Source organism: Medicago sativa, chromosome 7, assembly GCF_051527215.1.
Source record: "Medicago sativa cultivar Bolivia chromosome 7, Bolivia_mono, whole genome shotgun sequence".
Lineage (NCBI taxonomy): Eukaryota > Viridiplantae > Streptophyta > Magnoliopsida > Fabales > Fabaceae > Medicago > Medicago sativa.
The window spans coordinates 69857665-69929753 of record NC_140755.1 but is presented as its reverse complement, the minus strand read 5'-3'; the positions used below and the strand labels follow the sequence as shown (position 1 = coordinate 69929753).

Genomic DNA, 72089 nt, shown 5'->3' with positions numbered 1-72089 from the left:
AAGTAACTAAGTAAATTTTTACACTTGACAAAGTATTTTACTACAATCAATTATTCTTCATTTCACAAATTCAAGAACTAATTTAACTAGAATCGAACAAATTAAATGCTAATAATAATCACTAAAACAATTAAATACAAATACTAGCAATAACCAAGATCAAACGAAAATTCAACAATTCAACCAAAATATCAACACAGAGAGAAGAGAGTCTCACAGAAAGAGGATTGAGCTGGAAGATAAACTTCGTGATTAGAAGAACCATACGCAACACTGATGTTGATCATCGGTCCATCGGTATGATCATCGTCACCTGATTCGCGTGTCTGTACGAACATACCGCCGGGACGCATCTCCCATTCGATATCCGCCTCATTCGGCGGCGAGACACCGGAAGAATAAGCGGCGGTGTTCATCGGAAGTTGCAGTGAAATCAAAACGCGAGTAATTGGTGCGTTTTGATAAACGGGGAAAGACAAGAGAAGAGGAGAATCACTCAAATTTTTCCTCCTCTCGTCATCTCATACTTTCTGTCTTTCACTTCGCTTTCACATTCTCCCTTCTTACTTTATATTTTTAATTTAAAATTTTCAATAATAAAAAAAAAACGGGGTAATATATGTAATGATTAGTCATTTTAGTCCTTCATTGTATCAAAATTTCAAAATAGTCTCTGATTGTGCATTCTGTTAGTCAAAATAGTCATTGACACTAAAATAACCTCTCAATGTTCACAATAACTCTTTTCATTTAGCGACTAAAATGATAATAAACATGTACTTATAAAGACTAATATGATAATAAGTAAGTATATTGGAGGACTAATCAGATAATATTAATGAAATATTTTAACATTAAGGACTATTTTGACTAACAAAATGCACAATCAGGGCCTACTTTGAAGTTTTGATCCATTGAAGGACTATTTTGACTACTCATTACAATTTCAGGGACCAAAGTGACTATTATCCAAAAAAAAAAACCATTAGTGTTTATTTATTTAGAGCCCGTTTGTTATATTTTTTTAAGAAAAAAAAATCACTTATTTTAAAAAAATAATCTCTTTTAAGAGTTTTGCATCCGTTTGTTACAGCTTTTTAAAAAAATCAGAATCTAAAAAAAATCTAAAAACAAATTAGAGGAGCTTCTCAAAATCACTTTTAAGAATCAAAATCACTTTTAATCCGTAACAAACGGGCCCTTAGTGTTTAGGGCCCGTTTGATACACATGTTAAAATAAAAAGAGTATTCCTTTTCCACCCTACTACCTTCTCGCGCGTCCTGTAAAAATTTCAAAAATACCCCTGGTCCGGATTATGTTTTCCGAACCAGATTGTTAGTTACTTCCAGAACATAAAATCCGGACCAGATGTTGTGCGCTTTTTTGTGTCTTTCTTTGATGTCAAGGGTCTCTGTTGACCGTTATATGAACCCCACACAAGCTGAAATGCTATTGCAGGGTTCATATGAACGATCAACAATGACCATGACACCACCGACACCCCTAAAAAACTAAAAACATTTGAAGAAATTTGAAGAAAAGAGATGAAGAGATTTCTGGAAAATTAAATTCGAACAAAATCGATATGAATATTTTGTCTTTCTTTGATGTCAATGGTCTCTGTTGACCGTTATATGAACCCCACACAAGCTGCAATGCAATTGCAGGGTTCATAGGAATGGTCAACAATGACCATGACACCACATACACTCCTACAAAACTTAAAAAATTTGAAGAGAATGGAAGAAAAGAGGTGGAGTGAAGAATGAAGGTATTTGTTGAAGATGGAAGCCTATTTATAGCCTAAAAAAAGTCCTAGGTCATTAATACAGTCAATGAAAACGTGTTAGTGGTTGTAACCGTCCAAACCCACATTGATGGCTCTCTTTCAAAAGTGTTGAATCATTCCGGATTATACATTCCGGAATGTCCTTAGCCCTACAAAGAAGTGCCAACTTTTCCCTCGTTCACCATAATCGCATTAATCCAGAAAGTATATTCCGGAAACCAAAGGTGCATTCCGGATTTTATATTCCGGAACTCCTCAGTGTCATGGCCGGTGGTCTGCACCACACGTTTTTGACAGTGGTCAAGTCAAAAAACGTGTTTTACCACGTTTTTAACTGCATTTATAGCTTCACAACCATTTTTCACCCACCCCTCCCTATAAATACCCTTCCAAACCCCACCATTTCTCACATCATCCCTCTCCTCCTCTCCTTCCTTCTACAACCATGGTTTTCCATCGTTGGCATTTCATAGATAAGGGCCTCGTTGAAAACTGTCAGGGTTTGTATGAACGGTCAATGAGGATGGAACCGCGCTGCAACGAAGGGCGGTTCATCTGAGGGTCATGTGGCTCAGTGTGGTTATTAGCTTCGCATGTATGGGCGTAAGTCTGAGCACCCCCCACATCCCTCAGGGGCATTAGTTTCTTCTTCCCGCCCTCCTCTTCCCCCCTCCTCCGGTTTTCCTCCAATAGCCAAGCTACTGCTATGTCCTATCACATAGCAGTGGTTAGGCTCTTAGGAGATTAGAAATAGATTTAGGATCTTATGTAATAAGCTTAAAAAGCTTGAAAATTATTGCAATGTATTGTTCATATATTAATAAAATGAGTTGTTTTTATGTTTGTGTCTTTTTATTTCTGTTTTTTATTTTATTCGCATTTTATTTTATGAATTATAGAGCTTAAAATTGCAAAAGTTCTGCTAAAATACTATTCCGGATTTTAAAATCCGGAATCATCTGAAAAATACAAACAATTCATTCCGGAATATGAAATCCGGATCAGGGGTAAAATTTGAAAAAAATAGAGCGCGCGAGGAAAGACATAGGGTGGGAAAAGTAATATGATTCTGACATAAAATAATTTAGAGATTATATTTTAGAGATTTATGAAAAATCAGAATTTATTTTGCGTTGTTTACCAAAAAAAAAAATCACCTTTTTTAAACAAATAATCTAGTTTGTTTGGATACAACTATATAAAAGGGATTTTTTGTTACAAAATTAGTTCAATCTTTTAAATCATATTTTCTCTCTCCTCTAAAAAAATCTATTTTTTGAGAAACTGTTCTTGACAGCTTCTCATTTGAAACTGTTTTTAGATGATTTTTAGATTCTGATTTTTTTAAAAATCTGAAACAAACGGATATAAAACACTTAAAAGTGATTTAAAAGATTTTAAAATGATTTTTTTAAAATGATTTTTTTTCTTAAAAAATCTATAACAAACAAGCTCAATATTTTCTTTCTTCTTTAAAAAAAAAATCTATTTTTTTAGAAGCTGCTCTCATTTGAAAGCTGTTTTTAGATTATTTTTTTTTATAGATTTTGATTTTTTTTAAAAAAGTTGTAAAAAACTTATGCAAAACTCTTAAAAGTGGTTTTTTTTTTCAAAATAAGTGATTTTTTTAAAAAAAAAAACTATAACAAACGGCTCTTAATCTCTTTCTCATCTCATTAATGATGAATAATTTTGTAAAATCACACATAATTTCTCTTTAAATACAAAACTAATTACATTTTTTAATATGTTTGAAAATAAACAAATAACTTATAATAAAATAATGAAGAATATTGTAAATGATTAAATAAGTTTTTAGTATCTATAAAATTTCCAAATATTATTTTTGGTTCCTTTGAAAAAAAATTACTTTGTAGTCTATCAAAATATCTCCATCACCATCTACGAATTTAGTCCTTATATTGTAAAATCAATAGCTTGTTAACTACAGAAATCTTTGTGATACTATCATATGAGTTTGGATCTTCTCTATTTGATGACAACTCAGTTTTTCCTTTCTCCTTCCACATCCAAACGCAACCGATGCGATGTAGTTGTTCACACAGGTGGTGTGAACGGAGGAATCTTTGTCGCATTACCACCTTGTTTCCCCTTTTAGGGTTGTTAAAGCAACCGTAGGTGAAAGCAACAGTCACGGTATGCTTCGTGCTTCTTAAAACTCCACAGCTAGTCCTCCTCTCGTTAGATCTGGATGTTGGTATGTGGAGTTCTGATGCTCAGTTTGAAAAGATGTCGTCGTCTTCCTCTTGGAGGTTTGTTTGATTGGGTATCTCAAAACCGGATCTATCAAAGATTCGGTGGTTTCGTTTTAAAATGTGTTCCATGTGTTCACGTCTATGTTGGTTAGTTTGAGAGAGATGTTTGACCCGCCTCCTCTTGCGGTGGTTACTGGTAGGTTCTGTGCTGCTGGATCTGTTGGTTATGGGTTCTGAAAGGTGGCTTCAGTGTGAGTTTTAACTAGAATCCTAGTTTCGGATTTGATTGGTTGGCTCACGGCTGGGGGTTGACATTCTGCTACTAGCTCGTCGTTGTACATCGACCCCCACACATCCTTTTACTTTGGCTGATTGCTGGTTTTGTTGTTTTGATACTGGAGATTTGTAAGCTCTGCTTCTGGGTCGAGGGTTGTCTTAACATAACTTTTGTGTTGCTCATAATTAGACTCAGATTGTTAGACCAGAAATGGTTGTGGAGACTTGTTAATGTTGGGTCGACTCACTGGGTGGTGGGTGGATCTGTTTTTGTGTTGGTGATCGGGTTCACTAATTGTTATCAAAATTTGTGGTCGTTGCAACTCAACTCACTCATCGTCTTTTTTTGCATTTGGTTTCTGTTCTGTCATCGGGTCTGCTAGATTATGTTTGCGGTGTGTGGTTGTTTGTTGTAGACTTAGATATAAGATTTTTATTGTTTTATCTTTACCATTTGGGTTTTTTTGGCCATTGGGTCAGTTTTATGTACCACCTTCTTTTATTTATTCTACTTAGGGTGTTGCAATTCATTTGCGTCTCTTTTGCTTAAAAAAAAATCTTCTCCATTTATAAAAATAAATGGAGATTGTCTTTTAGAAATAGATACACATAAAATATAAATCGTGGGTCCTTAAACAAGTGAGCTCCACCATCATTAATTATTTTTAAATATATTGTGTCTATATCTCTTCAAATAAAAAAAATGAAAGAGATCCAAAATAGAGAGGATCTTAACTCCTATTATATGGATCTTTTTTTCCTCATGTGGTACCGCCACATGGTCTTTTTCCTAACATGGAGCTGCATAAGAAATAATTGTTTTATATGTTTATACTTAAATAAATTTTTGGTCTTGAAAAAATATATGATTTTTTAATACAGTTTCTCCAACAACAAAAAAATTCGGCCATGCAATAAGTTATTTTTGGTCTCCATAAAAAAACACATGTTCTAGTCCTCTAGAATATCTCTTCCTACACATTTAGTCCCTCTTGTGAAGTCAGTGACTTGTTGACCAACAAAACTCCACGTGACATTGCCTCATACGAAATAAATATTTTATAATTTACTTATGTTTAAATATGTTTTGTCCATACAAAACTGACTACTTTCAAATTAATCCTTACAAAAAATTATTCAATTACAAAGGGAGGGAGAAAGAAGAATTGGAGGGGGAAAGGGTGATAGCCATAGAGGGGAAAGAGAGAGTGAGAAACAACATTATAATAAAGTAAGCGCAACGAAAAATGAGAATGTTGCATTGAACGAGTGGTAAGACTAAAATGAATAAGATTAGGAATGACAGTGTGTGTGTGTGTGTGAGAGAGAGAGAGAGAGAGAGAGAGAGAGAGAGAGAGAGAGAGAGAGTTGATGTAGCAGATATAGTTGAAAAGATTGTAAAAAATATACTTAGATTGTTTGAGCATGTAGAAAGAAGACCTACAAATGTTGTAGTTAGAATAGTATATTAGATGAAAGAGATTTAGATCAAAAAAGGTAAACCTTAAATATTGTGAATTTGTAGAAATTTAAAATATATTTAACCATTTAAAAAAAATCTCATGTAACAACATTGGCATATAGTTGGAGATGATATTTTCCATATGGTCCACTCAGCTTTTCACACTGGTCACTTTGATCCGGAGATTTCAAAAACTCTTGTTGCACTCATTCCTATGGGTGTTCAAATCCAAACCGATCCAAAATAAAACCGCAAACCGATCCAAAAAAACCGAAAACCGCAAAAAACCGAATATTTTTGGATGTGTTTGGATGTTGTTTTTGAAAAACCGCTATGATCGGTTCGGATTTCGGATCACCTTTTCAAAACCGAACCAAACCGAACCGAACCGCAAAAGTAGATTTTAATTCTTATTTATTATTTTATTGGTATTATATATTGCATTAATTTAATATATATTATTACTACTTCATCTCTTTCAAATATAATCAATCATTTTCATTGTGTAATGTTAATTTTTTTAATACATTTCTTGTCAAAAAAAAAACTTTTTTAATACATTTGTGTTATATTTTGTATCAAACCTATTATTTTTCTATGCATGTGCAATATTAATATTAATAAAAAAAATTAAATGTTGCACTTTGGATGTCCAAAAACCGATCCAAAATAAACCGCATATATTTGGATCGGATTGGATCAGATTTTTTTAGAATAATCATCCAAACCGAACCGAACCGCACATGATTTTTATTTTGGATCGGTTCACTTTTCCCCTCAAAACCGATCCAAACCGGACCGCGAACACCCCTACTCATTCCTAAAATTGATTCCCCCAACACCTACAAAGATTTCAGACCTATCAGTCTCTGCAACATAATCTACAAGATTATTACAAAAGTTCTTATGCATCGCCTCAAGCCTATTCTCAATAATATTATTGGCCCCTATCAAAGTAGTTTTCTACCTGGTAGGGGAACATCTGATAATTCAATTGTTTTGCAGGAAATTGTCCATTTCATGAGAAAATCCAAAAAGAAGAAGGGTTATGTAGCTTTCAAACTTGACCTGGAGAAAGTGTTTGATAATGTCAATTGGGACTTCCTTAATTCTTGTCTCCATGATTTTGGTTTTCCAGACATCACCATCAAGCTCATCATGCATTGTGTTTCGTCATCAACTTTCTCTATTCTTTGCAACGGTAATAAAATGCCCCCTTTTAAGCCCTCCCATGGTCTCAGACAAGGTGATCTGCTATCTCCTTACCTCTTCATATTATGCATGGAAAAACTCTCGATTGCTATTAATAATGCAGTGCTCCATGGAAATTAGGATCCAATTCATATCACTAATGGAGGCACGAAGATATCCCACCTTCTTTTTGCAGATGATGTTCTTCTTTTCACTAAGGCTAGAAACTGTCAATTTCGCTTCTTCACTGATTTATTTGATAGATTTAGTAGGGCTTCGGGGTTGAAGATTAATATTTCCAAGTCTAGAGATTTCTACTCTGCAGGGATACCTCATGAAAAAATCAATCATCTCACATCTATCTCTGGTATTCGCAGCACAACTTCCCTTGGAAAATACCTGGGTTTTCCCATGCTTAAAGGTCGCCCCAAGAGAAGTGATTTCAACTTCATCATTGAGAAAATGCAAACTAGGCTGGCTTCTTGGAAGAATAGACTCCTCAATAGAACAGATAGACTAGCTCTAGCTACATCTGTTTTATCCTCCATTCCTTCATACTATATGCAAATCAATTGGATTCCTCAAAATATTTGCGATAGTATTGACCAAACAACTTGGAATTTTATTTGGCGGGGATCTAATAACAAGGGTATTCACTTGGTCAATTGGAAGAAAATTACTACTCCTAAGCGTCTAGGTGGCTTGGGTATCAGAACGGCTAGGAATGCCAACACTTGTCTCCTTGGAAAATTAGTTTGGGACATGGTCCAATCCACTAATAAATTATGGGTAAATCTCCTCTCTTCTAAATACTCAGCGGGGTTACGTATCCTCCTTGCCAACGCCACCACCAGCAGCTCCCCTTTCTGGGCGGCCATAATTCGTGCCAAAGAGGTTCTAAAAAATGGGTACTCTTGGTGTGCCAGTTCGGGATCCTCCTCCTTTTGGTTCAGCCATTGGTGTTCTCATGGGTATCTTGGTTCTTTAGTCCCTATTAATGACATTCACGACGCTCACCTCACAGTTAAAGATGTGTTAACTTTCACCGGTCAACACACTGATGCTCTCTACACTTCTCTTCCGCAGCTAGTCACGGACACCATTAATCACTTTCACACTAATTTCAATACCACGGTTGAAGATGCTTTTATTTGGAATCATAACAAAAATGGCGTTTACTCCACTAAAAGTGGTTACTCTTGGCTTCTCTCCCTCATGGAACCAGCCAAAGTTATTACTCCGCATTTTTCCTGGTCTTGGATTTGGAGTTTGCAGGTATCGGAGAAATTCAAATTCTTTACTTGGCTAGCTTGTCATCACGCGGTTCCGACTTTATCTTTGCTCCACCATAGACACATCACAACTTCAGCAACTTGTGGAAGATGCGGTGAGGGAGAAGAAACCTTCATGCATTGTGTTCGTGACTGCAGATTCTCATGTGTCATTTGGCAGAAATTTGGTTTCACTAACCAAGATTTTTTCTCTATAAATTGTGCTCATGAGTGGATCAAAACCGGCTCCAAAGGTCCCCGTCGAACCATTTTCCTCACAACATTATGGTGGTTATGGAGACACCGCAATCAGGCGTGTTTCAACACAGAAACTTGGTCCATCACTCAGGTATGCATCCATATTCAAAATTCTACAGATATAATAGATAAGAGCTTTCAGCAGGACGGCGATGTTGCAGCTTCTGATCGCTTGGTTCGTTGGAACAATAACAATCACAACTGTCATATACTCAACGTTGACGGGAGCTGTTTGGGTTCTCCAGTCCGTGCAGGTTATGGTGGTTTACTCCGGACCAGCGCAGGGTCCTTTCTCTCAGGTTTCTCCGGTTACCTCCCTAGATCGACTTGTATTCTTCAGGCTGAACTCACGGCTATCTTTAAAGGTCTGAGGCTAGCACTAGATATGGGGCTGGAAGATTTGGTTTGCTACACGGACTCCATATTATCCGTTAACCTCATTACAGGTAACTCTTCCAACTACCACTGTAACACCCTATTTCTAATAAGCGGTAAAACGCGCGAATATACTAACATATTCTAGAAATAGATGCTACGTCTTCGAATAAACCACAAATCATACATGCATAAAGATCATGTTACACAACATAGCAGCGGAACAACATATAATTCATAAACATATCTGGATCTTCAAACTAAATACAACTGTATCCTCCAAATCTCAAATAACAGAATATCTCAACAACTCCAAAATACAAAGTCAAATAAACAACATGCAATGACTATCCTAGATCAGAGCCCTAATCTAGACACTTGCATGAAAAAGAGGATATCCACTCCTCGGCATCAATACGCAACAACTAAGCATCCTGCACTCCATCTACCCGTCCATACGGAAAGGTAGGTGGTAAACCACTGAGGGTTAGCATTACATCATCATAATCCATATAAGATTAACAAGAACTTTGAAGATGAAAGATATAATCAAGGATAAAGAATGACAATTCATACATAGTTCCTCAATATTCACAACATATAAGTAATCCAAGATCATTCAATATCATTATATCAAGTTCATATCCACAAGTGTATCATACACATATCACAACCTCACCTTGTCAATCAACAATTAACAATTCAATCCGCAAGTACAATTAGCAATAATCAACCATCAAAACACATCTTAATGCAATTCAATCCACCAACAGTTTATGCAATGTCTCTAGACTCATCTAGATGCATGTGGTACCAAACACCTCAAGGTCGTCACCTTCGATGCAACAAAAACATCGTAATCACCTCAATTGGATATAAAATCCACCACCATCAGTCATGTATGCATGAACATATGACCCAACTACAAATGCATATGTTCACACAAACAATAATCACCTCACCATCACCAAAACTTGTATATATGCAATTAACAACAATTCACCACCACATAACATATATACAATTGCCGACAACATCCACAACACAAGCAACATATAGTTGTCACACAAATATACACCATCAATCATCTCCATATATGTGATATCAAATATCCATAAGGATTCACAAGTCAATTGATTCTCAAAAGTCATCTTTAGTTAAGTTCGTCTCTCAAAATCACAACATTAAGTTAATTGAACACTTTGAGTCAAAACCAAGTAAACAAGCTCAATTGCCTATGCCATGTATTCTCACAAGTCACTTATAGGTGCAGTAGAGGATACATAAGCATTTCATCGGCCAAATACGAAGAATTCATAAAAATCACAAGGTTCGTCTCACCGAAACACTTTTCAAGAATTTTTCCATTTTCTAAGCAAAACAAGTTAAATCCCTCACATCATAGTTTAAATACTACTAAACACCTTAATTGAACTCATAAAACATAAGTTTGAAGTTTGGAAACAATCCAAAGGGTTTGGGTCGATTTAGAAATAGTTATGCGGATTTTTCGTAAAATTTCACCAAGAACACCTTGGAGTATTTCCCTCATAACTCAAAAACCAAGAATCATTTTCAAGTCAAACCAAAGCCATTGGAAAGCTAACAAAATTATCTACAACTTTCATGTTTACACCGAAAGCCAATTCAAAACAGAAACGAGGGAAAAAGACGCAAGAACGCGAAACAGGGGATGCTGCCACTGTGCTGCTCGCCGTGGCGAGTAAATCTACTCGCGAGGCGAGTAAGCATCACCGAAAGCACCTCCTGCTCGCCTCCAACTCGCCTCCCACTCGCTGTGGCGAGTTGGGACAGTCCTGTTACGAGAAAAACTCACTTTTTCACCCCAAAACCCCAATTTTGACTTCCCAAAGCTCAAATTTGATCCCAAAGTTTGTTTAAACATTTCTAAACATGAAAAGACACTCAAAATCATGTAAAACATGCATCAAAACATTCTTACAACAAAAATCATCATTTGACCCATTTTTCATCAAATATTCAAAAACAACACAAGGTCATATCAAACTCTCCAATTATGATTACCCAATGTTTTAATCATCAACAACAACATCTATCAACAACAACAGCAGCTAAACATCATGAATTCACCAACAATTCATCACAACAACATCTCATATCACCATTTTTGGGCAAAAATGCAAAGTATACATATAACCACAACTTAAGCATGTAATTTCATCATCAACAACTCAATTAACATTTAATTTACATACCCAAACATTGCATCAAAACATGAACACGAATTTACAATCAATTAGGTTTAATTCATCAATTTCATAAAATGGGTAAAAAGGAAAAGAGATGAATTATGGTTGAAACCTAACCCTCTTACCTCTAACACCAAGAATCTCTAACCAAAGCTTCAATTTAGCTCCTAGATGATGAATCCCCTCTTCAAGCTCTAACCCTTGTTCTTCCCTCTAGCCTCTATCTCTTCTCTTCTCAAATGAAATGAAGTAAAAATGTTTGTAAACCTAATTCTCACCAACACTAGAGTTTATATACTAGCTCTATTCAAGTGGGCTTATTTCTTAAACCTTAATGGGCCTAACCCATTTCTATTCTAACACTCAAAATGTCACTACTCACTTACCGGTAAAATATAACACTAACGGTCACTTAACGGTAAATAAAATAATTACTACACCCTCTAGCACTTAGTAAAATAAAACCCTCACTAAGCACTAAAAATAATTTTCTGCAAAATTACAAAATTGCCACTGCCCTCAAAATGACCAAAATGCCCCTAAGCCCAAAATGACTAAAATACCCTTCTAGCACCGAACTCTACGAATCCCAACCAAAAATACACACAGAGACAATTAATCACATAAGAGCACATAGAACACACATAAATAAATAATAAAATAAATCTAGCGAAAAACGGGCTGTTACAACCACACTTATGCAGTGATTATTCAAGATATCAAAGATGTCATGGCCTCTCGAAATTTCATTATCCAACATACTCTCAGGGAGGGTAATCAATGTGTTAACTTCATGGCCAAGCTAGGAGCGTCATCAGATTCTGACTTCGTTCTCCATCCGACCGCGCCACAGGAACTTATCAATTTGATTAGAGCTGATGCCATGGGTGAAGGTGAGAAAAACACAAGAAGGGGGGGTTGAATTGTGTTTTGAAAAATTCTTCGATTCTCCTAAAAACTGAACACACTGATCAGAAGCTAAGTGAGACAGCTTCTGAAGTGATAATCAGAATCAAGGTGCAGCGGAATAAAACAGAGAGAGAGAAGAAGAACAACACAAAGTAATTATACTGGTTCCTTCCACAATCCGGAAGTAGTCCAGTCCCCCTTGCACTTCCAAGGAGATTTCACTATGAGTAATATCTGATTACAAATGCTCAAGCACACAAGCAAGAGACTTCCTTTGCTCAAGCACACAAGCTAGAGACTTCCTTTGCTCAAGAACACAATCAAGAGACTTCCTGCTCAAGCACAACTGCAAGAGACTTCCTAACTAAACAAAATTACACAGAAAATTGTTTAAGGTTGAACACTTGATATACAATCAGAGGTGCTCACAATACAAATCAGATACAGACTCAATGGACTTAAGAATTTCTAAGATATGACTTTGAGACACAGAAATTCTAAGTGAATGCAGAACAATTTCAGCAGAGATTTGGCACTTGTAAAAATGTTATGAGTCTTTCGTTCAGCGTTCATGCATTACCAAATCTTTAGGTCTTCACTCCTTTATATAGAGGTGTGAAAGAGACGTTGTGAAATTGCCAGCACACCAAAGAGTCGTTGTTGAAGCTTGATCTTTCACCAATGATCTTTTGCCTGATTTGGTTGTTGTCCTACGAAGAACCAATTTGAAATCCATTCCTTATCCAAAGGAACATATATGCAGGCGAGACCGTATTCTGGAGCTGTTTTCTTGTCTTGTAGCGTGGACACAAAACAGAGTGGTGGAGAACGTGGTTGTACAATTCGTACAAAGTACAATGTCAACGCTTTCGTCCAAATTGCAAGCACAGGCCTTCAAACACCTTTGAAATGACCGTTGCAATGTTCCACTAATTTTCTGCTATGTTTTCGAATCCAATAGACAGCTTTTGCAATGTAGATCCTTCAATCTTTGAATGTTTTGCAAATCCAGTTGATCTTCAGCTTCTGGTGAAAAGACTTCTGATGAGGCAGCTTCTGATGAAGCAACTTCTGCAGCTTCTGATGGTGCAGCTTCTGATGATGTGGCTTCTGGACCTCTTGTCTTCAGAAGCACTATTCTTCAGGAGCAGCTTTACTTCAGGAGCGGTATTTCTTCAGGAGCAGCTTGACTTCAGGAGCGCTTTGCCTTCAGAATCATCTAAGCTTCATTTCCTTTGCTCTTTATTTGCTCATTCAGAACCAATGATGATGTAACTTTATAATTATGGTCCTGTACACTTGAACAAATATTAGCTAGTCCAATTTACAATTTTTAATACCTTGTTATCATCAAAACTCTTTAAGGTTCATTGTTAAGCACATTTTGTTCCAACAATCTCCCCCTTTTTGATGATGACAAACAAAAGTATTTAAAATTGATCAATTGTTGTTAATCTAATTAACAAGTTGACTTTGGGGATCTGAGGTTTGTAAGCTCAAAGTCTGAGGTTTGTAAGCTCAAACTCCCCCTGAGTCTGATAGTCTTTAAGGTGAGGTTTGTAAGCTCCCCCTAAGTTCTATCCAGGTTAATTAAATTCATTTTTCGCACAATAAAAATATCAGAGCTTTAAAAAAATTGAATCATTGAAAGAATTAACTTATAGATAAGAAGAATGGTTCAATTAATTTTACTTGAATTTTGATACTCCTTCGTTCGTTCATAGCTTATACCAATAGGGTAAAAAAAATGATAGAAGTTTTTCAAAAATTTCAAATGCCATTAATGGGGCTCAGAGCCTTTAAATACTTGTCACATATACTCCCCCTTTTGTCATTATCAAAAAAATAATAAAAAAAAAACATAAAAGACAAAAAGATTTGAGAAAAACTCAAACAAGAGAGAGTATACAAGAAATTAATTAATTCAATCAGATCAAAATATATGAGCATGAATATCCAATTATCAGAAGCAGCTAAGCAGTCAGAAGCAGTAAGCATTCAGAAGCATAAAAATAAAACAAGATGGTTTCAGAAGCAAGGACTAAGAATTTTAAAACAAACAACAAACAAAAATAACACAAAGGTGTGCAACTAAGGGTTGGTTTGTTGTGTTTCTTCATCTCCTCCATTTCTTCAATTTTCTTTTGCAACAGTTCTTCAAGCTGTTGTTGCCTCTGGAGAAGAGCCTGTTCCCTTTCTCTAGCCTCTTGCTGCTGCTGTGCCATCTGTTTCTTTAGAAGCTTACACAACCTTGCTTCTCTGGTCAAGTAGTCCGTTTCTAAGAAGAAAGGCTGGTTTGCCAGTGTTAGCCAATATATTTTACTAGCTGTAATAAATGTGGTCAAAGTATAGTTGACCTAGATTCAAAGAAGATTCGAACAGAGTGTTGTGTTGAAAGCAAATATGGGTTCGAAGATGGCAGAAGACTTCGATAAAGCAGTTTTCGAAGGTGGTTATCAGCAGTTATTCTTTAAGTCAGTTTTTATTTTAAGTTTGTTTTCAAATAAGGAAAACTGTCGACTTGTGGCAGTTGTAGTTTTAGTTTCAAAGAAATGTAGTTATTTCTAGACTTAGTATAAATAGTAGTTTTTCATAGGAAAAACAGGTCACAATTCCGTCATACAAACTTACACTCAAAGTATCCGTATGGAAGCGAGAAACGAGTCACAAGTTGCAATGTATGAATCTGTGTACCAACTTTTGTTTAATCAATGCAATTTACCCTTTGTTCTTTAAGTGTTCTTGCACTTTACTTTATCAAGTTCGATTGAGTTCAAGTGGATTGAATTCGATTGTTTTTTGTCATATTTCTTACATTTTTGACACCAAAAACACAGAATTTCTAACAACAAGAACAAACACAATATGTCCTAAGATTTACTGGTTGATCTTGCAAGTTACCATTTGTAAACCAGCGGTTGTTTACGAAAATCCAACGTAAACAAATTGGCACGCCCAGTGGGACCGTTTGTGTTTTTGTTTATAGTTTTGTTAGAGTTTGTTTTAATTCTGGTTTGTTTTGTTGTGTATGCAATTAAGAAACAAGAAATTGCTTCTTAATATGACACGCGCTAACAACCAAAAGAAAACAAATCCAACATCTTCAAATGAAGATGTGGATCAAGTGACGGTTGAAGATGATGTTTCATCCCCAGGGAATGTTAGAACATCACAGGCTGTTCCAACTAGTAATACAGTCACTCAAATATCGTCTCAGGCCATGCCTTCGATGGCCACAGTAATTTCTCAAGCCATGCCTTCGATGGTTACCCAAACTTCCCATGATTATCCAAATAATACTTCTATTCAAGGGGTTTGGGATCATAGATCAATGCCGTATGGTATGCCATCATCATTGATGCAAGGCTTACAAACTAGTGGTAATATGTTTTCAGAGAATTTAAATGTTTCATTACCACAACTTTTTGGTCCTGGGGTATCTACAACATATAGAAGTCCCCAACAAAATTTAACCAACGCTTCTATGGCTGCCATTAGGCAAACTATGGAAGAAACTAATCATGATATGGTTAATATGATGACCCAACAAATTGGTACTGTCATAAATCCTTTGATTCGAGATACCAACGCTAGTTATCAACGGTTGTCTGATCAAATGGAAAGAATTGCCAATTTCTTTGGCGCTCCACCAATCCAAAATAACCCATTGCCTCAAAATCGAAATGTGAGGGCAATTGAAATAATTGCTGATGAACCAGTGGTTCGAAATCATGAAAATTTTGTCCAACCACAAGTAGTACAACCACAAGTTCAGGCAGAACCTGAAAGACAACCCATTTTGGTTAACAGAAACCAAGATGCCGATCAAGTGGTTTTACAAGCCCGTCGGAACAATTTCGATGGTCAGAATAATATAGCGGGTATTGTCGAGGCTTTGTTAGCCCAAAATGGTTTTAATATGGGTTTACGTAGACCAAATTTTGCGTCTCCTTTGTCTGAGTATGTTTTAGACGCTGAATTGCCTAGAAATTGGAAAATTCCAAAGTTTACCAAATTTGCTGGAGAAACTAATGAATCTACTGTCGAACACATTGCTAGGTTTCTCATGGAAGCAGGAAATATTGCAGAAAATGAAAATTTGAGAATGAAATATTTCCCAAGTTCTTTGACAAAAAATGCTTTTACTTGGTTTACAACTTTACCTCCTCATTCAATTTATAGTTGGAACCAATTAGAAAAAGCCTTTCATGAACAATTTTACATGGGTCAATCTAAGATTAGTTTGAAAGAATTGGCCAGTGTTCGACGTAAAAGTCATGAGTCAATCGATGATTATCTCAATAGGTTTCGTCTCCTTAAGGCTAGATGTTTTACTTCTGTTCCAGAATATGAATTAGTCGAAATGGCTGCTGGTGGCCTCGATTATTCTGTTCGGAAGAAATTAGATACCCAGTACTTAAGAGACATGGCCCAATTGGCAGACAGAGTTCGACAAGTTGAAAGACTTAAAGCTGAAAAAACTAGAACTCATAACAAATTTCCCAAAAAAGAAAAAATTGCCTATATAGAAACAGGAGATAGTGAACCCGAATTCGATTGGGGTTTAGATATCATTGAAGACAATGATATAAACCTGGCAGAATTAAAAGATGGACCTCCATATGCTTGTAAAATGTTGAGGCCATCCAATGGAAAGAATCCTGAAGATCCCAAGAATGATAAATATCCTTCTAAAACTTATACTTTTGATATTACTAAAAGTGAAGAAATTTTTGATCTTTTAGTTAATGATGGCATAATATTAGTGCCACCTAATATGAAGTTACCTCCTTTGGAACAAAGGAAGAAAAGAGGATTTTGTAAATTCCATGGTTTTTTAGGTCATAACATATCTCGATGTACTCGTTTCAGGGATTCTGTACAAAAAGCTCTTGATGAAGGGAGGCTGAAATTTGGAGAGAAATCAAAACAACAAGTGGATGGAGATCCTATGAAAAAGGCAGAGTCCATGTTTGCTGATGTGTCTACCAATGTGGTAGAATCCATGTTTGCTGGTATTTCTATCAATATGGTGGAAATTTCAGATAATATTGATGTAGAAATGGTTACTGAGGACCATCGAATTGAAGAGCCAGTGGTTACTGAAGATCAATTGGCCAAGGAAATGGAGAAAGCATATCCAAAGGCTGAAGAAGATTTGGTTGATTTTTTAAATCGATGTAAAATATCTAACACCCATGCTATGCTTTGTCCTCGATGCAGTGCAGTGTTCGATAAAGAAGCTGCGAAATCAGTTGAAGGATATCAACCTCAAACAAAACGTAAAGGAGGGTGGTTCGAGAACCGTTCTAAGTTTGGCTTTAACAAAAGAGGTGTTCCTTACAAGATGAAAACTTCAGAGAAGTATCAAGTGAAGAACCATAAGAAGACGTTCGTTCCTTCATCGAAGTCTCCTATTGATACTTGGGTTTTCTCTGGAGGCAAGAAAACTGGTCATTATGCGCCTCCAGCACCACCAACAAAATGGGTAAAAAGAGTTGTCAAAGTTCCAGACCAACCAGAGAGTTCTAATCCTAACAAGTATGCTTACAAAAATAACTATAAAGGTAAGAATCCTATGACTAGAACTCAATGGCGCCGTTTTCAACGCCAGAAAAAGGAAGGAGTTTTGAAAGACGTCACTAATGGTGACAAAAGTAAGGGAAAACAACCAATAGTTTTCGAAATGGTTAAAAAACCAGCTACTGAAAGAATTTTCCCTCCATTATCTTCTGCTTTGAACATCCCTAAAGGGGATGATGATATTCTAACTTCTACTTTTTCAGATTCTGAACCAAGTCTTGACATTATATGTGTGGTTTCTGTACTACCAATTGAATATGCACATGATGTATCTTCGAAGGCCAATCATGATGATGAATGTGATTTCACTGAGGAAATGGCTCGTCATAGGCCTCTATGTTATTATGTTATGAATAATGGCTGTATCGAAGATCAACATGCAGTGTTCGAGAAACCTGATGATAGCATGAAGCTTCATTTAAAGCCTTTGTTTATTCAAGCTAAATTAAATGGTGTTGGAATTAACAAAGTATTAGTAGATGGTGGTGCTACTGTTAATCTCCTACCACAATCTTTTCTAAGGAAACTTGGTATTTCTGAATGTGATTTGAAACCACATAATGTAGTGCTCACTAATTATGAGGGATCTACTGGACAATCTCTTGGTGCCATCGAACTAGAATTGGTAGTAGGAAGCATAACCAGAGCAACTGTGTTTTTGGTAGTTCCTTCTAAAGCCAATTTCAATGCATTATTAGGAAGGGAGTGGATCCATGCTGTAGGTGCAGTTCCTTCTACAATGCATCAAAGGATTGTGATTTGGAGGAAAGATGGTTTGGTAGAGAATATTGAGGCTGATCAGAGTTATTATTTCAAAGCTGAAGTTGATAATCAAGATATTAACAAAAAGAACTTTGACAAACAACTTCAATTTATTGCACCATTCATGGAAAATGATGCATCAAGTTCTATGACTAAAGAAGAAAAATTCTTTGTAAAACTTGCTCCAGAATGGGGTTTTCGTTGGAAAACTGCATTCGACGATGACTTCGTAGTGGTGAACAACGAAGATTGCCATGAGAAAATACCTGTAAAGGAGAAAGATTTGCTGAAGACAAGAAGTACTTCGTACAAGAGGGTTACTGATGACCAAGGATGTTCAGCAAAGGGAATCTCACCAACCAGGTGGGATATCAATAATTGATCAATGGTTGAGCCCAGCATATGGGAAAAGATTACGGCTTATGTAGCCGAGAAAAACTTCGATTTGGCTGAAACAGCCAAAGAAGAAGAGGTCTTCGATGCTTCAGTAGGAAATAATTCTGATGACCTCATTGATGATAAAAAATTAGACTGTATTTATGATGATGAACCTTTGAGTTTTGAAGAAGATCCAATGGGATCTACAATAAAAATGAAGGCCCAAGATCCTCTTGAAGAAGTGGATATAGGAGATGGTTCTGTAAAAAGACCAACATACATAAGTTCAAAGATTCCTAAGAGCTTCAAAGATCGAATTGTGGCGCTTTTGAAAAATTACAAGGATTGTTTTGCTTGGGATTATCATGAAATGCCTGGTTTGAGTAGAAAGGTAGTAGAGTTGCAATTGCCAATCAGGACAGACAAGAAACCAGTGAAGCAAATTCCAAGAAGGTTTGCACCAGAGATTCTACCAAAAATAAAAGAAGAGATCGAAAGACTCCTCAAATGTGGCTTCATCAGACCTGCAAGGTATGTTGATTGGTTAGCTAATGTAGTTCCTGTTAAAAAGAAAAATGGTAGTATAAGAGTTTGTATTGATTTTAGAGATTTAAATCTCGCTACTCCCAAAGATGAATATCCTATGCCAGTAGCAGAAATGTTGGTAGATTCTGCAGCAGGTTTCGAATATTTGAGTATGCTTGATGGTTATTCAGGTTATAATCAAATATTTATTGCTGAAGAAGATGTTTCTAAAACAGCGTTTCGATGCCCAGGAGCATTAGGATGTTATGAGTGGATAGTAATGCCATTTGGTCTTAAAAATGCTGGTGCTATATATCAAAGAGCAATGAATTCAATGTTTCATGATTTTATTGAAGATTTTATGCAAATTTACATTGATGATATTGTTGTGAAATCATTTTCTGAAAACAAACACTTAGAACATTTACGTTTATCATTCGAAAGGATGAGACAATATGGATTGAAAATGAATCCATTAAAATGTGCGTTTGGTGTTTGTGCAGGTGATTTTTTAGGATTTGTTGTCCATAAAAAGGGCATCGAAATCAATCAAAATAAGACTAAAGCTATAATGGAGGCTAAAGCACCCTCTACCAAAAAAGAGTTGCAGTCTTTATTAGGCAAAATAAATTTCCTCAGAAGATTTATCTCTAATCTCAGTGGCAGAGCGCAAGCATTCTCGTCATTACTTCGATTAAAGAAAGAGGAAATTTTTAGATGGGAGCCTGAACACCAAAAGGCATTTGAAGACATAAAGTCATATTTATCTAATCCTCCTATTCTTTCACCTTTGTTGAAAAACAAGAAGATGAAGTTATATATAGCATCATCTGAAAGAACTATAGGGAGTATGTTAGCACAAGAGGATGAAAATGGTATAGAAAGAGCCATTTATTATCTTAGTAGAGTTTTAAGTGATGTTGAAACAAGATATCATCCTAGTGAGAAACTATGTCTTTGTTTATATTTCTCATGTATGAAACTTAAACATTATATAAAGCCTTTTGATGTTTATGTTTATTCCCATTTCGATATTATTAAGCACATGTTATCTAAACCTATTCTACATAGTAGAGTTGGTAAATGGGCTTTGGCACTCACAGAATATTCTTTAACTTATCAATCTTTGAAAACTGTGAAAGGCCAAATAGTGGCTGATTTTATTGCTGATCATTCCATTGAAGAACCTGTGACTGGGGGCATCGAAACATTTCCATGGACATTGTATTTCGATGGGTCTAGTCATAAAAATGGTTCTGGAATAGGTATAGTTATAGTTTCACCAACAAATGAAGTAACCAAATATAAATTTCGAATTAGCCAATATTGTTCAAATAATGAGGCAGAATATGAAGCCTTAATAAATGGTTTAGAGATTTTGCTCGAACTGGGGGCAAAATGTTTAATTATTAGAGGTGATTCTGAATTAGTAATAAAGCAAATAACAAAAGAATATAAATGCCTCAAAGAAACTTTGATAATGTATTACACTATAGTTAATGCATTACTTAAACATTTTGTTCAAATTGAAGTTCAACATGTTCCTAGAACAGAAAATCAAGAAGCTAATGATTTAGCTCAATTGGCTTCTGGGTACAAACTTTCGAAGGGACAAGAGCAAGAGGTAATTGAAATTAAAACAAAGCGTAATTCGATAGACATTGTGCCTAACAAATTGTTAAGACCAAAACTTGGGGGCATGGAAGCATCTCAAGGATACCTTCAGAGTGCAAAATTTTCTGAAATTTTGGTCATTAACAATTTGGATGATGATGATTGGCGAAAACCCATAGTCAATTTTTTGGAAAATCCAGATGGCACAACTTGTAGGAAAGTCAAATATAGAGCCTTGAGTTATATGATAATAGGCAATGAATTATTTAAAAAGACTCCAGAAGGAGTTTTACTCAAATGCCTTAGTGAAGCAGAAGCATATTTGGCTGTATCGAATACTCATAGTGGTGCTTGTGGTACACATCAAGCAGGCCATAAAATAAAATGGCTTTTGTTTCGACACGGTGTTTATTGGCCAACCATGTTAAAAGATTGCATAAACTTTGCTAAAGGTTGTAAAGAGTGTCAAGAACATGCTGGAATTCAAAAAGTACCAGCTAGTGAATTACATTCAATAGTAAAACCTTGGCCATTTAGAGGATGGGCTTTAGATGTAATTGGGGAAATCAAACCTAAGTCATCCAAAGGCTACAAATATATTTTGGTTGGAATAGATTATTTCACTAAATGGATAGAAGCTGTTCCACTAAAAGATGTGACTCAAGATGAAGTTATAAACTTCATTCAAAAATTTATTATTTATAGATTTGGCATACCAGAAACTATTACTACAGATCAAGGATCTGTATTTACTGGTCGAAAGATGGCAAAATTTGCTGAAGAAATGGGATATAAATTGTTGACTTCAACACCATATTATGCTCAAGCAAATGGTCAGGTAGAAGCAGCAAATAAGAATTTGATTACTATAATCAAAAGAAAAGCTAGCCAAAAGAAAAAACCCAAAGAATGGCATGAGTTTCTTTATGAAGCTTTATGGGCAGTTCGAACTTCTCCTAAAGAATCCATAAATACTACTCCTTTTCGATTAACATATGGCCATGATGCTGTATTGCCAACAGAAATCTTACTTCAATCTACTCGAATTCAAAGACAAATCGAAATCCCAACAAATCAATATTTGGATATGATGTTGGATGAATTAGTAGATATTGATGAAGAAAGATTAATGGCTTTAGAAGTGCTTACAAAGCAAAAAGAAAGAATAGCAAAAGCCTATAACAAAAGAGTTAAATCGAAATTATTCCTGCAAGGAGACTTAGTTTGGAAAGTTATTTTGCCTATGGATAAAAAGGATCGATGTTTAGGAAAATGGTCTCCTAGTTGGGAAGGACCATGGAAAATTCTAAGAGTTTTCTCGAATAATGCGTATGAGATCGAGGAACTGCAAGAAGATCAGAGAATTCTACGCATAAACGGTAAATATTTGAAAAAATATAAACCGATGTTACAAGAAATTAAAATTACACAAGAGTAATTTGATTCGAAATAAAAACTTGGCATTAATTTTTTTTTTTTTTTAAAAAAAAAAATGCCAACTGATGGGCAGGTTACATCGAAATGCTTAAAATGGAAAAACCATTACAAAAGAAAACACAAAGTACTTAAAGACAAAAAAGCATTTAGAAATGGTTTTCACCATTCAGTTACAATCCCAAAACGATCGAGAAACCAGCGAATTTCTGTATCGAGACGACACCTGAAGCAAGCATTGACCAGGTAGTAGTCATGATCTGGCCCAGGTAGAAGTGAATACCAGCCTCCAATTCTCCCATCTCCTGCACAGTTGTGGTAGTTGTTGCAAAAACGACGCCTAGTAAGCCAAATAGGCATGGGCCTATTCCACCAAGGACAGCGAAATCGATAAGTTGAAGTTTCCCCCAAAATGTCGCTTCGAAATTCTGCCAATCGATGTGTCCATGCAAGATCTTTGAAGTCTTCGAGGATGTTTTCTGGCATAGGCATAGAGAGCGCATTGATGAGAAGAAGGTAGTACCTTGCGCTCAGAGAGCCAGTGGCATTGATAGCAGTAGTAAGGAGGCGTTTCATTTCTTCAATGTTTGGATTAGCATCCAACATGTGTTGAGTGCTTCGAAGAATACAGAACATGGCGTTGCCATGATTCCAGAGTCTAAGTTTAAAAGCAAACTTAGAATGAGCCACCATAGCATTGTTGTACCATTCATTGGGGTCGTAGAGGAAGTAGAGGACATCATCTCCAAAAGCCTTAGAAACTTCAGAATCCTCACTGACGCGCCAATGCCTGCTATTGGTATGGCGAAAGGCGAAAAGATCTTTCCTGCTTTGAGCAGCAATCTTTGTAGCAATCTTGACTAAAAGATCATCACTCAGATTATCAATGGTGGTCATGATGATTTAAGAAAGAAAAGCTTTGAGTAAGAAGGATTTTTTCGGACGAAGACGAAACAAAGAAAAGAATGATTTTTATAAAAGGGAAAATCATATTTATAATGGAGGGAAGTTGAAAGAAGTGGCTCAATCAAACGGTTCTTCTTGCTTTGAAGATGATGACACGTGGGAGCAGTTATTCTGATGGCCAATGGTTACTTAACTTTGTAATCTGAGGGAAGTTTTAAAGATTTTATTTTAAAAAGGATTAATTCATGATTAAAAGGTCATTTATTTGTTTTATTTCTTTTCAACTTCCTAGGCAAGTTTAACTTGTTGGGTTAAACAAAAAGTTACTTTTTTGTTTCCTCATCATTAAAATGTCTTGGAAATTGTTCCAATCTTATTTGGATTTAAATAAAATTTAAATTCGATACAAGAAAATAAGAAAGGAATTTCGATGATTGAAAAGAAATTGTCGTTCGAAATAGAAAATGGTCCACAGATTGTTATAAAGACATTACAGACCAAGATATTCGATAAGGCTGAAACAAAATAAAAGTCTTAGAGAATAAAATAGAAACAGAACTAAATCTCAAATGATGAGATGAGTTTCTCAATTTGGCTTTTGTATTCAGCCAGTTGGGTATCGAGAGTATGGTTGTCATTTGCAAGTTGAGCAATGGTAGACTCTAGTTCCTTGGAGAGCTTGAATTTGTTAACAGCTTCATTGGCTTCTCGATTTCTGGCTTCATCCTTAGCCAAAATTTCAGCTTTCTGAGCTTCCAGTTCTTTAATTTTGGCATCGATGTCAACCACTTGCTGTTTCGCATTGTTTCTTTCTTGCTGAAGAGTTTTAAATTTCTCTTGGAAGGATGACAGTTCGATCACAATTTGATCATGATGCGCTTTCTTCTCTGCCATTTGAGCTTGACCAGTTTTCCTCTTCTGGAAATTTTGATTAGCACTCTCCAACATTGGTTCAAGATAATTAAACAGGTTTCGAAATTTCCAACCAGTTGGGAGAGCATCAAGTTTTTCAAATAAACTCTTGATTTCAGCGAGAGCTCCAGCATCCTTTTCAATCAACTCTAGCAAGTTGGCTTCGATGATCTTCTTTTGAAATTCTGCTAGCAGGTTGTTTTTTGAAGTCTCAGAGGGATTTCCCTTGGATGAATCAGAAGTTTGGCCAGTGCTAGTTGAGAAAAGAGTATTACTCTTAGCTATCAAAGCAAAGGCATTGAAAGGATCATCTTTGGCCAATCGATCGATTTCTTCCAGATCGATCATAGGGGCATCTTGTTGAGCAATCATCTCTGCATCACCAGGAGCATCTTGTCGAGTAGTTATGTTTGTATCTTCAGTAACAAAGTTCGATACATTATCTCCAAGGGTGGGTGCAGAATGAGATTGGTCATTGTTGAGTGATTCATCATTTACCAAGTCATCAGTGGGTGTTTCTGCCTGTTGATGTTGAGGAGGATCCACTTTAAGACCTTCTGGACTGCTAGCATCATCATGCTCATCCTCTTTATCTTCAGCAATTGGTGAAGTGGTCTTCGAAGAAGGAAGAACTTGCCCATGTTGTGATGGATTAGTTTGTTCTTGTTCGATACCCTAAAAAGAATAAGATAGATGCTTAAAAAACAGGACATTTAGAGATATTTTGTATAAAATATGGTTTTGATAAAATACCTTCGAACCATTATCACCAACATGTGAATGAGCACTAGAATGAGAAGTCTTTCGACGACGTTTGAGTGGTTTAGATGGCGAGATGGGGGGAGAACTTTCAGAAGCTTCCACTTCGACTTCTTTTTCTTGGACAAGTGATATTTGTTCTTGTTTTCTTTTCCTTCTTCCTTCAGTATGGACTTTGGGAAGTGTTACTTTGGAAGCTTCGATCTGTTCTTTAGTTATCTCCACCTCACTATCATCATCAGAGAGATCAACAGTTGCTTGTTCTTTCTTGCTCTTCGATCTAGAATGTCCTTTTGATGAAGTTGTTTTCACTTTGGGTTCCTTTGATTTAGGAGGTTCCTTCGATGCAGCCTCAGATTTCTTCGATTCAACTTCTTTAGTTTGGGAAGCTTTCTTTTTCTTCTTGTCAGACTTGCTTTTCGAAGTGTTCTGGGTGCTGGCATCATCAAGCTTTGCTTCTCCTGGAGTTAAAGGCAAAGCTGAAATATGTGATCATACAGATAAGTACTATTTCTTTTAACAATAGTATTAATGTGTTTTAGCGAAAGAAAAAATCATACCCATGATACTGGGAGTTTCGATTCGAACTTGGGACAATTCATAGCCAAGTTCACCATTATATTGGTATAAATTGCATTTAGCATAGGTTACTAAATTATTTTGTGGGAATTTGAAATTATAAAGTAACCATTTTGGGTATGGTGGCCTGAAGGCCAAAGCAAGATTACAAGATGGAAGTCTTGCTAGTCTCATTTTCTTTTCTAAAACATAAAGATATTTATTGGGTGTTCCAGGGGGAAAAATTGTTTCTGAAATTTTCTCTCGAACTTTATCTCTCAGAGTTTGAGCAGCATAGTATACTGTCCTCTTTGGATGTAAAGGGTCATATGTTGTTTGATAATATCTTTGAAATTGCTGAATTTCTTTAATGTGCGTACCTCTAGTCTTCTTGTCTTTGTTCTGCAAAGTGTGAAAAGTACTGATCAGTTGAGGCAGCAATTCATCAGGATTCCCTCGATTGGATTGACGTATGTAATAATTTCGCCACCATCGAAAGAATACTTCAGAGCATGCAAATGATGTTGAGAAATATGTAGGCTCGAACACAGTTGTTCTCTTGGCTTGAATTATGGATTTCCATACAGGTTCGATCAGAGGAATTTTCCATTCACTTATACTTTTGAACAAAGAGCTGGGTTTTGATTGAACCATACCAAACTGTCTAGCTACATGGTTAGGTTGATAACCATATACTCCATAAGGGCTACCAGGTGTAAGTCTGCTAGATAGATAGGTAGGGGTCAAATAAGCTTCCCATATAGCATTGATTTCTGTTTTATTGGTTTTTTTCGAAGTGGTGGGAAAGTCTTCTTTGAACCAGTTAGGTCCATATTTCCTAGTGGTAAATGGTGCCATCATAGGGGTGAAAATGGGACAATCAAGCAGGGTTTCATAAGCATTTGCAAAAAGTTGTTGTGAAGACTTGTTCCCATCGGGGTGAAACATAGCTAAGCCTATACCTTCAGTGGTCTTGTCTGAGTATGCTGATGTGTAAAAGGAAGGTAGGATCGAAGCAAGTTTTGATCCAAAAATGGCTAAAAGCCATAGTTGGAACAACCATATGGGTCCTGATACAACTAAATTTCCACCAGTTTGGGGATAATCTCTAAGATTATTAGTTGTTTGGTTAAGGGTTTCATATAAAGAACCTAGAATCAGTTTACTTAAACAGATATCTGTTCCTTCATGTAACTGACTAGCTAGACACATGAATTTCTTAGGGACTTGGACTGACCTTGAGCAAAAAACATGCATAGATAACCAGTAGGTCAAAAAAGCTACATGTTCATCTGCAGATACTTCAGCACATTCGGTATCATGGTTGTTAGCTATAAACATACCATAAGCAGGGCTATCGAAATTGACTGAGTATTGAGAGGTGGTAACATCTGGATTAAAGGTGTATCCAGTTGGTTTTAAGCTAGTAAGGCCAGCCACATCTAAAAGGGTAGGAGTGAGCATTCCACATTTCAAGTGAAGGCTGTTGTTCGATGGGTTCCAAAAATGTAAAGCAGCAAATATCAATTCATTATGGTATTTTGGACCATATCGAGATATTTGGATGAGATCAAAAAGCCCTTTCTCCTTCCAAAATTGGCCCTTTTGTTTTTGAACTTTGTCTAACCAAGCAATATATTCGGGATAAGTTTTTGGTTCAGTCCTAATTTTGGATTTTACAAAACTTAGGTCAAAAGGACCTTTTGTGAAAATTAAAGGAGGTTGAGTTTCAATGCATGGGAAAAGAGAATTAATTTCTGGAGTTTCAGGTTCTAGAGAAATGGGGCCTAAAAATGCATGTGGAGTATCAGTACAAGGGATGATTACCTGGGTTTTCCAGATAGCTTTTTCAGCTTCATTGATTTCTGGTTCGTTCATAAAAGCAGGAGCAGCACTGGCGATTTCTTTGGTAAAATCAATGGGTTCTTCGCGATTCACATGAGAAGTTCCTGCTGCGTTCGTCATTGTTTAAGTGTTTTGGTGAGAATTTGATGAATAGTTCGTGTTTAAAGATAGGAGTTGCAGAAAATTCAAAGTTTTTCTTCGGGAGAACTTTTGGCGGAGAAGAGGAACAGTGAAAGTGAAAATGAAATGGTGAAAAGTGAAAAGAGTAAAGGTGAGTTTGCTTCTATATGGACCTTTGATCATGACACATGTCAAGATCTTATTTTGACAGTTTTACCATTAAAGTGTTGTCTTTTCCAATGTTAGAGAACGTGGCCCACTAACTAAGATTGTGGGGTCAGTATTTAAAGGGAATTTGAATTAGTTTTGAATTAAATACTGACATCATTCATTTCGATGGAGAATGTTAGTTTTTTCTTTCAAAAACGTCTTTTTCTTCTTCAGAGAAATCGAAAATGGCGTTTCTGGGGGGCAATTTGTTAGCCAATATATTTTACTAGCTGTAATAAATGTGGTCAAAGTATAGTTGACCTAGATTCAAAGAAGATTCGAACAGAGTGTTGTGTTGAAAGCAAATATGGGTTCGAAGATGGCAGAAGACTTCGATAAAGCAGTTTTCGAAGGTGGTTATCAGCAGTTATTCTTTAAGTCAGTTTTTATTTTAAGTTTGTTTTCAAATAAGGAAAACTGTCGACTTGTGGCAGTTGTAGTTTTAGTTTCAAAGAAATGTAGTTATTTCTAGACTTAGTATAAATAGTAGTTTTTCATAGGAAAAACAGGTCACAATTCCGTCATACAAACTTACACTCAAAGTATCCGTATGGAAGCGAGAAACGAGTCACAAGTTGCAATGTATGAATCTGTGTACCAACTTTTGTTTAATCAATGCAATTTACCCTTTGTTCTTTAAGTGTTCTTGCACTTTACTTTATCAAGTTCGATTGAGTTCAAGTGGATTGAATTCGATTGTTTTTTGTCATATTTCTTACATTTTTGACACCAAAAACACAGAATTTCTAACAACAAGAACAAACACAATATGTCCTAAGATTTACTGGTTGATCTTGCAAGTTACCATTTGTAAACCAGCGGTTGTTTACGAAAATCCAACGTAAACAGCCAGGAGCAGTGTAGAACTTCTTACTCTGAGACTCTGATTCAAATGCTCCATTAGCCTTCTGACTGAAGCTTGCTTGACTCTGATGCATTTAGCCTTGATATCTTCAATAAGCTCAGCTGCCCGGTTCTGAAGAGATGCCCAGGAGTCTTCATATGCACTTGTGAGATCAATTGTCCTTCTTTGATCCACCAGATTATGCAATTGACTAAGGATTGTCAGAAGCTCAGAATTAATATATCCAGATTCCAGGATGTTTGTGGGTGGTTGTTCAAGGGTTTCAAGATCAGAATCACTGATTTCCAGGTCTTGAACAGGGTTAGGAACTGGAATGGTAAGGTGTGTTTGTGTGTTTGAAGATGAAGGCTGATCAGAAGCAATGTGTGTGGTAGAGGTTGAGGCTTAAACATTGACTTGAGAGATGTCAACATCCATAGGAGTTGGTTCTGGGGAGTGTTCAATTTCAGTTGGTGGTTGTTGTGGTGAAGTTGATGTTTGAGTGTTAAGTTGGGGGTCAATGGTAGCTATTGGTGATTGTGGGGGTGATGTGGGTTTATGTGGTTTAGGTGTGTGTTGATGGGGGTTTTCTGAAACAACATTTTCAGAAGCAGCTGCTTCTGGAGTTGTTTCAGAGGCCTTTTCTGAGGTAAATTTGTCTATAGGTAACTCACTTGAGTAGTGGAGAGCAAGATTGTCTAAGACAGAAGTGTCTTCTATTGGTTCAGGTACTGATGGTGAAGAAGGTGAAATGGGGATAGAGGTGACTGGAATCTGGATTACCTCAGCTGCAGGGCCAGCTTCAGAAGTGATCTTCTGTGGACCAGCAGCTTGAGGAACTACTTCTGAAGTTCCCTCTTCTGGAGCATCTTCCATAGTAATCATCATTTCATCTCCCTCGCTGTCTTCAGTAGTCTTACCAGCAATGGCTCTTACTTCAGCCAATTTCTCTTCGAAGAACCTATCACAGTCATCCAAACCCAAAGCCTTGAGCTTTTCATCTCTTTGATGAGTGTATTGTGCTTTTAGATTCTTTTTGTCTGAAATAAGATCAGAAGCACGTTCATCTGCCATCCTTTTCCTTATTGGAGTCATCTCAACCATAGGACTCACAAGTTGAAGGGGAGCCTTCTTCTTCTTTAGCTTGGGATCAGCCTCTTCTTTCTCTATTTCTTCAAGAGCTTCCTGCAGCTGCTCTTCAGTGATTACTAAATCTGCCTTACCTTTTCTTCTTTTCTGAGGAATAGAAGCAGCACCAACTTTCTGCATCTTTCCTTTATCCTTGATAGAGACAGGTTTAGCTACAGACTTAGCAACTTTTTGCTTTTCAGATTTAGCAATAGCAGCTTCTGACTCAGCACTAGTTCTGGCCTTCTTTCCTTTAGTAGGAGCAGCATCAGATTCTGAACTAGTTCTGGCCCTCTTCCCTTTAGGTGCATCAGAAACAGCAGCTTCTGACACAGCAACTGCCTTGGCCTTCTTGCCTTTCCCTTTAGCAAGAACGGCTTCCTCCTGAGAACTAGCATCATCCTCCAAGACGTACTCAGCTACTAATCTAGCTAAGTGTTCAGGATTACTTTCCTTAACTAAGGAAGGAAAGTCCCTGATAATCTCAGATTCTTCTGTGGTCATCTCCAACCACTTCTCATCTTTAGGAGCTGTCTTGAAAAAGTGCATTGAATGCAAAGTCTTGCTACTGATAGTCTTCTCTGCAGTAGAAACTTCGAAGCATTTATCAGAAGCATCCCTTGTTCTTCTCAATAAATCCAGCACTCTCCCTTGATAAAAGATCTCAGAGAGCAATCTTCCATAGGACACTTGTTTCCTTCCTTTGACTGTGCCTTCATTAATAGCCCAGCAGAGATGATCCAATACATATCTTGGGAAGTTTATCTTTTCCAGATTGGTCATGAAATAGATTGCTAGCTTCTGTTGGTTGTTGGGTTGATCAGACCCACCTGCTCTTTGAAAGAAGCAATCGTTACTGAATGTCACCAACATTCTGTTGTGAATCTCCATTTCAGAAGGCTTAGCATCTTTGTTACCACCCAGAAGAGTGTTGTAGTAGTTTTGCAGCAGGACATCATCCTTTTTAACTATTTCTTGAAATCTTCCTTCTGCATCCATTCTACAAGCTTTAGCAATAATCTCCTCTGTGATGATTACGGGAATACCCATCACTTCAGACCTTATCTCAAGGCTACTGAAGGAAGTGGGATTCAACTCAATCTCCTTATTTCCTTTCTTCGACCCAGCTGGTTTATCTGCTGTCTTCACAGGCTTTCCATTGACGATTTCAGCCCTTAACCAGAAATCTTTGACCAAGTTCATATAAGTTGGCCCATTTAGCATGTTGAAGTATCCAGACAGTTTCTGAGTTTCTACATAGCCTTCCATGTCCACTTCGTACTTCTTGAGTGAAGTGAAGTCCACTGGTGATTCTACTTGGACGATTAAGGATTTCCATGGAATATCCATAGTCTTCTCTTTGTAGATGGACCCAGATTCTGATACGCTTTGCTTGTTTGATGTAGATTCTGAAACTTTTGAGCTTGATGATGCCATTTGATGATTGACGAAGATTTGAAGAAGATGAAGATTTTAGGGTTCTAAGGTTGAGAGAATGCGCTTACTTCGCAAGAGGTTTGAGAGCAAATGTGTTTGTTGTGAGTGAGTAGTGTGTGAATTGTCAAAGTGTTAAAAGTAAAACGATTGCAATTCAAAAGAGACAAACAAACATAACATTAATGACAAAATTGGGGGCGCGTGAAAAGTACTTTCAAAGCTATTAAATCATCATTGCCCTTTTTAGTTATACACCAACACATACAGGCCACGTAAGAAGTTCACAGAGTAACTACCAAATTAGTGGGCCAGAAGTTACTTTTAAAAAGTAACTCCCAACGTTTCCACTAATTCAACTATTTAGAAGCAATAAATCCAGCTTCTGGACTTCAGATGCTGACGTCATCAGAAGCGAGTTTTCCTCAGAATCTCAATAAAGAGCTTCTGATGGACTACTGCTTCTGAACTAACTTCAGAACCTAAAATCCTATTCAGGAGCAAGCAAACATCTAATCAGACACGTAATGCATGTTCAAATTTTTCTTTATAAAATCAAATCTTTCAACAGTTAAAGGCTTAGTAAATATATCAGCCCATTGATTTTCAGTATCAATGAATTGTATATCTAAAATTCCTTTTTGAACATAATCTCTGATAAAATGGTGTTTGATTTCAATGTGCTTAGCTCTTGAATGCAAAATTGGATTTTTAGACAAACAAATAGCAGCAGTATTATCACAATAAATGGGAATACTGTTAGCAGTTATCTGATAATCTTCCAACTGATGTTTCATCCAAAGTAGTTGTGTACAACAACTTGCAGCTGAAATGTATTCTGCTTCTGCTGTAGACATAGCAATAGTTGTTTGTCTTTTGCTAGCCCAGGATATAAGATTATCACCCAGAAATTGACAATTGCCACTGGTTGACTTTCTTTCAATCCTATCACCAGCATAATCAGCATCACAGAATCCAATTAGCTTATAATCTAAGGATTTCCTATAAAGGAGTCCAAGATTAGTTGTTCCTTTCAAATACCTGAAGATTCTCTTGACAGCAGTCATATGAGATTCTCTAGGATCTGATTGGAATCTTGCACACAAGCATACACTGAATAAAATATCTGGCCTAGATGCAGTGAGGTATAACAAAGAACCATTCATACCTCTATACAACTTCTGATCCACTTTAGCTCCTTCATCTTCTTTGCTTAAGGTGCACGTAGGGTGCAGGTGCATTGGAGTGTTCATCACTTTACAATCTTCAAGTTTGAACTTCTTCAGAAGCTCCTTTGTGTACTTTGATTGATGAACATAGACTCCATCTTTGCATTGATTGATTTGAATGCCAAGGAAGAACTTCAGCTCTCCCATCATGCTCATTTCAAATTCATCCTGCATTAACTCAGAAAATTCCTTGCAAAGAGATGCATTAGTAGAACCAAATATTATATCATCAACATATATTTGCACAACAAGAATATCTTTCTCAAGGGTCCTTCTGAAGAGTGTAGTATCAACCTGTCCTCTTTTAAAATCATTTTTGATTAAGAAATTACTTAGTCTATCATACCAAGCTCTGGGAGCTTGTTTCAAGCCATATAGTGATTTCTTCAGTTTAAAAACATGGTCAGGATATTTAATATCCTCAAATCCAGGAGGTTGCTTGACATACACTTCTTCTTCTATGACACCATTTAGAAATGCACTCTTGACATCCATTTGATATAATATTATGCCATGATTAACTGCATAGGAAAGAAGTAACCTGATTGCTTCCAATCTTGCAACTGGAGCAAACGTTTCAGTGTAATCAATGCCTTCTTGTTGACTATACCCTTGTGCAACAAGCCTGGCTTTGTTTCTTGTTACTTCACCTTGCTCATTCAGCTTGTTTCTGAATACCCATTTTGTTCCAATAATGTTCTTGTGTTGAGGTTTGGGTACCAGATCCCACACATCATTTCGTTGAAATTGATTCAACTCTTCTTGCATAGCTAGGATCCATCCATCATCTGAAAGTGCTTCATCAACTGTTGTAGGTTCAATCATTGAGATTAGTCCAATCATTGACTCTTCTTGTCTAAAATGTGATCTTGTTCTTCTTGGACTATCTTTGTTTCCAATGATTAGCTCCTCAGGATGTGAAGACTTGTGTTTGAATGTGTTTCTGGGAGGATCTGCTTGATGTGAGCCATCTTGTGCTTCATCAGAAGCAGTTTCATCTTGCGCTTCTGATGTGGGTTCAGCTTCTGGACTATCTTCAGACTCAGCTATCTGATCAGGTTCTGGAGTAGCTTCAGGAACCTGTATCTCTGCAAAACTTTCACCTTGCTTTGAAGTTTTATCTTCAAGCTCCTTGTCATCAAATTTAACGTGCATAGATTCTTCAACACAGAGTGTTTCTGAATTATACACTCTGTATGCCTTTGACCTTTCAGAGTAACCTAAAAAGATTCCTCTTTGGGCCTTGGCATCAAATTTCTTTAGGTAGAGCTTGTTGTTCAGAATGTAACATGTACATCCAAATTGATGAAAGTAAGAGATATTGGGTTTTCTTCCTTTAAAGAGTTCATATGCTGTTTTCTCCAAAATAGGTCTGATATAGATCCTGTTTTGAACATAGCATGCTGTATTCACTGCTTCTGCCCAAAAATGTTTTGGTAAATTGTTTTCATGAATCATGGTTCTGGCCATTTCTTGTAAAGTTCTATTCTTTCTCTCTACAACCCCATTTTGTTGTGGTGTTCTAGGAGAGGAGAAGTCATGGAAAATTCCATGTTTTTCACAAAAAGCTTCAAATGGCTCATTTTCAAATTCTCCACCATGATCACTTCTGACTTTCAAAATTTTTGATTCTTTTTCAGATTGAATTTGAGTGCAGAAGCTACTGAATACATCACACGCAACATCTTTACTCTTTATGAATTTCACCCAAGTCCATCTGCTGTAATCATCAACAATGACTAATCCATATCTACTTCCATATAAGGATGCAGTACTTACTGGTCCAAATAAATCAATATGGAGTAATTCTAAAGGTCTTGAGGTTGAAACAATGTCTTTGGTTTTAAAAGATGATTTCACAATTTTCCCTCTCTGACATGCACCACAGAGTGCATCTGAATGATAGTCAATGTCTGGTAGCCCTTTCACAAGTTGTAACTTACTAAGCTTAGAGATTAACCTCCAGTTAGCATGTCCCAACCTTCTGTGCCACATCCATTTCTTATCATTCACTGATAATAGGCACATCACCTTCTGATCAGCCAGTTCAGAAAAATTGATTTTATAGACATTGTCAACTCTCTTTCCTTTGAACACAATGGATTTGTCTTCCTTGTTGATTACTGTACAGTTGGGTTTTTCAAAAAGCACATCATAACCATTATCACAAAATTGACTAATGCTCAAAAGGTTATGTTCAAGACCATCTACCAACCATACATTATTAATTGAGGTAGAGGAATTACCAATAGTTCTTGTACCTATGATCTTGCCTGACTGGTTGCCTCCAAATTTCACATTTCCTCCCTCTTTCATTGTTAGGCTGAGGAACATGGACTTGTCTCCTGTCATGTGTCTTGAGCAACCACTGTCTAGGTACCATGATCTTTGCTTTGGCACTGCTCTTAGACATACCTGTATCATTGACATTTTTAGATTTAGGTACCCATTGTTCTATGGGTCCTGGAAGGTTAGTACTTAAGGCTTTACTCTTCACTTCTTGTACCTTGTGCTGTGAGTTGGGTTGCTTCTGATTAACCATCACCTTAGGTTTTGGTACTTCAGAAGCAGTAACTATCTTCTTCTGAAACTTAGACTTCAGAACCCCAGATTTTGGTTTCACCAGACTCTGAGGAATAGGTTCTGATCTTTTCAGGATCCTGACCTTTGAAGTCTTGGAATCAGATTTGATCATAGCCTTTGACTTAGAGTTCTTTGGCTTTGAAGTAATCTTAGCCTTAGGACTAGAAGCTTCAGGTTCTGATTGAACAACAGTTTCCAACTCAGCCCCTTCTGGTACAAAGAATGTTTTCAGACCTTCCTTGATGCATTCACAACAAGATTTTAGATTGGTTTTCTCAAGTTTCACCTCTGGAAAACCAATTCCTCTGCCATTGTTCTTGTAAATGCTATAAATCATAGAAGCCACTCTGCTTCTGTCAATGCCAGATATAATGAAATCTTCAAGAGCAATTTCATGGTTACTTAAAGGTTTTTCATTACACTTTTCTTGTAGCTTCTGACATAAGAACCTGAGCTGATCTTCATATGTTTTACACATGAAGTCAAAGCCCCTAAGTCCTTGTTCAGAAGCTTTCAGATCCAATAGAGTTGATTTTTGCTGTTGTACCAAATCAGCATATTTTTCTTTTAAATCCTTCAACTCATTGGTTCTTACTTCAAAATGTGTAAGAAGTTCTTTAAGTGACTCAACAAGTTCATCTCTGGGAATTTTGGAATATACCTCGTTTTCATCTTCTGAGTCTGAATCTGATCCAGCTTCTGAAGTTGCTGTTGCTACCAACCCAACAGCTACCTTTGCATCTTCATCAGCTTCCTCTTTATCAGATCCAGATTCACTACCCAAATCATCCCAGGTAGCCATTAAACTCTGCTTAATCTGCTTCTTGAGTTTGCTTGGTTTGAATGTAGACCTCTTTGACTTGTCCTTTGACTTTTCTCTTTGAAGATCAGGGCATTCAGCAATGAAGTGTCCAGGCTTCTTACAGTTGAAGCATCCCTTCTGATCTTCTTTCTTTGAGCTTCTGGAGTTACCCCTTCTGGAGAGAAACTTTCTGTTCTTCTTGGCCAGATATTGAAGTCTGTTTGAGAGCATGGCCATTTCAGCAGCATCTGGTTCAGAATCTGAACTTGACTGTTCTTCCTCTTCAGATTCAACTACTTTGAGAGCTTTTGATGACTTGCCTTTGGATGGAAGAGCTATTGATTTACTCTTCTTAGTAGACTCATGTTCATTAAGACTTAACTCATGAACTTTGAGAGAACTAACAAGATCTTCGACACTTAAAGTGTTTAAATCTTTAGCTTCCTCAATGGCAGTCACCTTTGGTCTCCATCTGGCAGGTAAGCTTCTGAGTATCTTGCTAACATGATCAGAAGCAACATAGCTCTTCTTTAGAATCTGTAGCCCAGAAACTAAGGTTTGAAACCATGAGTACATCTCCTCAATAGTTTCATCATCCTTCATCTTGAATAACTCATACTGATGTACAAGCAGAAGAGCCTTTGCTTCTTTGACCTTCTTGCTCCCTTCATAATTTGAACAGAGAGAAGCAAACATAGCTTTAGCAGTGGATTTGTCACTCATTTTCATGTACTCTGCTTTGGGTATGGCAGTGACAAGAGCTCCTCTGATAATATGATGCTTCTTGTAGAGTTTCCTCAGTTCTGGAGTATGTTTCTTTCTATCCACAGCAGCTCCTTCTTCATCAAGGACTAAATCACCAACACCATCTTCCAGAATATCCCATAATTCTTCATCTAGGCTCATGATGTAACTGTAAAAGTTGGTCTTCCACCAAGAGAACTCTTCAGCATCTCCATTGAACTTTGGAACTTTTCCAACGTTGGTTTTCTTACTATCACTATAATCATGTGAGACATTCTTATAGCTAGTATCACTAGGACCAGTAGGAGGAGGAGTAGACATGTTTTTCTCAGATCTTTGACTGTTGCACGGTTAAGTGTTACACAACAGACCAAGGCTCTGATACCAATTGAAGGTGAGAAAAACACAAGAAGGGGGGGTTGAATTGTGTTTTGAAAAATTCTTCGATTCTCCTAAAAACTGAACACACTGATCAGAAGCTAAGTGAGACAGCTTCTGAAGTGATAATCAGAATCAAGGTGCAGCGGAATAAAACAGAGAGAGAGAAGAAGAACAACACAAAGCAATTATACTGGTTCCTTCCACAATCCGGAAGTAGTCCAGTCCCCCTTGCACTTCCAAGGAGATTTCACTATGAGTAATATCTGATTACAAATGCTCAAGCACACAAGCAAGAGACTTCCTTTGCTCAAGCACACAAGCTAGAGACTTCCTTTGCTCAAGAACACAATCAAGAGACTTCCTGCTCAAGCACAACTGCAAGAGACTTCCTAACTAAACAAAATTACACAGAAAATTGTTTAAGGTTGAACACTTGATATACAATCAGAGGTGCTCACAATACAAATCAGATACAGACTCAATGGACTTACGAATTTCTAAGATATGACTTTGAGACACAGAAATTCTAAGTGAATGCAGAACAATTTCAGCAGAGATTTGGCACTTGTAAAAATGTTATGAGTCTTTCGTTCAGCGTTCATGCATTACCAAATCTCTAGGTCTTCACTCCTTTATATAGAGGTGTGAAAGAGACGTTGTGAAATTGCCAGCACACCAAAGAGTCGTTGTTGAAGCTTGATCTTTCACCAATGATCTTTTGCCTGATTTGGTTGTTGTCCTACGAAGAACCAATTTGAAATCCATTCCTTATCCAAAGGAACATATATGCAGGCGAGACCGTATTCTGGAGCTGTTTTCTTGTCTTGTAGCGTGGACACAAAACAGAGTGGTGGAGAACGTGGTTGTACAATTCGTACAAAGTACAATGTCAACGCTTTCGTCCAAATTGCAAGCACAGGCCTTCAAACACCTTTGAAATGACCGTTGCAATGTTCCACTAATTTTCTGCTATGTTTTCGAATCCAATAGACAGCTTTTGCAATGTAGATCCTTCAATCTTTGAATGTTTTGCAAATCCAGTTGATCTTCAGCTTCTGGTGAAAAGACTTCTGATGAGGCAGCTTCTGATGAAGCAACTTCTGCAGCTTCTGATGGTGCAGCTTCTGATGATGTGGCTTCTGGACCTCTTGTCTTCAGAAGCACTATTCTTCAGGAGCAGCTTTACTTCAGGAGCGGTATTTCTTCAGGAGCAGCTTGACTTCAGGAGCGCTTTGCCTTCAGAATCATCTAAGCTTCATTTCCTTTGCTCTTTATTTGCTCATTCAGAACCAATGATGATGTAACTTTATAATTATGGTCCTGTACACTTGAACAAATATTAGCTAGTCCAATTTACAATTTTTAATACCTTGTTATCATCAAAACTCTTTAAGGTTCATTGTTAAGCACATTTTGTTCCAACAATGGGAACTTTGTTCCCTAGAGCTTGATTCTGTTTTTTTCTTCCTGCTTTCTGTTTTTTTTCTTTTCTACTGTTTGTTAGCTTTCTTTCTTACCAAAAAAAATATTAGCAAAAATGTCCATGTGAGGGTGTCAAGTGGACTTCTTTTAGTCAACAACAAACAATTCTCTACAAAGCAGGAATTCATCGTATAGATCAAGCACCACCCCATATAGTTTTGATTCTTATTTTTTAGCTTATGAAAAATAACTTATGTAAAAAAATAAGTTTTTATGTTAATTCAAAAACAAAACTATCTTCAAGAAACCAACAAATCCCGCGACTATGGATGAGAATAGGCCAGGTCGGGCTACAAGGGCCTACGGCCTAGCCTCCGACAAGCCAGGCTTTTTTCTTAAATAGAGAAGGCTTCGGCTTTTTTTTTTAAAGCCTATTTAGCTTAAAAGGCCAGACCACATGCCTCTGAAAAAGCCTCTTAAGCCTATTAGGTCGGCCTATTTAAGTAATATGAATAATATTATTTATTATTATATTATATTTTATACTTTGAATTAAAATATAAATTTGTAAACTTTTTCAATAATTTAAGCTTTATTAGTATACATAATTTTTTTGCATATATAATTATAAATGTATTATGATAAACTAGAATAGAAATATGATACAATATATAGTCGAATTCTCTAAAATCTCGTGTTGATTATCAAAAGAGAATTTACTATAATTGAACTATTAGTTCGCTAGTCCATTTAAACTTAGATCACATTGCTTATTTAAATATGTTCATAATATATAGGCTTTTAAACAGGCTAGTAGGCCGTATCGGGCTTTCGGAAGGCCAGACTTAGGCTTTAAAAAAATATGGCAGGCCAGGTTTAGGCTTTAAAAAAATATGGCAGGCCAGGCTTAGAACTTGCAAAGCCTAGCTCGGCCTAGCCTATTCCCATCCCTACCCGCGACATAAAACTAGAACATATAACAAAGTCTAAACTTGGAGGAACTAATTATAACAACTTATGACACGTTCATGAGCGGTTTTGAGCTATGATACATACATGACACCGTGTACACAACACGGACATGTCGACATAGATAATAATTTGAAAAAATAAAATAATTAAAGGTAATTATGTGTGTTCGTGTGAGATTCGTCTTCGATTTGAAATGTTGGTGTCACTAAGGCTCTGAGTATATTTTCATAAATTGTCTTAGATTGTTTATAACATGTGTTATAGCTTATTCATATGAGCTTATGCAATGAACGATTCTATTTCAAGTAATTTTTATTAATTAGTCACAATTAGGCAAATTAATCATAATTAGACAAAAAAAATGTGCATGTGTAGGTCAATTAAACAATTGAAAATGCACATGTGTCAATAGACAAATTAATGAAACGCTACTACCTTGGGTTCGCCGTCAATGTATAGAACGACGCCGTTCTGGTAAGACAAACTAGAATTTCGGGAACGATAGCAAAATGAGAAACGATAGCAAAGTAAAGGGAAAAACATAAACTTTTATGTCGTATTACAATAGCAAAGGAAACACCAGTTATTAATTCCATTGTGCACGTGTTTCCAATTTTTGAAAGAAATTGTCTGCAACCAAAAAACATAACTTGATCCATAAAACATCTTATACAAATATAAGGTATCAAGTCAACATCATCAAACCCACCTAAATTAGTTAACTATGGATATAAACTAAATCTTTGCTTAGTTAATGTGCCGAAAAATTAGCACAACTAAATTATTTCTGTTAAATTGTGGTAGTTCATTTAAAAAATTAGAGTGAAATTTGTTCAATGTTAGTAAAAGAAAATGAATGCATTTCTATATTTGTGCAGTGATGTTATATTTTGATTTTCTCTCATTCTAATGAACTAGATATGATTTTTCGTACTCATAAATTTCAATTGTAAAGGAAACCACCACCTACATGCACATGATACCGCTGATATATCATGTAAAATATTACATTTTATCTCATTATTCATGTATTAAATATGATTATTTGAGTCATACATGTCACGCGAGAATGAATATTATATATGTCAAAAATATTAAGTAATTATAAGTTCTAAACTTTACGAGATTTGGGGACAAAAAAAATAAATTTATGTATTATATAGATTGCATTGGTTATCACTTTAAACTTTTTATTATTAGGCAAATACCACTTTAAACTTACACAATACCATATTCAACATTACTTATTTGTTTTGTCTATGATTTGTGTTCTTCTATTATTTTGTATTTTTCTCTTCTTCTTTTTTCTTGTATTATATTTCAATCATACTTATTTTTTTAGATAATCATTCATTTCAAAAATAAAATAAAATGTTAAATGATAATTAAATTGATTACTCACAATAAAATCTGATAGAGCCTATAATTAACCAATTATTTTTATTTTCCTGTAAAAATGTTTAGGAAAAGAAATAAATTATAATATGTTGAATGATAATAAATCGCTTACAATAAATGAAAACTATTCAAAAATATAATTGAAAACTAACAATAACCAACATATATCATAATTTAGTCTATGCGATCAAAATGTTTTGGGTTTAACAATAACCAACTGGTTTTGATAATTACAAGGACCTCGTTGAAGAAGCTTCAAAATGTACAAAAATATATTTGTAACTACAATAATTATTGTTGCGACTATTTTTATAGGTGCATCGACAATCAATGTTACCTAGATGCCTTAAAATGCATCCGAGTATTCTGTGGTCGCAAATAGATCATGGTGCTTATTATCACTTCAATGTTTTTTGGTTTTCACAGCGATCAAGAAAATAATATCCTGACATTTTACAGGCAAACAATTTCTGATAATTGCAATTGAAACTAGCTAAATAATATCAGAGATACATTTGATAATATGTCAGCATGGAAGGGGGGACATGATAGCATTTTCCAATTTCATATATCATTTTAGGTATCAAATTTATCTGATAACGAGGGAGATGAGATTTGATATGGTCCTACAATCTTAAGTGTACCAAATCACAGGTATAATTACATAGAAAATAAGCATCATTATTTACAAGCAAAGTTTGGAGTAGTAATTCTCCACTACATGTTTGCAATGCATTTGAAGTAAATATTTGATGTTTCAGCTTGCAAATAAAAAAGAGTGATAAAAAACTATTAGATGTTAGATTTCCCACATATTGGTTCCTCTGAGGTTTTTCGGCTATATTCACTTTAATCTTTCATCCTCCAATTTGATGTCGTAAAAACATAAGTTCATTAGTCCAAACCGGACCGGACCAGCCGGTTCAACCGGTTGGACCGGGAGCTGGACCAAGTACTAGTCCAGACAGCCTTAAAGAACCGTCAGTATGTAGACCAGTGAAAAACTGTGAGAACCGGGCAGTCTATTTTTTTTATGTTTATTAACCGCTGAAATTCCAAAAAAGAATTTGTATTGAACATTTGATTATTAATGAAATGCTATACGCACGTTTTATTAAAAAAAAAATAATTTGTTTTTCTAGTTTTCAGCCTTAACCTGTGACCCTTAAATTAATTGTCTTTAAAAGGCTAATCACGTTTATGTATATTAATGGAAAATGCAATAATTTACAATAATGAATGACTAATCTTGTGTAGTCGTTGTTTATTTTCCACTCCAAGATTAATTAAGATATAAATTTGCTATAAAATGGATTACCAAAAAAATAATTTGCTTTTAATTGAGATTGCAAAAGTAAGGTTTAAATTGATTTGGTCAACTATCTCAAATAAGGCTGAATTGAATTGAATTGATTAATTATATGTCAATATTCCTATAACTCACATACTCTTTTGAATGAGAATTAATTTTTTTTAAGGAATTTTTTTTTTTTTTAAGAAATTGAATGATAAATTCTTATTTACACGTGGGACATGATCATCATAACATAACTTATGGTGCATGGAAATCGAATTTGCTATTATTTTGATTTCTTGTTGTACACGACTCATTTGAATGTTGATTTTATTTCATGTTTGCTATGGATATAATTCTTTTTAATGTATTTGTCATGGATGTATTTGTGTATTTGGTATGGATTTATGCACTTGTTTTATTTTATTTGTTATGACCTTAAATTAATTTACTTATTAAAATTAGCATTAAATGTATTACTTAGTTATTTATTTAGTATCCAGTTCAACCGGTTTTATAACGGTTCAAACGGTTGAACCGACTGAACCATGAACAGAAGGTCATACCGGTTCGACCTCCGGTCCGGTTTTGAAAACATTGCCTCTAATAAATCTAAATTGTTGAATGAACATTAATTAGCAAGGAAATTTGCAGTGCTATTGTGTTTCTAAACAGATGCATTTGCATCCTCAACAATTTTCATTGCAACAAATGCAAAGTGATGGCTCTATCCATACATAACCTATGAATCGAGCCTCAAGAAAAAGATAACAATAAACTAGATTGCTCTCAATATCAGTGGTACAAAGACAAATAGTCCATATAAGACGATGCTCAAACATCCTCTCAAAAAAAGAGATTATACTAAAACATACAAATAAAGTTGAACTTGTTTAACTATTTCACAGAAATATAAACAATGGCCTATCAACTCAAATCCCTAGGTTATGATAAATCCTACGTTGCAATATCTAAAAGTGATTCTTAACTAAGAAGAAGTTGAACCAAACAAGCACTTATTAGTAATTAAATAATTAAGTAGGACTTATTGTTTAATTCACAAAGTAGAGAACACACGGTCCACCTTAAGGTATGTGCGTGTAAGTGAAACATGATGCATTGTAAAGTACGACTCACTTATGTGAAACACGATGCACCGTAAGGTACAATATACTTAAGCGCATAACTTGCTAACTGCAAAAGTGTTTCTATAAATAGAACCTTGTGTTGAAGCTCTTCATTAGACTTAATCTAATTCACTCTTTTTGAAATCTTAGTTTTCTAAAATCGAAGCCTCAGCCTCTTTCTCTCTAAGTCTCCATTGGTAGCTGTTAGCATTCTGATTCAATGAACTCTTTCGTAGTTATTGTTGTCGTTTGAGTAGCTCTTGTGATCAACTATCTTGATTTCAACTATCAAAGGTATTGCGCTTCAAGAAGTAAACATATGAAATCCTAAGGTGTTTAAATATATGTTTTGATTTGTGATTATTGATTTAATCAAAATCTGTTCATTGGATTTGTTCTGCTAAAAGAATTAAAATTTTAAAAAACCCTCTTTCCTTCAAAAAAAAAAAAACCCTCTTAAAATCCCAATAAGAAAAACGTGTGTTAAAAATAATGTCTTGGATAACTCATTATAAATTTAACTCATAGAAAATTTATTTATCGAAACTCATAAAAACTCCTCCATAATAAAGTTTGCTAACCGGGTCTTAGTTTTCTCCATGTTTTTTTCACTCAAGCTATGTCATAATGTCAAATTCACTCCATTTATCTGTTATTCAATTATTGTTGATTTATAAGGTAGAAAAAAAGTTAAAAGTGTGATCCATCCATCAATGAAATTCACTTATTAAAATTGATCACATTAGTCTTTATTTGGTATACCTCTATCATAAATGAACAATAAATAAAGAGCAGATAAATTGAGAAGTCTAAACTCTCAATATGACAATGTAGCACAAATGTAATGTTGTCTATTAGGAGTATAACGCTCAATGATATGAATGTAGCATGTACCTTTTGGTAATGTTTCTGTTACTCGAAAATACTGCCACACCAACACCAACTGTTAAGCTTCTTCATTCACCATAAATAGTTGAAATTGATCCATGTCTATCCCAAACAAAACAAAATTCCCTTCCTCGGAAATAAATCAGAACTTGTTACGTTAGAACCATGTTTCACCAACAATATTTTTTGTTTCATTCCTCATATGTGGGTCCCAAATCCAAAGGTTGAATGAAAGACTCACACTCACTCACCTACTTCAGTTCATTTACCTTCTGATTTGGTTATCATGTCTAATCACTAGCTAATGAATTAACTGAGTGCAATCATGATTTCACGGATTAACACTCAAAGTCTCAAACATTATACCAAGTGATTGAACCAAAGATGAGTGAAGAAGTAGCTGTGGTGTGGTGGTGTCAAAATGACATGCGGCAACCATTAATTCTTGTACTACAAGTATTTTATTTTTGAGAAATGATATTTGTACAACTATTTTGGTACAATTTTTGTACAACTTTCTCTCTCATACTCACATTATGTTTTTATTCTCTCTTTCTTTTTTTTTTCTCTCTATTGTTTTTGACCAATGAGAAGAGAGAACAATAAAGTTGTCTCAAAGGTTATACCAAAATAGTTGTCAAAATATCACTACTCTTTATTTTTTGGTTGTGTACCTAGATTGAAACCTTGTGAATAATAACATTTGTGTGCTAACAAATACCTAAAGATATTGATTGTTTAAACAAACTAGAAAAAGAGATTTTATCTTGAAACTACAACAACTCAAATGGTTGTTTTTTCAGAATCATATGCCATATTATCAATGAAAAAAAAAGAAGAGAATTTTGTATGAAATTTCATTGAAGACTGTCATCATAATTATCGTCATTTGATGAAGCAACGGTTATTTTGAATAAAAAAAATACATAAACATGTTACGTTCTGTTATATGGACATATATTCTCTATTTCCTTTGTAGCATTTTTTTTTTTATAATCGAAAGTTCTTTTTTTTTTTTTATAAATTGTTCTAAAAAAAAATATTTTACTAATTATTTCATGTTATTTATTTTTGTCAATAAAATGTAAAGTTATTTATTTGTATCATTTTTAATTATATATTTCAAGTATTTAATGATAATTTTCAATTATTGTTATAGAAATGCAAGTTCGTCCTCGTGAGCTTAGATCAGTTGGTATGGACAATGCATAAAATATGTAAGGTCCGGGGTTCGAACCCCGGCCACCACCAAAAAATGTAAGTTCAACTTTATATTATTTTTGATTTTTTCATATTAGTATTCCTTTAAATCAATTAAATAATTTAGGTTGTAATAAAATACAAACATGAATAAAATATTAATATTTGGGTTAAAGTTGTGGGGCAAAATACGAGTATTTTAGAGTTCACCATTGGAGTAAAAAATATGTGAGTTATTTCACAATGATGTGTTAGCAAGAAGAGAAAAAAGTACTGTATACGTTTATTATGAATCATTGTAATGCAAAATGTTAATTAAGAATGATGCATTTTAAAAAATAATGAAAATAACTATTTTGATATTTTCATTGCTTTCAAAAACGCAAAATAGTTGTTCACTTTAAGAGTTTTTTTTTTTCTCGTAGTTAGTAAGTAAAACTAATACAAATTTATCATTGTTAATTAGTCTTTTATATTTAAATATATATTTATTTAGTCATCTCCATCATTTGTCCATTTACTTCATAAGAAAAAGAAAAGATTGGTCCTTGATGTGTAGGTATTTCCCCTTTATATATTATATTATAAGTAGACAATAATTTTATTAGACTTTATATTATATATTTTTGTTTTTGTTGCAGAGATTGATGTGTTATTGATGAAGCTATATAAGCTAGAAAATATGAGTAGACAAGTAAAGCTGAAGAAATTCATATGAACAAGTAAGAATAATTAGAGTTACGTTTTATCAACCCAACAACCCTCTCACATCAAAAGCCTAAGCCACATGTGATTGTCTTCGTCCTTTGTCTCTGTCTCTAACTTAGAAAATTTTCTCTTTTCCTCAAAGTTACTATCACTAGTTTCAGAGCTTTTATTTACTTGCTTCTTTTTTTCCATGAAATTTTTATGTCATCATCATTCTTTTAATAGCAGAAGAAATAATGATCTTGCAGCATTGTAATGTCACATACTAAGGATGGAACATTGAACCACTTTGCATGTTATGTTACTATACAGATTATTAAATAGATAGGGGTTTAATCAATTTGAAAATGTTTTACACAAAAAAAATGTTTCAAAAAATAATATCAATTTGAAAAAGAGCAATTTTAGCACTTTGTCAAATCTAAAATACATGAGGGTCCCTTTGGGATCGTAAAAGGTTTATAAAACAGAGCTTTTTGGCAACACAGCTCCAACAAAGACATTGCGAAAAAAAAAACCTTTATTCTTTGGGATGTGTGCCATCTATAGAAATTAATTATTTATTTGCTTAATTTAATTTAGATTTTGGTGAAATTGATCTTGAAAGAATTAATTTGTGTGTGTTTTTACAGAGAATTAATTTGTGTTAGGTAATAATATTTTAAAAGTTAGTTTAGAAAATTGATTTTGGATAGAAAAGTAATACATATTTTTTTGTCAACATATGATAGATTTTGCCAGCCTCACACCAAAAGTAATTTGATTTAAAAAAAAAACCTAGATGACTAAAAAATTGAAAAGTTAAAAATTGTTATTTGTAATTTTAACTCAAAATGTCTAGTAGGTAATATCAAACACACTATACATTATATTGCACGTTTGAAATCACACTGGACTTGACAAAATTATTATGACATTATATTTTTTGTTAAAATTTTAAATTGTAGTTTCTGTAAAATCATCGTGACTCACATTGATTTTGTCAAACTCACCGTGGATCCAAACAGGAAATAAGAGCTAGAGACACTAATGCACATATTCAAACATGTAGTGCATTGTAATCTTGATCTTCGTTTAACCGTGTGGCTATTGAATCGCCTTTTGTTGGTGTTGGTGGAAATTGAAACACTTAGGCTTTGTTTGGGAGTTTGAAGGGGAAGGAAAGGAAAGACTTTGAGGGGTGCAAAATATGAGGAAAAATAGAGAAATCTTTCAAATTTTTTAAAAGAGTAGTTTTTTAGAGAATAATAATTTAATGCATATGATTACTTTATTTTTAATTTTAAAAATATTATAACAACATAGATTAAATTTGAAAATTTTTTATTAACCCTCCAAAACCCCCCAAAACCCTCCTCCAATACAATTTTTTAGTTCCTCCAAATGATGAGGGTTTTGTATCATGAAGAAAAGTTAACCCCCCAAAGCCCTCCTCTCCCATTTTCCTCTATTTCTTCCACTTGTTCATTCCTTTTTTCCCAAGCCTTCCCCTCCCTTCCCCTCCAAACTCGCAAACAAAACCTTAGTAAATGTCTTACATTGCTAAAAGAGACGGATGTTATATGAGATACTTCTTCGTTATAAGATGAACTTGTCAAAAACACTTTAAATTTATGTCCAACACTTTTCTATTTTATACCAATGTTTTAGAGTATTGTGTATAAGTAGATATTTATTTTGAAGAGTGTTGGTGTACTGAAGTCGTTGGGTGCTTGAAATGAGTCATGGTGTGTTATATATTCTTTGGTTGTCATTAGACAACAATCATGTTTTTCTTTTCTTTTGTACTTGGTGTTTTTATGTTATATTATATGTTATTTAATTTTTATATATTGTTTTTTCCAATAATTGAAATCATTAGCTATGATTCGGCTTAATATGAGAGCTAAGATGAAATCTTGATATTGGGTCATTGTATCGATAGTCTCTTTGACAATGTAGTCAGGAGACGTGTTTGTTAATAATAACCACAATACAATTATAGGATATATGAATTCACGCTTCAAAGGAAAATTATTGATTTCAAATGAGGTGTTAAGTCTCACGCCGATTATAAATAAATAAAATATTAAGTATATAATAAAAGTGAATTATGTACATAATTTTCAATATTTGTAAATTTCTTAATAGGTTAACTGATATTTTTTTCACAATTAAAAGTAGTATGTGTATAACATCTTTCTATGAAAACAAAACTTTAATAGTCTAGTGGTTGAAGCAATCTTTGATTTAATTACATACTTTTCTTGAAAAGAAGAGCTGAATGCTTGATTAGACCTTAAGCTCTTTTCATTTCCCCTCTGAAAGCAAATTAAAACCAAATAGTTATTCTCTTTTAACAAACAGTTTGTAATCTTAGGATGAAAAGCAAAAACCGTACATAATAAAGATAGACAAGTAATAGTGACACATGCAACTGTAAAATATTTGCTTCGATTTCAGGGGAAGGACCCCCCCAATTATTTATCTTCTGTTTGATCACTTGTGACCATTCTAATCAAAAGATAAATGGAGGGCCTAATCTTTGTCACCTTGTCACTTGCCTACTAGGGTTTGTTTGGATTTACATTAATGTAAACGTATGTTTTGGTCATAAAAATGTTTGTTTCCAAGAAATTATATAGCTACTTGGGGTGCTATTGTTTTTTCCCTCTTAATGTCATTGCCTATTTAATCTGTCCCACATTTGCTTTGAATTTTGTTTGTGTTAAGAAATCACAAGATATTTCAATTAGTTTGGGTTTAGTTTGGCCAGTAAACTTAAAATCTAAGCTTTTTCAGTGCATATTAACAGAGATTAAGTTCCTTATTACTTCAATCAATAGAGACTGATGTGTGTATAAAAATATAATATGATACTTGACAACTTTAAATATTAATTAAACACATTTTGAATAATGTAACATATTGAATAAAATTAATATATTTAATAATATTTGACATTCACTTTGTTTGATTGGGATTGTGAGGCTCAAAAGGGTCATTTAACTTGCTGTCATTGTTGCACGGAGTTGATGATACATGAACCGCCTCCGTGTTGACAGATGGTTTGATCGCCGCATCGAAGACTGTTAGTTAGTTTTAGGATTAATTAGAGGTTGATACATTTGCGTGTTGTTTTAATTTTGTATCATTCTTTTGGGGTCGACTTACACTCTTGTGCGATTTTACAAGGTTAGGTCTATGTCCCCAAATTTTTATGTATTTTTCCCCTTTTTAATAATATTTATGAGCATTTAACAAAAGATTGGTGTAGGGTACAAACTTTGTTAGGATCCTCTCTTTTTGATGTCATTTTGCTCTGGCTTTATAAAAAAAATAAAAAATTTAAGGAATGTTTTTATGAACAGAAAAAATGTCATCTAGTTAAGAGCAAATCTTTTGGGAGAATCTAAGTTCAAAATCTTAGTTAGAATAATTATGTTTCAAATTTTACTTACCTTCTAATCGAACCCTGGATTACAAAAACCTTTTCGTTGAAAATTTGAGGGTTAAGACAAAAAAGAAAAGAAAACTAAATGGTAATTTAAACATAATATTAAGGCCGCGACCACACCACAACTATAATTGAGGACGCAGTTAAAATTGAAAAAATTTGGTTGGGAAAGGAAAACCCACCTCATTGTCTAATAGTTTCTCCAACGATGATTAGACATTGTTAAACAACGATGAAAAGTTACCCTTATGATATGGTATTTCAAAAAATTATAGATTATACAACCTACTTGGTAGTTAATACTTATTTTTAAGTAAGTAACAAGTGAACAATCTAATTCAAATTTAAACAAATCACATAAACATGTTCCTAATTAAAAAGAGTTAAGTAGAATGAACACAAGCAAAATAGCACAAAGAAAAAAAGGAAAAGAAAAGAGAGAAAAATTGAACCTCTAACCCGGGTCCCTACCTAAAACATCCATATTCTACGCCAAAGATTGACTGATTAACATGACACGACAATATTTCTTCTCTCACTTTCATTCAAAATCATTACACCAAATGTCACTCACATTAATCATCAATTTCTCCTATATAAGTACACACACATGTTACCCCTCATATATAACTACATTCCCCTACTAAAAATAATTCAAACCATAGTATAAAAAATTTCTTAGCTAGCACATGGAGTGTAACACTAACATTCCGTTTTGTAACAACACTTATTCTTCAGGGTCATGTTTAAAGAGAGAGGAGAAAAAGGGTGTGAAAAAATCCAAAGGAAGTTCAGTGAAACTTTCAACTGATCCACAAAGTGTTGCAGCTAGAGAAAGAAGACATAGAATCAGTGATAGGTTCAAGATTCTTCAGAGTATGATCCCTGGTGGAAGTAAATTGGACACTGTTTCAATGTTGGAAGAAGCTATTCATTATGTTAAGTTTCTTAAGAAACAGATTTGGCTTCATGAAACATTGATTAACTTTGTTGATAATATTGGTGAGTCACACATGTTCCTTCCTGAACATTATTCTTCAAATGATAAAAATATTCCTTCAGGTTCATTTGAGTATATGCAGAATTTACCACAGTTACCACTAGAGCAGTTCTGTTTTCAAGGAGATGAAGATATCAAAACCATCTTTGATGCCACTATGAAATATTAATTAGACACCTTATATAGTTAATGTCACTATCTTATCTTAAATTAGTTGTGAACTTTTGTAATGGTTGAATGCTATATATCTTATGAGTGATATTAATGTAGTGAAAGTTCAATGTAGATTTTGCATGTAATTGTTGCATACTAGAAGTGTCTTTGTCTATCAAAAAACACTTATACTATGTGCCAATATGCAACATGTATGGTCTTGGTAATTATTTGCATTGATGTCTTATGTAGAGCAAAGTTTTTGAAAGAGACATCAAAAATTTGTCTCGTTTTGTGTTTTTGTAACAGAGGGTCAATGTAGCCAGGGCCGTTTGATATTTGCCTTCCTTTCTTCACTAATTTTGGAGTATTATTATGTCTTATACATGCTATTTCTGCTTTATTACCTTTATTTTTTAGATGTCTAATATTGTTTTCGCATATACTAGCGGAATGACGGACACGTTTGTGTTTGTCAAGTTTAGCTTTGCTCTATTTACTTTCCTTCATTTATTCTTTATTTATGAGATAGATACAAGAAATAAATTAGTGATTAAGTAGATCGCACAAAGATATAACATTTGTCTATCTCTTTTATAAATGGACAATAAATTGAGGAAAATCAAACTCGTTTGTCTATTCACCATGTGTCTATTATTATAGCGTTTAGTTTTCTTTTATTTATTGTTCATTTATGAGAGAGATAAACACAATAAATAGATTAGTGATTTAGTGGATCCCATTAGTTGTGCCCACGAAGCTATCACATGTGTCATCTTTTGTAAATTTACTTAAGCGTAGTACTCATCCTAATAGCCGAATATATATTTGGATTTTTCTATCATGTGCAAATATGCATAAGTTAAGAAGTTTAAAATATAAATTTTGTACTGAAACTTGTACATTCAATATTAAATATAAAACTTTTGAATAAATAATTGTTGTTTTCTAATGAAAAGTTACTACTATTAGTTGTTATAACAAGTGCAATGTTCACATGTTAGACAAACCCTATACATTTAGCTAAAATAGATTCATTTTCACTTGTCATCTTATCAAACACACAGGGACCAGTAAATATACAAAAGTAAAATTTATAGTTAACAAGCAAAAAAAGACCGATTATACAAACTAGTTTTCTCAATAGAATTAGAAACAATGAAGATGACTGGCCAAAGATTTGTGCCTGCACTAGATTTTGAAGATAAAATTCTTTTGTCAAATGGCATGGTTCACATGAAATGTATTAGATAAACATTGTTTACCTAAGCTGTCAAAAGGCCTAGATTAGAGAGACCAGTTTCTTTCCTCTCAACTTCATCTTCTTTGGAAAACAACCAGTTGTAAATTGTAATGAAGCTGGATTTCAGGCTCGAAATTGTTGTTACATTCCTCTACATAATTAAATTACCAGCAACTAACGATCTTCTCTCAGATCCTTATTTCCTAGTATTGTTCATTCCGAGTCCTCTCTGTCTTTATTGGTTAGCATGCACAACCCCCATTCCTTATCGACTTCCAGTAAAAAGGCCAAGATTAAAGAGATCGGTTTCTTTCCCCTTGGCACCGTCCTTCTCGGCTTCATCTTCATCAGAAACAAACCAATTGTAAGGGAGGTTGATTTTAGGCTCAAAGCTACTGCTGCTTTGATTTCCTTTCACAATCTCTAAAGAAGGACATACGCCACTATCTAACATTGTTTGGCCTTTTATGTTTTCCCTGGTTACGACGCTCAACCCCCATTCATCTATAAACAAACCTCGGTGGGCTTTAAATGTGATTTGTGCTCCTGTTTTCACAAAATGGCAGTGTTCTCGAGAGATATAGATTGTCCAAATATAATATTTTCCATCAACCATTTTCTGTTTCAAATTAAATGGTATATCAAAGCATTCTTCCGTGCATTCACTCTCAAAAGAAAGATAAAAAGGATGTGGCATTGGTGTGGAAAGCGATTGATTGCGAGAATCAGACACTTCAGAATGATTATTTACCTGAATCACCTTAAATACTATACAAAATAGATAGCCGAGACAGTCGACATCAATATCAGTCTCCTTTATCCTTATTATCGAATCCCAGTCAAATCGGTAATCAAACCCACGAAGAAAACATCCCCGTTGCCAAGGAATAATAATGTCAAAGCCACATCGGAAGTGATGAGGTTCCTGAAACACAGACAAGTATGCATATATTAGAAAAAGAGAAAAAGTGACCGATTCTTAAACTGGACTATAGGGGGAAGGTAAGGTAAGGTAGGAATAATACACACCTCAACTAGTCTTTTTAGCCATTTAAATAAGTATGCTGACAATTTATGTCCTCTGTTTCTATAACCATGAGGGAACCTTGTGTATACCTTCAGCTTGGGACAATCAAAAATATATAATCCTGATCTGTGATCACGGGATCCAGACGTTGTTTTAAAATATCTTCCGACTGAATATGATCGATCATTTTCTGTTGGGAGCTCAGGCAAATGTTCAAGACTAGGACAATGAGACAAGTTTAGATATGATAGATTGGAGAGTCTTTGGATGGTAAAAGGTAGTCCAGTGAAGTTATTACCCTGTAAATTTAGTCTCTCTAAAACCCTTAATTCCCCAATAACATCAGGTACTTCAGAAATATTGCAAAAGCTTAAGTCGAGAAAAATCAAAGACTGCTGAGTATGATTACTGAACATAGATCCCAGCGGAAGATTTGTAAATTTAGAGCAGCCGCACAGATCTAATGTCATAAGAAATGTCAGAATGCGGTCAGGTATTCTGACAAGATTCATGCAGCCTCTCAAGCTTAAGAATTTAAGCTTTGTAAGATCCCCAACAGATTTATGAATTGTATGTAAACTTGTGCATTGATCCATGTCAAGATACTCAAGATTTATTAATCCCTTAAAATCTGGGGTATTTTCAAGTTTCGTGCAACCAGAGAGACGCATAACTCTCAGAGAACATAACTTAGATACATTGCCAAAATCAAAGCAGACCAGACTGGTACAGTTCTGCAAGCTCAAGAATTGAAGTTCTGTAAGAAGTCCAATTGATGAATGCACATGACATAAGCTTATGCATCCAGAAAAATCGAGTCGCTCAAGATTTTGCATCCCTTTAAAGCATGGGGTCATCTTGAGATTTTTAGAGTTGCTAAGATCCATCCTTTTCAAATAAGGCAGTTGCTGTGAAGCAGAGAATTAGCCATCATTATGTTAGTATTGTTGTATTAAACATAGGATTTCAGTAATTCATTTTAGTATAGTTCTTTTCAAAAAACAAAATGCAACATTAAACATTTTATAAGCGTACTTGCATTATAACAACAAAAAATATTGTCACTTGGAGCAGGATACACCATAAAATACTTGAGCCATGTAATACTTGTACTAACAACAAAGAAAAAAGCACTTCATTGTTAATTCATTGTTTAAAAGTTTTTTTAAAAAATCATGCAACTATGTACAGCATTAAGATATATTGACTATGGTAATATTACTTCCTCTGATTTTAAACTACTGATATATTATCTTCTTTTAGTATTTCAAAATTAATGCTGTTTTCAATACCTTTATCAGCAGGCTGGAATATTAAGAAAAAAAAATCATTTTTTAAAATGGTTGTGCCGCCATGGAATATATAATATATTTTTTCTTTGAAAGGCATTGCTTATCAACTGTTTACTTGGGGGCATGGAGATGAAAAGAGTACTAAATGTACCTGGATATCTGTCCATAGTTGTTCAACGCTGCTGTAAGGTAAATTCAATTCAACAAGATGGTATGGTTGAAAATTTGATGGCAAAGAAATGAAAGGGTAACCATTCCACAAAAGATAGCGTAGGGAATTAGAAAGAAATGAGGGTCTTCCTGAAAAATTCTTATGATTTAATATGAGCAGTTTCAAGTGCTCTAGTTTTGAAAAATCTTCGGCTCTTAACTCATTGAATTTGATGTCATCCTCTTTCTGATTTAGAATTATGGCTTTAGCTTCTATTGCTCTCTGAAAAAATAAGAATAAGCATATCATAAAGAGGAATAAAAAGGTAAATGATTTGAGCATGTGTTAAAAGTTCACAATGAAAACCATTTTCATTCATCAGCATAATTCAAGTAAAAATACAGATATGTGGTTACTGCCGAGCAATATTGATTTAGCTTGCAAACATTGGTTTGACTAGAACTAATGAAATGTGCTTTTGCATTATGTTAAAAAATTTATATCAAGTTTACTTTTAGAGTAATAACATTCAATCATAAATTGTGTCACTTCAAACTCAAATTAACCAAATCAATTTTAGAGAATCAAGTTTGAGTTGGGCCATGAGGGGGAGTCTCATTGGGTTGGATCATCACATTGGGCTAAGAGCAATTACACAAATGAAATTCTCAAATATTAACATCAAGAATTTAGATAATATGTTTACAGGTCATCGCACATATATGTTGCTCAACCTAAACTCTTCCATCCAATATGAGACTTTAACTCACACTTGAGATATCACAGCAGTTTGTTTAGAATCACAAACGCTCACCCATATCGCATTGAACTACATTCAATACTAAGAGAACAATCAAATGAAGCAATATAATGACACTTTGAACACAAGTTTTTCATGACTTGTTCTTTTTTTTTTACTCGAAAATCATGTATCATAAACACATTAACTAGATTCTTTATGTTAGAAATATAAAAAAATCGGTTTGGAGAAATATGTTACCTTTTGGGTCATCATCACATGATGAAAATCCCGGTAAAGCCACAACCTACTCCAAAATCCTGGTTCATCTGGATGTTCTCCTCGAACAATTTTCTTCCCCAACTCTTGCAACATTTCATGCATATGAATTTCCTTATTTTTAATGGTTATGAGTGATTTTTCAGCAAGAAGTGGAATTCCAATATCAGGATGCAATCCACAAGCATCTAGAATTCGGCTTACATAATCTTTCCTCTCTCCTTTAAAGAAACAAGCAACATGCAGAAATATTTCTTTATCTTCCTTAGATAGTCCATCATAACTTACTTCAAGTACTTTCAATATTTTGTCCGGCGGACTATTCTTCCATCTATCCAAGGTAGCTCTCCACTGCTTGGCATTTCGGGAAAGCAAGAAAGAACCTATTACCCTAATTGCCAATGGAAGACCTTGAGTGTATTTCAAAACCTCAGGAATCAGCTCTGAAAATGTACTGCTTGAATAATCACTTACGAAGGCTTTTCTACACAAAAGTTTATGAGCTTCATCATCATTCATCAATTCAACCTCATAAACTATGCATCGATATGCTCTAAGAATATGCTCATCTCTAGTGATTATGATTAGTCTACTTTCCGGGTGAAGCAATACTTGTTTTATATCCAAATCATGCAGTTGCTCAATTTGATCAACATTATCAAGAACTACAAGGAGCTTTATATGTTGTAGCCTATATCTTGCCATTCTTGCTATGTCAGAAGGACTATACGTGTCTAGAATTTTTTCTTGTATAGTTTGACAGAGAATTTGTTTCTGCAAAGCAATAGCACCTCCATCTTCGTAAACTTTGCGAACATTTTCAATGTAACAGCAAGCATCAAACTGATACGAGATTCTGTCATACAAGACAGTTGCAAGAGTTGTCTTTCCTATTCCGCCCATCCCCCGTATTCCTAAAACTTGAAAACTATCATCCTTTGAGCTTGGTTTTAAAAGGTTTTCTAATGCTTCTAAACGAGTTTGTATTCCAATAAGGTCATCAGCAGACCTTGAGAATTTATGACCCAATTTTTTTATCACGGCCTGAACAATTTGTTCAATCTCTTCAAACTCTGGCCTGAAAGAAAAGGGGGAAAATAAGATCACTAAAGTAACTATCACCTAGAAAACAAGGGAAACCAAGAAGGGGCAATAATAGGATGATGATGACGACGATGATGATAATATAAGTGGATATAATGTGATTGATAAAAATGAGCAATTTGGTTCCACTCAAGAGAGAAATACAATTTTCTCAAACAAACATGATTTGTAAACTAGTCTGTTGCTGCACACACACAAAAATCAATTGAATGGCATAAATGCTTCTTAAAAATGTAAAACAACAAAAGGTAATAATATTTAGACTTACTTATTCCTGACATCCCAGCCTGCTGATCCAGCCAACGAAGTCATGGCCCTCTTCCATTCAGAAACTTTGTCTGGATCGTGTTTGAATAGCTCGGTGTGTAAAACAAAGTCATCCTCATACACTCCACTTTGTTTTCTTACATGAGATGGATCAATGTCATAGAAAACAGGGAAAACAACTTGTTTCAATCTTCTACTGGATTCATAAATAGCAGCCATTTCATCCAAACACCATGTTGATGAAGCATAATCTTTTGAAAAGACAACGATAGAAACTCGGGAATCTTTAATTGCCTGCAAAAGTTGGAGTGAAATGGATTCGCCTTTCTGAAGCGATTTGTCATCCTTGTAGGTCGAAATACCTTTTCTAGTGAGATGAGCATAGAGATGGTCAACAAAGGTGTTGCGGGTGTCAGGACCTCTGAAACTGATAAATACATCATATCTATATCTATAGCTTTCGCTGCTATCAGAATCCATCGAAGAAATTGAAGTTGTATTGTACCTCTCTTACCCTGCAGGTTTGGTTTGAGTTAAAAAGTGATATATGAATCCAACAAGGCCCTTCATTACTATATAACATTGGAGTGGGAAAAAAAAGATGCAAATGCACAAAATTTTAAAATTGGTGAAAATAATTGAAAATTTAGGTATTAAAAAGTATAGCAATGAACACATTCTCTACTCGTTTACCAATGTAGTAAGCGCACAAATGCCGTGGTTAACTTATCCATCATATCAAAATGCATATAGGGCTTGTTTGATAAACATTACTCGTAGTAATTATCATGATAAGCGCTTATGTATAAACTATTTTCATATCAAACAATAAAGTAGCCATCATGTTAAGAGCACAATGTCATAATATGGTTTTATAAGTTCTCGAAAACAATCTCACAATATATATGAACTAGATAAACTCAAATAAATCAGTCCAAACAGAGTCATGATCAGTTGAAATATAATAAATGGTATGTATATATAAAGCGTAGGTTCTCACCTGAAAATATTGAAGTGGAGGATGTTATGTTGAGAAGAAGATGTATTGCGTCCATTGAAAGAAAACATATTTTTTATAAAGCATAAAGCAGGCCATGACTCTGGGAGTGTGAACAGTGTGGGTTCCACATAGAACAACGCCGAGAAACTTCTTCTCCTTCAAAACACTTTATTCTCAAAACAAACACAAAAGTACTTTTTTTTTTTTTTGACAAAACACAAAAGTACTTTAGTCTTTCTTCGGGTTTCTCCGAAAACAAAGCAATTTGTATTTATTTTATCATCCCCTCAATTTTTCACTCATTCATATATATATATATATATATATATATATATATATATATATATATATATATATATATATATATATGATGTTTGTTAACTTAGACCAACGAAAAACATGAATGTCTAAGTTAACAAAAGTTCGCATTTTTATTTGGATAAAAAAAAAACTAATATCCACTAGTGTAAACCAATTTAAAATAAGAGACAATTTAGTAAATATCCCTCAAGCTATTTGTTATAAAATAAAAATGGATCTAAGTTAATAAATTAGTACAAGTTAACAAATATGTTTTAATGAAAATTATAAAAGTAACCTGAAGCTATTAATTTTAAATAATAAAGATGATTTGAAGCATGTTCAATTAAGAGATAATATATCAATTTGTTGTAAGTATAATTTAGGGGTTAATGCATCAAATAGCCCCATTAAAAATAAAAATATTGATTTTATCCCTATAATTTTAAATTCTTCATAATTAGTCCACACCTTGTTAAAACATTATTTATCAAACAGCCTATGTAAAAGGTGAAAATACGAAGTATCTAAAATTACAGAGGTAAAATCTGTGTTTTTATTTTTATAATCTATTTGGTATCACGAGCTCTCGATTTTGCATAAACTCTATAGTCATTGTTGTAGTTTTCTTTCCAAACTTCTTTGCGGTTTCTTACTCCTATATTGTTGTGTCGTTGTTTTAAAGTTATTTTTCATTCTCTTGGGAAGACTCATTATCAATCAATAAGACTGAAAATAGATCCATTGTAGTTTCAACATTAAACGTTACTTAGCTAGCTCTGAGAGTGTTTGAATTATTGATTCTGGTTCCAATCATCACATGACTTTTTGATTGTCAATATTTTTTTAAGTAAACTTATTTTGACATTCCATAGATAACTGTTTTTTTTTTAAGAGATTCCTTATGCAACCGTTGCAGATGGTTATCATACTCTTTGACAAAATCAATGGTGTGCTTAGGGTATAAGCAAAGTAAATAAGATCACACTCTTTTCTTTAAACATTCTCAAAGAGGAAAATTAATTTTACTTCTTGTTTATAGTAATGAAAAAGAGACCCATATTGATTCCCGTCCTCTTTCTTGGATGTGAACTACTGAAATTGTTGAAAACCAGATCAACAATTTGAAGCACGTGCCAAGAACGGCTGATCTTAGGACATCTAATGCAACTGTGGTGTTTGCTTTCCTTCAAAACCACGACACAGAAATTTGATACCAATTGAGATCTAGAGTTCTTAGAGCACATGATTCTGGAAAATGTATGAATGTTTCCATGGAGCATAATATGTTGCAGATTTAATCTCTATTGGGACAAATTCAGATTTGATAAGTTCAACAGCCTGTTGAATCCGGATGCTATAACAAAACTGAAGTTATTATAAGCCAAATTCAAACTATGGAGATTTTGTAGACTGAAAAGACACTTGAATTGTCAAATCCATCATATTTTGATTCTACACTAAGATCAAGACTATTTACGAGTCCATCCTTATGGTCACACCACTACACTTACTGCAAACAATTCTTGGATTCCAAGACACAGTTTTGAAGAATATTCAGACTTGAACTTGAGGTTTCTCTTCAATTTCACAATGATTTTTGTTCCTAGCATTTTTGAGAGACCATAGTGATGTTAGCATTAAGGTATATCAAGCTGTAAACTAATGAGTCAACTAATAAGGTATATTAAGGTATAATGGAAAACTGTGGAACATATAGAATTCTAATTAGAGTCAACTAATGAGTGATAGACAGACAAATAAACCAAGGCTGAAAAATAGGAGAATAACAAGTAACAATAGTCTTAAAACTCTTCTGTCAAATGGTATGGTTCACATCACAGGTTATTGTGACTTTAAATTGAAAAAAGATTTTGTTTGAGTGTTTCATCTCTTAATAATAAGTCTCCAACCATATACAAGTGTTTCAAGGAAAAAGGTATATATAAAGCCAGCAACAATCGCAGCGTGACTAAATGTGATCAATTAGACAAAACATATAATGATTAAAAACAATCTGAAAATTAACACCCACAACCCAACAACCAAAAACTGCAAACAATGATAAACATGATTAGATTAGGAATCATGTGCTCAACATATTAATTGAAGAGAAATTCTTGGATAAACATGATTTACCTAAGCTGTCAAAAGGCCTAGATTAGAGCGACTAATTTCTTTCCTCTTAACTTCATCAATCATGGCTTGATCTTCGTCAGATAACTTCTTTCCTCTCAAATCCTTATTTCCTGGTGTTATGCATTCTGAGTCCTCTATGTCTTTCTTTGTTAGCATGCACAAGCCCCATTCCTTATCAACTTCCAGTAAAAAGGCCAAGATTAAAGAGATCAGTTTCTTTCCCCTTGGCTCCATCCCTCTCGGCTTCATCTTCATCAGAAACAAACCAATTGTAAGGGAGTTGGATTTTAGGCTCCAAGCTACTGCTGATGCTGCTTTCTTCTACTTTCACAATCTGTAAAGGAAGATGTATGCTCTGTTCCAATTCTGAGTCCTGTAAAGGAAGTATGCTCTGTCCCGATTTTGAGACCTGTATGTCTTCCTTGGTTAGGACACGCAATCCCCATTTCTCGATAATCAAACCTTGGCGAGCTTTAAATGTGATTTGTGCTCCTGTTTTCACAAAATGGCAGTGTTCCCGAGAGATATAGATTGTCCACATATAAGGTGAGCCATCAACCATATTCTGTTCCAAATTAAGTGGTATAGCAAAGCATTCTTCCGTGCATTCACTCTCAAAAGAAAGATAAAAAGGATGTGGCATTGGTGACGAAAGCGATTGATGGGGAGAATCAGACATTTCAGAATGATTATTCACCCGAATCACCTTAAATACTATACAAAAAAGATAGCCGAGACAGTCGACATCAATATCTGACTCCATACTTATTACTGAATTCAAGTCAAATCGGTGTTCAAATCCATGAAGAAAATTTCCTGGTTGGCAAGGAATAATAATGTCAAAGCCACATCGGAAGTGACGAGGTTCCTGAAATACAGACAAGTATGCATATATTAGAAAAAGAGAAGAAGTGACCGACTCTGAAACTGGACCAGAGGGGGAAGGTAAGGTAAGGTTGGCATAATACACACCTCAACTAGTCTTTTTAGCCATTTATATAAGTATGCTGACAATTTATGTCCTCTGTTTCTATAACCATGAGGGAACTTTGGGTATACCGGCAGCTTAGGACAATCAAAAAGATATAATCCTGATCTGTGATCTCGGGATCCAGACTTTGTTTTAAAATATCTTCCCACTGAATCTGATGGACAACTTTCTATTGGACTCAAAGGCCAAATTTGAAGCCTATGACAATGTGACAAGTTTAAATATGCTAGACTGGAAAGTTTTTGGATGGTACTAGGTAGTTCAGTGAAGTTATTGCCCTGTAAATTTAGTCTCTCTAAACCCCTTAACTCTCCAATAGCATCAGGCACAATAGAAATATTGCAAAAGCTTAAGTCAAGAGAAATCAAAGATTGCTGAGTATGAGAACTGGATACAGATCCCAGCGGAAGATTCGTGAAACTAGAACAGCCGCATAAATCTAGTGTCATAAGATTTGTCATATTGTTAAAGCTGTCAGGTATGCTGACAAGATTTGTGCAGCCTCTCAAACTTAAGAATCTAAGCTTTGTAAGATCCCCAATAGATTCATCAATTTTATATAAACTTGTACAATGATCCATGTCAAGATACTCAAGATTTATTAATCCCTTAAAATCTGGGGTATTTTTAAGTTTCGTGCAACCAGAGAGACGCATAACTCTCAGAGAACATAACTTAGATACATTGCCAAAATCAAAGCAGACCAGACTGGTACAGTTCTGCAAGCTCAAGAATTGAAGTTCTGTAAGAAGTCCAATTGATGGATGCACATGCCGTAAGTTTATGCATCCAGCAAAATCTAGTCGCTCAAGATTTTGCATCCCTTCAAAGTGTGGAGTCATCTTGAGATTTTTAGAGTTGCTCAAATCCATCCTTTTCAAATAGGGCAGTTGCTGTGAACAGAGAGTTAGCCATTAATATGTTAGTATAGTTGTATTAAAACTTCAATAATTCACTTTAGTATGTTTTCAAAATTTCAATAATAGTCCTTTTCAAGAAACAAAAAGCAATATTAAACATTTTATAAGCGTACATGCATTATAACAATAAAAAGTATTGTCACTTGGAGTAGGTGACACCATAAAGACTTGAGTCATGTAATACTTGTGCTAACAACAAAAAAAAGCACTTCAACTAGTTCATTGTTTAAAAGCTTTTTGAAAAATTCATGCAATCATGTACGTAATTAAAATATACTGACTATGGTAACTATTACTTTCTCTGATTTTAAACTTCTAATATTTTATCTTCTATTAATGTTTCAAAATTATTGATGTTTTCAATATCTATATAAGCAGTGCCACTTCTTCTAAAAGTAAATGAGGAATGTGGATACTATTTATTTTGTATAAAATAAAAACCTACCACTCATGTACGTCTAACTTTTAAGGAGTTTTCAAAAAATATTACTTTAAATATTAAAACTTTTTTTTATTTTTTAATTTTAAATAGTTGTGCAACCATGCAATATGTAATATATTTTTTCTTTGAAATGTATTAGTTCTAAACTGTTTAACGTTACCTCATTTGAGATGACAAGAGCAGGAAATGTACCTGGATATCTGTCCATAGTTGTTCGACGCTGCTGCCAGGCAAATTCAATTCAACAAGGTGATATGGTTGAAAATTTGATGGCAAAGAAATGAAAGGGTAATCATTCCACAAAAGATAACGTAGGGAATTAGAAAGAAATGCGGGTCTTCCTGAAAAATTCTTATGATTTAATATGAGCAGTTTCAAGTGCTCCAGCTTTGACAAATCTTCAGCTCTCAACTTGTTGAATTTGAAGTCATCCTCTTTTGGATTTAGAACTATGGCTTTAGCTTCTATTGCTTTCTGAAAATTTAAGAATAAGCATATTATAAAAACAAATAAAAAGCTAAATGATTTGAGTATATATTAGAGATAACGATGAAAACTATCTGTCAGGTTTATTTTTCATGTATCAACATAATTTCAAATAAAAATACAGATATGTGGTTACTTCCAACCAAAATTGATTTAGCTTGCAAACATTGGTTTGACTAGAAGTAATGAAAAGTGCTTTTGCATTAGGTTAAAATTTTTACAAAAGTTTACCTTTAGAGTAAAAACATTTAATCATAAATTGTATCACTTCAAACATAATTTAACCAAATCAATTGTAGAGAATCAAGTTTGTTTAAAATCACGTTGGACAAACACTCGCCCATAACGCATTGAACTACATTCAATCCTAATAGAACAATCACTTGAAGCAATGCATGATCTCACATTTAAGGAGTTACTTTAAGCCTCATTAGTCTCCTTGGAGTGAGGAAAATATAATTACACTTTGAACACAAGTTTCCTGACTAGTTCGTTCCTTTACCATAAAATCTTGATTCAAAAACATATTGATTAGATTTTTATGTTGAAAATATAAAAATTAATTAATTAATTAGTAAAAAAATGGGTCTGGAGAGATATGTTACCTGTGTCATCATCACATGATGGAAATCCCGGTAAAGCCACAACCTACTCCAAAATCCTGGTTCATCTGGATGTTCTCCTCGAACAATTTTCTTCCCCAACTCTTGCAACATTTCATGCATATGAATTTCCTCATTTTTAATGGTTATGAGTGATTTTTCAGCAAGAAGTGGGATTCCAATATCAGGATGCAATCCACAAGCATCTAGAATTCGGCTTACATAATCTTTCCTCTCTCCTTTAAAGAAACAAGCAACATGCAGAAATATTTCTTTATCTTCCTTAGATAGTCCATCATAACTTACTTCAAGTACTTTCAATATTTTGTCCGGCGGACTATTCTTCCATCTATCCAAGGTAGCTCTCCACTGCTTGGCATTTCGGGAAAGCAAGAAAGAACCTATTACCCTAATTGCCAATGGAAGACCTTGAGTGTATTTCAAAACCTCAGGAATCAACTCTGAAAATGTACTGCTTGAATAATCACTTACGAAGGCTTTTCTACACAAAAGTTTATGAGCTTCATCATCATTCATCAATTCAACCTCATAGACTATGCATCCATATGCTCTAAGAATATGCTCATCTCTAGTGATTATGATTAGTCTACTTTCCGGGTGAAGCAATACTTGTTTTATATCCAAATCATGCAGTTGCTCAATTTGATCAACATTATCAAGAACTACAAGGAGCTTTATATGTTGTAGCCTATATCTTACAATTCTTGCTATTTCAGAAGGACTATACGTTTCTAGAATTTTTTCTTGTATAGTTTGACAGAGAATTTGTTTCTGCAAAGCACTAGCACCGCCATCTTCGTAAACTTTGCGAACATTTTCAATGCAACAGCAAGCATCAAACTGATACGAGATTCTGTCATACAAGACAGTTGCAAGAGTTGTCTTTCCTATTCCGCCGATCCCCCATATTCCTAAAACTTGAAAACCACCATCCTCCGAGCTTAGTTTTAAAAGGCTTTCTAATGCTTCTAAACGAGGTTGTATTCCAATAAGGTCATCAGCAGACCCAGAGAATTTATGACCCAATTTTTTTATCATGGTCTGAACAATTTGGTCAATCTCTTCAAACTCTGGCCTGAAAGCAAAGGAGGGAAATAAGATCATGGGATTGATGATGAGTGGATATAATGTGATTGATAAAAATGTGCAATTTGCTTCCATTAAAGAGAGAAATACAATTTTCTCAAAACAAACATGATTTGTAAACTAGTCTGTTGCGCACACACAAAAATTAATTGAATGGCATAAATTCTTCTTAAAAATGTAAAACAACAAAAGGTAATAACATTTAGACTTACTTATTCCTGACATCCCAGCCTGCTGATCCAGCCAACGAAGTCATGGCCCTCTTCCATTGAGAAATTTTGTCTGGATCGTGTTTGAATAGCTCAGCGTGTAAAACGAAGGCATCCTCGTACACTCCGCTTTGTTTTCTTACATGAGATGGATCAATGTCATAGAAAACAGGGTAAGCAACTTGTTTCAATCTTCTACTGGATTCATCAATAGCAGCCATTTCATCCAAACACCATGTTGATGAAGCATAATCTTTTGAGAAGACAACGATTGAAACCCGCGAATCTTTAATTGCCTGCAAAAGTTGGGGTGAAATGGATTCCCCTTTCTGAAGCGATTTGTCATCCTTGAAGGTCGAAATACCTTTTCTAGTGAGATGAGCATAAAGATGGTCAACAAAGGTGTTGCGGGTGTCAGGACCTCTGAAACTGATAAATACATCATATCTGTATCTATATCTTTCGCAGCTATCAGAATCCATCGAAGAAATTGAAGATGTATTGTATCTCTCTTACCCTGCAGGTTTGGTTTGAGTTAAAAAGTGATATATGAATCCAACAAGGCCCTTTACGAATGGTAAGGATCCCTCTCCATTTCTTAAAAGAAATAAATAGATTTGTTCATTACTATATAACATTGGAGTGGAAAAAAAAGATGCAAATGCACAAAATTTTAAAATTGGTGAAAATAATTGAAAATTTAGGTATTAAAACTATAGCAATGAACACATTCATTTACCAAGATAGTAAGAGCACAAATGGCATAGTTAACTTATCCATCATATCAAAATGCATATAGGGCTTGTTTGGATAAACATTGCTTGTAGTTATCATGATAAGCACTTATGTATAAGCTATCATGTTAAGAGCGCAATGTAATAAGATGGTTTTATAAGTTCTCGCAAACAATCTCACAATACATATGACAGTAGATAAACTCAAATAAGTCAGTCCAGACATAGTCATGATCAGTTAAAATATATATATAATAAATGGTATGTATATAAAGCGTAGGTTCTCACCTGAAAATATTGTAGTGGAGGAATGTAATGTTGAGAAGAAGATGTATTGCATTGTATTTGCAGTGAAAAGAGAAAAGCATTGCGTGCATTGAAAGAAAACATATTTTTTATAAAGCAAGCCATGACCGGTGTGAACGATGTGGGTTCCACAAACAACAACGCTGGGAAACTTCCTCTCTTTCAAAAGTTTTCTTCAACAAACACAAAATACTTTTGGTCTTTCTTCGGGATTCTCGGAAATCAAAGTAATTTGCCTCCGGTTATTTAAGCACAAAGAAAATACTATTCCTCTTCGGTTATTAGAAAAGGTTAAGGACCCGTTTGTTATAGATTTTTTTAAAATAGATTTCGGTATTGTAATGTGATTTTGTTATAATTTTTTTAATAAAGAAATTTTCAAGGAAAACTTCAAATGAAAAATCCGTTTGAATAGTTTATCTTAAATTTTTGGTAGTGTAATGTCATTTTAAGTATTTCATCATTTGGTTATAATTTTTTTTATACTAAAATTTTGAAAAAATCTCTAAAAATAAAAATCTAATTCAAATAGCTTTTCATAAAAATCATTTTTGAATGATGTCATTTTGAAAAAATATATGATTTTTACTATGTAAAATCTCCAACAATGAATATTTAAGTTAGTGAATGTCAAAATCTCTTTTTTAACTTATATCAAATGAATTTGAAATAACTTTTACTATTTTTGAGTAAATTTTAAAAAAAATAACCATTTTAAAAAATACAAAGAAAAATCCATTTTTTTTAGAATCTAAAACAAACGGGCCCTAAGCTTATTCTTTAGGGTGGCTTCAAGGCATCGACTAATTTGTATCTGTATTCAGGTGCTGACTTTGGAAATTCTTTGTAGTCTTTTGGTGCACCTTGTGCAAGATTGCTTGTTAGTGTTAATATATACCATATTTGCTTGTTAAAAAAAAAATCGCCTCTTGTCTTTTATTTTTATTTATTCTAGGATTAAATATGTTATTGATCCTGTCGACTTTTCGTTTCTAAAAAATTTCTTCCACTTTTAATTTTTAAAAACAAAATTTCATCTTCACTTTTATTTCATAATTTTAAGTAAACTCGTATGTATAAGTCATATTTTTGAATAAAAATGTACAAAAAAGTTTATAATATTAAAACATCCACAATGGCAGTAAACAAATAAAGACTCCTTAAACGGACTTCACGTGTACACATCATTTATTTATATTTTTTTAATAAAAATATTTATTAAGAACTCTATGACTTCAATGATAATACATTAATAGAGACTTCAAAGAAAAATACTTAAATAGGTCCCACAAACTTTAAATCATTATACAAAAGTAATTTATTTATTAAAATATGGGAAAATTACACTAACCTCCCCTGAGGTTTTCTTAAACAACACATAGACCCCTTCTATTTTAATAAAAACACTCACCTCCCCTCTATGAATTAACTGTTAACACCGTTTACACTTCAATTTTCCTAATTTCTTTATGACTCTTTCTAGTTTCACCTCATATAATCATAGTTACACCCAAATTTATTAAAATTTTTTACAATAATATCAAAATTACCCTCTTCTTCTAAATTTCTAAAAACCCTTCTTTTACTATCATTCTGAACCCTCACCCCTTTTTCACCCACAAACCATCATGGATATGCAATCAATACCTACTAAAATCGTCAATTGAATCAACATCTCTTCCATTGATACGTACTCGATTAATACAAGTAAGTGAATTTCATAAATTTCTTCAAGTTTCTATTTATCGTTTGCTCTATGATTTATATGGATGTTTATAGTTGTTAATTTCACGTTTGTCTATCTACATCGATTTGTTTGATTTAAGTTTACGTAGAAAGGTAACGTAATTTAAGTTTACATATGTTAGGTAACAGAGTAACAAAAATATTATCACGTAGCTAAAATAAGAGACGAGAAAAGAGGAACTGAACACACAATATTTTACGTGGAAACCCCTCAACAAATAAGGGGAAAAAAACCACGGGGCAAGAGTAGAGAACTTTCACTATGTGGAAGAAATTACATGACCTCTCTCTAAATACAAGGAGAGTACAATTACCACTCTCTCTTATAAATAGGAGAATACAAACTAACACAACCTAGGAGAAACTTCACAGAAGGAACTATTTTTTTCTCTCTATATTTTTTCTCTCACTATTGTGTTGTTACTCTGATTTTGGGATAATTGTTCTGCTTTTAGCTTCCCTCTATTTATAGAAGTAATGTGCCGAACAAAACAAAACATTGCAGGCAAGTTGTATAGAAAAGGCATGGCTAGTTGCATGTCTGCACCGAAAGAGGAAAAGAAAAGCAAGACAATTCAAAATTGTCTTTTGACAATTTTGCAACAAGTGGGGCCAACAATTCTCGCACTTGAAGACTGATTTCAATCTGTCTTCACACCTCGATCATGCAGCAGCCACATTTGTGAGCATTCAAAATCTCTCTACCTTGCCGACTTCAGTTGCTACGTTTCCAATAGGCCATATGAGGATCGACACCATACAAACTTGTCAGCGTTGATCGGCTTTGTCATTACATCTGCTAGGTTATCATTGGTGTGAATCTTTTGCATATCCACACTTCCATCCTCCACTACTTCTCGAACAAAATGATATTGAACGCCTATGTGTTTCGACCTTGAATGAAAAGCTGGATTCCTTGCAATGTGCAAGGCACTCTGACTGTCACAATACACAGTAATTTGTTTTTGCTTGTGCCCGAGTTCCTCCATTAACCTTTGCATCCAAATAGCTTCCTTACACGCTTGGGCAGCTGCCATGTACTCAGCTTCTGTCGTTGATAGAGCTACAATAGTTTGCAACTTGGACAACCAACTTACTGCTCCTCCAGCAAGCGTGAACACATAACCAGTAGTAGATTTTCTTTTATCAAGATCACCTGCAAAATCTGAATCAACATAACCCCTGACAGTTAACTCTGATCCTCTGAAACATACCGCAACACTTGAGGTTCCTTTAATGTACCTCATGATTCTTTTAACAGCATTCCAATGCTCTTTACCCGGATCCGCCATGAAACGACTAACCACTCCCACTGCTTGTGCAATGTCTGGTCTTGTACATATCATGGCATACATAAGGCTTCCCACCGCCAATGCATACGGTACTCGAGACATTTCCATCCTCTCCGCTTCATTGCTAGGGCTCATACCTGAGGATAATTTAAAATTCACAGGAAGTGGGGTAGAGATTGGCTTACAGTCTTGCATGTTGAAGCGACGCAAGACTTTCCTTAGATAATTCTTTTGAGAAAGGCAAATCTTCCTGTTTTTTCTGTCTCGGTGAATTTGCATCCCTAAAATCTTGTTTGCTGGTCCCAAGTCTTTCATATCGAACTCCCTAGCCAACTGTGCCTTCAATTCCTGGACTCGATCTTTGTCGGGGCCTACCACCAACATGTCATCCACATACAACAGCAAAATGATATAATTATTATCATCAAACCTTTTATAGTACGTACAATGGTCTGAACTCAGCCTATTGTAATCGAGGCTAATTATGAAAGAATCAAATCTCTTGTACCAACATCTGGGCGCCTGCTTTAGACCGTACAGAGATTTGGTCAACCTGCAAACCAAGTTTTCTTTTCCTTGTTCCTTAAATCCTTCCGGTTGGAGCATATAAATTTCTTCTTCAAGTTCTCCATGAAGAAAAGCAGTCTTTACATCTAGCTGTTCAAGATGTAAATCCAATGCAGCACACATTGCCAACACTACTCTGATGGTAGTAAGTCTGATAACTGGAGAAAATATCTCATTGAAGTCAATACCTTCTTTCTGAGCATATCCTTTTACCACCAGTCTTGCACGATACCTTTCCACTTGATCATTGCCATCACGTTTGATCTTGTATACCCATTTGTTTCCAATGGCTTTCCGATCCTTTGGAAGTTCAACAAGTTCCCATGTCTTGTTCCTATGTAAGGCCTCCATTTCTTCATGCATTGCTGTCATCCACTGAGAAGCATCTGAACCGTTCAACGCCTCTTGAAAAGTTGAAGGTTCACCTTCTTCAGTTATAAGACAATATACATTGTGGCTCGTCATAACATAGTCTGATTGCCAAAATGGTTTATGCGTCTGACGCGTTGATCGATGAACACCATTATTGACCTCATCTGGTTCTTATTCTTCGTGCACCGGTTCAGCTTCAGAAGAATCACTTTCTTTGGATTTTTCTTCCAACTGCACTATAACAGTCTCTTTAGAAGTGCTGTCATTTTTCTGCTCACTTTGCATTTCATTTTCTGCAAAGACTACATCTCTGCTAACAACAACCTTGTGGGCAGTGGGATCCCACAAGCGATACCCCTTAACATTGTCAGCATAACCCAAGAAGATACATTTCTTGGACTTTGGGTCCAACTTCGTTCTTTCTTGGGAGTTGTACATCACGTACACAGGACAACCAAACATATGTAGAGAAGAATAATCTGCTGGCTTTCCTTTCCACATCTCCATCGGTGTCTTCAAATCAATCGCCGTTGATGGTGATCGATTTATTACATAACAAGCGGTTTTCACTGCTTCTGCCCAGAAAGATTTGGCCATTCCCGCTGTTTTCAGCATAGCTCTTATTCTTTCTAGGAGAGTTCTATTCATCTGTTCTGCCACACCATTCTGTTGAGGTGTATGTGCAACAGTGAATTGTCGTCTTACAATACCCTCTTGTTAACAAAATGTTAGAAACTCGCCATCTACATATTCTCCTCCATTATCTGTCCTCAAGCACTTAATCTTCTTCCCAGTTTCAAGCTCTATTTGTGCTTTGAATGCCTTGAATACTGGAAACACATCTGACTTCTTCTTGATCGGGTACACCCATAATCTTCTGGAATAGTCATCAATGAATGACACGAAGTATCTTCCTCCTCCCAGAGATAATTCTGGTGACTCCCACACATCAGAATGTATCAAGTCTAGTATGTGTTTACTTCTAGTAGTTACTCTAGCAAACTTCAATCTATGCTGCTTGCTTATCACACAGTGCTCACAGAATGGTAAATTTACTGTCTTGAGCCCGTGAAGGAGATTGCGTTCCGCAAGGACTTTCAAGCCACGTTCTGACATATGGCCTAGTCTTTTATGCCACATCATCGTTGTTTCTTCTTGGCTTGCCGCTGCAACTGATGCATCCGCCTCTTGCAATGTATCTCCTAGAAGCATGTATAGATTACTTGTGATCTTTTCTGCTTTCATCACCACAAGATTGCCTTTCACTACTTTCAAGATTCCACTTTCAGTGTGGATCTTACACCCGAGATCATCCAATTGTCCAACAGACAATAAATTCTTCTTCAACCCCTTTACATGACGCACTCCTTGTATTTTTCGAACAGTACCATCATGCATCTTTAATCTGATAGTACCGACTCCAGCAATTTCTAAGGCATGGTCATTCCCCATGTACACTGATCCTTCCGAGATAGGCTCATAAGAGTAAAACCATTCTCGGTGTGGAGTCATGTGCCATGTTGCACCTGAATCCATTATCCAGACATCGTTGAGCCGTCTTCCGCCTTTAGAACTGCTTGCTGCTTCACTATACAGGATTTCCCCGTCATCTGAGGTACTTGCAACACATCCTTGAGATGTTGAAGCTTCAAAATTTTTCTCTCCATTCTTCTTGATATTCCAACACTCCTTCTTTACGTGCCCTTTCATGCCACAACCGTAGCATTTGATATTGTTCTTTCTTCGAGATTTTGACCTACCATGATTTTGACTCCCACTGGGGCCACGTTCTGTTGATCTGCCTCTCGTCATCGTCAAAGCCTCTGCTTGCTTTGAACTCTCTGACCTTTCTTCCTTATTCTTACGCCTGGATTCTTCTTCAAGGATTGCACCGGCGGCATCATCAAAGTGAAGAGTGTCAGCTATGTTATTATTTGTAATGTTGATGATGAGTTGATCATACGAATCTGGTAAACTCTGAAGTAGAAGTTCAGCACGCTCATTTTCTGCTATTCTGAAATCAGAAGCCGTGAGTTGAGAAAATAGCGTATTCAGGGTGTTGATGTGATCCGTTACGGATGTGGATTCACCCATTCGAAGAGTGTAGAGCCTTCTCTTTAAGAATATTCTGTTGTGAAGTGATTTGACCTCGTACAATTTTATTAGAGTATCCCAAATCTCCTTTGCTGTCTTCTTTTCAGCAATACTTGACAATACCGAGTCTGCCATTGCTAGGTGCAAATTGGCAACGACATTATCATCCATCTCTTTCCACTTTTCGTTAGTGATATCTGCAGGTCTGCCATCTATTGCGTCTAGGCAATTATCTTTTCTTAAAATTGCCCTTATCTTCAATTTCCACAGGGAAAAATTTCTCCCGTTGAACTTCTCTATCTCAAATTTTGCTGCCATGGTTTTTACACCAAACATATTTTTTTCTTCAAAC

The 72089-nt window shown here is 34.9% G+C and overlaps 4 protein-coding genes, 1 long non-coding RNA gene and 1 pseudogene across 8 annotated transcripts in view; 1 reads left to right on the top strand and 5 right to left on the bottom strand.

Annotated features, from left to right (window-relative positions):
- Window positions 1-543, bottom strand: part of LOC146908100 (BAG family molecular chaperone regulator 4-like) — a 4065-nt pseudogene extending 3522 nt beyond the window's left edge. The window contains exon 1 of the transcript XR_015020605.1: window positions 218-543. The product of XR_015020605.1 is annotated as a BAG family molecular chaperone regulator 4-like (transcript). The remainder of the gene's footprint in view (window positions 1-217) is intronic.
- An 8458-nt stretch (window positions 544-9001) lies between these two features.
- LOC146908099 (uncharacterized) lies at window positions 9002-11319 on the bottom strand. The gene is made up of 2 exons (XR_015020521.1): window positions 11196-11319; window positions 9002-9284 (listed from the first exon to the last, which is right to left on the bottom strand). It is a non-coding gene; the product is annotated as an uncharacterized LOC146908099 (long non-coding RNA).
- Window positions 11320-23595: 12276 nt separating this feature from the next.
- LOC146908098 (uncharacterized) lies at window positions 23596-27375 on the bottom strand. The gene is made up of 3 exons (XM_085729223.1): window positions 27111-27375; window positions 24847-25331; window positions 23596-24768 (listed from the first exon to the last, which is right to left on the bottom strand). The coding sequence occupies exons 1-3, from the start codon at window positions 27373-27375 to the stop codon at window positions 23740-23742; spliced, it is 1779 nt and encodes a 592-aa protein (XP_085585349.1). The 3' UTR covers window positions 23596-23739.
- A 22324-nt stretch (window positions 27376-49699) lies between these two features.
- Window positions 49700-50720, top strand: LOC146908097 (transcription factor bHLH140-like protein). The gene has a single exon (XM_085725832.1). It carries the CDS (start codon window positions 49865-49867, stop codon window positions 50342-50344), a length of 480 nt encoding a protein of 159 aa, XP_085581958.1. The 5' UTR covers window positions 49700-49864; the 3' UTR covers window positions 50345-50720.
- Window positions 50721-51406: 686 nt separating this feature from the next.
- Window positions 51407-57581, bottom strand: LOC146908096 (TMV resistance protein N-like). The gene is made up of 6 exons (XM_085724373.1): window positions 57431-57581; window positions 56432-56945; window positions 55042-56137; window positions 54042-54323; window positions 52601-53506; window positions 51407-52496 (listed from the first exon to the last, which is right to left on the bottom strand). Exons 2-6 carry the CDS (start codon window positions 56908-56910, stop codon window positions 51837-51839), a joined length of 3423 nt encoding a protein of 1140 aa, XP_085580499.1. The 5' UTR covers window positions 56911-56945; window positions 57431-57581; the 3' UTR covers window positions 51407-51836.
- A 1139-nt stretch (window positions 57582-58720) lies between these two features.
- Window positions 58721-65701, bottom strand: LOC146908095 (TMV resistance protein N-like). 3 transcript variants are annotated; one of them, XR_015018055.1, is made up of 7 exons: window positions 64630-65701; window positions 63314-64406; window positions 62415-62696; window positions 60842-61753; window positions 59870-60737; window positions 59245-59336; window positions 58721-59071 (listed from the first exon to the last, which is right to left on the bottom strand). XR_015018055.1 is itself a non-coding variant. In XM_085724372.1 (5 exons), the coding sequence occupies exons 1-5, from the start codon at window positions 65106-65108 to the stop codon at window positions 60045-60047; spliced, it is 3459 nt and encodes a 1152-aa protein (XP_085580498.1). In that variant the 5' UTR covers window positions 65109-65701; the 3' UTR covers window positions 59700-60044. The 3 variants fall into 3 exon arrangements, 1 of the variants encoding a protein (XP_085580498.1); XR_015018054.1 differs by having other exon boundaries at window positions 59054-59336; XM_085724372.1 differs by lacking the exons at window positions 58721-59071; window positions 59245-59336 and having other exon boundaries at window positions 59700-60737.
- Between the last annotated feature and the right edge of the window lie 6388 nt (window positions 65702-72089).

Coding starts and splice junctions, on each gene's coding strand:
- LOC146908097 (XM_085725832.1), top strand. CDS start 49,865: ATGGAGTGTAACACTAACATTCCGTTTTGTAACAACACTTATTCTTCA.
- LOC146908095 (XM_085724372.1), bottom strand. CDS start 65,108: ATGGATTCTGATAGCTGCGAAAGATATAGATACAGATATGATGTATTT. Junction 61,754..62,414: donor AACTATGGACAGATATCCAG/GTACATTTCCTG, acceptor CTCTGTTCACAG/CAACTGCCCTATTTGAAAAG. Junction 60,738..60,841: donor GGCTAAAAAGACTAGTTGAG/GTGTGTATTATG, acceptor TCTGTATTTCAG/GAACCTCGTCACTTCCGATG.
- LOC146908098 (XM_085729223.1), bottom strand. CDS start 27,375: ATGACGAACGCAGCAGGAACTTCTCATGTGAATCGCGAAGAACCCATT. Junction 25,332..27,110: donor TCCTTTAATTTTCACAAAAG/GTCCTTTTGACC, acceptor CACATATTTCAG/CTTTGCCTTTAACTCCAGGA. Junction 24,769..24,846: donor TTGGTGATAATGGTTCGAAG/GTATTTTATCAA, acceptor TATTCTTTTTAG/GGTATCGAACAAGAACAAAC.
- LOC146908096 (XM_085724373.1), bottom strand. CDS start 56,910: ATGGATTCTGATAGCAGCGAAAGCTATAGATATAGATATGATGTATTT. Junction 56,138..56,431: donor GGCTGGGATGTCAGGAATAA/GTAAGTCTAAAT, acceptor CTTTTCTTTCAG/GCCAGAGTTTGAAGAGATTG. Junction 52,497..52,600: donor GGCTAAAAAGACTAGTTGAG/GTGTGTATTATT, acceptor TCTGTGTTTCAG/GAACCTCATCACTTCCGATG.